General features: G+C 30.1%; 1 long non-coding RNA gene across 2 annotated transcripts; it reads right to left on the reverse strand.

Annotated features, from left to right (window-relative positions):
• Positions 1–46,268: 46,268 nt before the first annotated feature.
• LOC121115486 (uncharacterized) lies at positions 46,269–49,272 on the reverse strand. 2 transcript variants are annotated; one of them, XR_011779113.1, is made up of 3 exons: positions 48,939–49,272; positions 47,087–47,210; positions 46,269–46,426 (listed from the first exon to the last, which is right to left on the reverse strand). It is a non-coding gene; the product is annotated as an uncharacterized lncRNA (long non-coding RNA). The 2 variants fall into 2 exon arrangements; XR_005863538.2 differs by lacking the exon at positions 48,939–49,272 and adding an exon at positions 47,895–48,929.
• Positions 49,273–72,089: the final 22,817 nt, after the last annotated feature.

The raw sequence follows: 72,089 nt of genomic DNA on the forward strand, positions 1-72,089 counted from the left end.
CATAAGTATGTATATACATAAATATATAAGCATACAAAACACATTGAGAATACGTGTTTATTTTGGACTGAAGATTAGAAGAAACGGATTACATTTCCTTCAAAGCTATTTGTGTTTGTCTGAGGAAGGAGAAAAAAGAAGCAGCATTAAGAGAGATCAAAATTTACACTCAGTGTTTACAAACAATCCGTGAATGTCTTTTTCCTTAATACCACTCTGTCTGTACAATATATATATATATATATATTGTACATCTGTGAAGTCATCTTTTATTTATATTTTTTTAATTTAAACATCTTATGTGATGATGTTTGCTCTTAGTTATTTATTTAACAACAAAATCATGGAGCTTAGTGCTGGATCGTTTATTATTTGTCACATAATAAGCAAGAACAAAAGGTCCGTGAGTGGGCAATTATTATTAAGTAGGCACTAAGTAGTATTGTTGCTCTTTTAGTGACTAGTAGCAACAATGAGTCAAGGGATTAAAAAAGGGTGTAACTTTTTAAAAGACTGCCATGAAGGATTTTATTCGATATTTAAAGTTAAAAAAAAAGTAGGAAGAAGTTAAAAGCCAAAAAATACAACTTTTTAAGGAATTAAAATATTATTAATAACTTTCAATAATTATTTTTTTAAGAAAAAAAAATTAGTTTTTTGTACATAATATACTATTGTTATTATTGTTATTCCATCTAGGTTCTCTATAAATGGCTTCTTTGGTTACGCCGCAACACAAAGAAGTGCTGAAGAATAAACAAAGAAGCATAAATATAATTATAGTTTAGTCATTATTTTGGCGGACATTGACGTGGATATTATTTCATAATTTGGTTGGGTTATTGAGTTGAATTGGAGAACATCACAATTAGTTTCTTCCAAATAATTTTTATTTTGAAAAATTACAAATACCTTTTTTAATTTTTACATTTATTTTATTGGAGCCAAGGCTCTTTGTTGGAAATTATTTTTTAGGGTGGACCAGAAATAATTAAAACATTTTTGGTGTTTGGTTAAATCACTAGGAACTGGTTTCACATGCTAAGTTTATTAAATACATAAATAACCTCATGTTATATGTTTGCTATTGTTTGAATATGCTTATAAAGTCTACTAATCTGTAGTTTTTCCAACAAATTGAACAATGTTCCTACTTTTTTTGTAGCCAAGGATGCTTGCAATAATTAAGAATATCGAATGGGAATTATAAACTCAGAAAATTAGACTAAATTGTTGTTTCTTTAGGAATACATAACTTGGCCTTTCTAGTTGTTGAATTATTAACATTAAGATGTTCATAATAAAATTTATATTATAAATAACTAATCAGTATTTGCAAATCGGAAAAGGTCACTCTCTTAAACATCTTTGAGACCATTCTCAAGCTGTGAAGCATCCCTATATAAAATAGTGGAGAAAAATAAACAATACGAGAAAAACCTGAAACCCCTTAATGCAAATCTCTTTATTGTACTAAGGGTTTTAATTAGGGATGAACTGATACCAAAGTTTAAACCAATTCCGATACACTCTTTATGAATAATACCGATTTCTTATTAATATTTTGTACAAAGGAATTCCATAAACAAATGATTTACATTTTGTTATTTGTTTAACTTTTTATTAATTAGGGTTTGACGAGAAAAGACATAAATTTATTTATCATAATTAGCTGTAAGTAATTTGCAATTAAAATGATTTAAAAAGTTAGTTCCTCTCTTAGCTCAAGAGGCAATTTATTCTTGGCTGGCTCAGATATTATAACCGCAATACAGGATAAACTTTCATTTTTTAATGTATGGTCCTGCATTTTGTTATGATGTTCTTTTAGTATTGCACTTATTATGTGTTAAAATTAAAGATAAAATTATTTTATCTAAGACCCCTACAAGTAGAAGACCCTGGTCTCAACCCTAAGTCAGCCTATACTATGAACCTCAGTTCCTTTTATTGTTTGAGCATTTGAGATGATTAAATTATAATTTTTTGTTTTGCTCAATAATTTATATAGGTAAGCTCAGGTATAGGTGGAATCGATATAATTAAGCCGACGCTCCTTGTTACAATATCTCAAATTTATCATCAATGAGTAAATTTTGAACTTTGAGAGCATAAGTGTAACTGACAGCATGAGAATTGAAAATTTCAAACCATGTAGTTTAGATCAAAAACAATCAGAAACTTACTCAAAGAAAAGTTTCCAAAAATTATTTATATTTTTCATAAATATTCTGCAATTGAAAGTTACATTTTGTGGCTAGAGTTTTTTAATATTCTAGAAAATAATGAATACTAAAACTTTCTTTGGTCTTCCTTACAAATTTTGGTCCATCACTAAATCATTAAGAAATGAGTTCAAAATATATCAAGACAAAAAATAAAGATGAAATATTATAATGACCGATGATGTAAAAACAAAAAAAGCTTTTTATTTTTTCCCCTTTTATTATTTTTCTTTGAAGTAATCATGGAAATGACTTAATTTGCTGAAGCTTCTGTTCTTTAAAAAAACATTTATATGTATACATATATTTAAGAGGGGGGAGGGTCTTTATCATTATTTTGCTTTGGAGTAGTAGTAGGCCATCATCATTGTGCTTATTACGATGAGTGTTATTTTCTCCCAACAATGTATGTATGTTCTCGTATCTAGAATGACCACCGTGGGTTTCCGCCTTCTCTTTCTTTCTTTCTTCTAATGATGTCTCGAGGCTTATTAATTATCTTATAACTACTAATATATAGTAAGAGCAATTGAAGACAGGTCGACTGAGAAGTCACTATTATGTATAAATAAGTAAAAATAATATGGCTATTACGTCTCCAATTATTATACCTGTAGTGGTAGCACGTAATGGCCACTGAAGACGACCCCAACAAATGATTGCTACTGTACTCATGTATGTATGTCCGTAACAAAAGGTCAAGATAATTATATTTCTCTCTGTGGAAATGTACATAGATATATTATAGAATTGTGTTTATAAACGTACATATTCGGTGAAAGAAGAGGGGAAAAAAACTTTCTTAATTAAAATTCTAGAAAAAAAATTAACATAAAATATTAAACATCTTATAGAATTTTAATATGAAGAGGGAAAACAAAAATATATATTCTTCAAAATTTATGATGGTTCCTTCATAATAAATATCAATTTATGACCATGTTGTTAGAGGTAAGGCTTCTTCTTCCACACACTATGTATGTATGGTGGTTATTATGCTATGATCTTCGGAGCAGTAGACACAAAAATGGGGGTCGTGATAAATGAAGGTGGAAAGGCCTTGGGCTATATGCTGTAGTAATAATATCAATGGTTACTTGCTCTAATTATAATAGTACAGACCCTCTAGACGATAGTAAGATGTTATTAGCTTGGACAAAAATTATAGGATCATACATAGTTCATCATAACTCAATTATAGAACCCTCCATTCATTTTTTGAAAAAAGTACAAAGTATATATTTCAAAATTACGTGAGTCTATATATATATATATTTATATAATATGTAAGAAATTTTCCTTTCAGGATGTGGAAATAGAGAAAGATGGAGGCTTTAACGATGTCCATTTTTTTCGTATTAAGCTTCAAAAGGTTATTCACACATTAACCCTAGTACAAAAATGTTGATAAATATGATTTTTTCGCACTTTACAAGCTTTATAAATTAAGTTGGATCAAAAGAGATTTTTTTTTCCATTGGACTGAACATATTAAAACCCATGAATAACTCATTCCTAATTTTTCTCACGTTAAATAAGAGATATTTCAAAATATAACCAGTATATTTCTGATTGATCTTTTTGAAAATTGATAATGACCAGTATAGACTACACAGAAGTGTTGAAGGTCAGTCCAGTGTTAGGTGATTCCTTCAAGACAAATTTAAAACAATACATATTTTACTTCTAAATTGTTGTAATGTCATTGACTAAAATTTAATCGTTATCAAGTAAAGTTGACCGGTATTTAATTGGTCTCAGACTGTGAACCTTCCAAGATTGAATCCGTCAGCTCTTATCAAAATGAGTCATTTTAAAACTTGAAATGACGTTTTTTATTTTTTTTAGTAGCCACAATTTTTATCATCATGTGGTCATTAAAATATCGCTTCAGATGAGACCCGGCGGCAAATTTTAGAGATTTATTATACAGATGATAAATTTAAATCATTATAGAGGATAGAGCTTTTCGTAATGGGGGAAATGCCCCCTTTTAACCTTAAGATTTCAGCCCTTGTACGAGCCTGATTCTATGTTGAGCTATTTCCTGTTAAGCTGAGAATAATTCACAAAAAAGTTGGGAAGAATTCATGAAAAATCAACTACGTGCTGGGCCTTATTTCTTAGAATAAAATGCTGTGCAGGGGCAAATTACCACAATGCCTCGTAAACTGGCACTGCCGATAACTCTTCAGGATTTTCGTTTCTGGATATTAATAAGTATCTCATGTTAAGAAACTGAACAATTCCATACTATTAAGTGAATGATAATCCAAAAGTTGTGACAAATTGACAACTAACCACCAACTGATTTTTGGTCTTTTTTCTTTCTATTTCTGAAGGAGGAAAGGCTGAGAGATAATTTGTTGTATTTACATATAAAAAATGTACAAACATCCATTGGAAAGATGGATGGAGAGAGAGGGATCATTCCTTCTTCACTTATGTACTACTCATGAAGGTATGCACTCATTTGGGGTCGTATTCGTCGTCATATATGTATATATTTAACGGAAGCAACTCGAAAAATAAAATACTAAAATCATATGTATGTACATAATTACCATATGAAAGAAGAAACAACTTACTTGAGCTTATTATTATTATATGACTATTATTTCACTAGAAATATGTTATATGTATTTCCAGGTCGAGACTAAGGTCAGTCGTTAATTACGACTATGTAAGAAGAAAAAAAATAGAAAATTATTAGTCAAAAAGAAAAATAAGTTTGCCTATGTGGTAAGTTGGTAGCAATGTCTGATTGTTTCTTTTGTTTTCTTTTTTTTAATCAGAGAAGAAGAAAATGATGTCAATTGTCCAGAGGTCGTAGTTTTACATATCTATGGTACAAACAACAAATAAGTTATCATTTTTTATAAATAAATTTGATTGCCCTACGCAGATCCTTACCCTTCAACAAATGTTATTACAATTTTATTATAGATACTTTTCGGTATAAACAAACTATTTTCGGACTATGCCAATTAGTAGGTTATGAACCATGAAAAAATGACAATATTATATATGAACACATAATAGTATTCATTGATACATTTAACACCAAATTTTAAAGTAAATTAGAAGGTTAGTGTCTTTTTTTTAAATGAATAAGTATGGACTTTTATTTATTATAAATATATTTTGTAGACTTTCATATATTAGTCTGCCTGTGACGTATATACTATAAAATATATGGTTGGATTGTCCGGATTTTTGAAATGTGAATTATTGACCCTTTTGAAGCAATGTATTAGGCCATGTAATTTTAGAGACCTAGAATAATCATGTAGAATATTTCTTCCCATATGAGGGGAATTAAAAAAAAAGTTGGATGAAAAAAAGGAAAAAAAAGAGTTATTCTCCTTTGTTTACTCCACTCCTTTCTAAGGGGAAATAATGAAAAACAAGCTAAGCTGCATAGGTAATTATTCCGTGTATCTATAATTCTATGGTTAGGCATTTACAATTTAAATCTGTTATACCGAGCCGTGCAAAATTATTTACCCATGATGTAAATATACTTTTTAAGAGGTTCTGTGGCAACCAATCTGATTGTTTCGTATTTTTACTGTTAAAATAAACAAAAATCCTTCCTGTGAGAGCGTAACAACTTCCACACGTGAGACCATCTCCAATCAGGAAACAAAAAAGATCGAAATTGCAGCCCTCCTCCGAGCAGGAGTGCCTCATAACAACCTTAAGGAACAGGCTGGGGCCTCGTTAAAGACAATTTACAACGTTTCCAAGCGCTTGGAGGCTGGGGGTGATCTCAAGCATTCCCCTGGGGCTGTAAGGAAGCCCACTGTCTCAACAAGGCAAGTAAAGGCAGTGTTCAAGAGGACTCCCAACAGGTCCATTGCCAACAAGGCCAGAAAGATGGGAACGTCGACATCAACTGTTTCAAGAGCATTGAAAAGGGCTGGAGGAAAGTCCCTGAGTCGTACTGAACTCCCTCTGCTAACTGAATGTCAGCGAGAAGTCAGACTTTGAGCGTGCCAAGAAAATCTTGAATGATATCAAGAGCTCATCTGGACGCATCATCATTTTTTTCAGTTGAGAAAACTTTTACGGTCGATCCTGTTTTCAACAGGCAAAATGGCCGTGTTGTGAGCTTTGGAGATGTTTGGAGATCCAACGGGAAGGCCATAAAGCCGGTATGTTCCCCACTGGCTCAGATTAACAGCGGAGGATTATGTTATGATTCTGGCGTCCTAGGTCCTTCCGTGGATCAAATCCAAAGTCGGCAACTCTCCTTGGGGTTTTCAACAAGATGGAGCACTTGCTCACGCTTCCAAGAAAGCTCAGGAGTGGCTCAAGGACAACATGAACTTTTGGCCAAGGACTACTGGCCCCTCAGAGTCCAGATCTGAACCCACTAGACTTCCCTATCTAGGCGCACGTGGAGACCAAGGCCTGCAAAAAACGACACAAGAACATAAATGCCTTAGAGGCTGCTGTGAACAAGGCCTGGGCCTCCATGGACGCCGATTACATCCAGCAAGTCTGTGGCAGCTTCTGACGTCGCCTGACCAGTGTCATTGAGTCAAATGGTGGCTACATTGATTAAATTTAATCACAAACTATTTTATTATTCTAAAAATGTATGAATAAATTGTTTCTCAAGTCATTCAAACGTCATTATTGTCTGCGATATGTTCTGAACAAAAATTGGTAAATAATTCTGCACGGCCCGGTATGCGCCAGTGCCTCCTTGGAGTATTTTGAAGGCATGGTTCATATAAAAATCTTGATTATTTAGTAACATACTACATTCTGAACTTTTTAGGTAAAGAGCTTAAATTATAAATAATTAAGCCCAAACGAGTAATTACTAAAAGTATCCATTTTTCTATGCACATGTAACTGTTTTGAACTGGGATTTACACTAAAACAAAGCCATTTAAAGTGTTTAAATGGTACCATATATCAACTGTAGAGTATGGACTCTTTCACCTGAAGAGTTCATAGGACCAAGATTCTTGCAGCATATTGTAAAACAAAAACCAAATGTATTTTTATACTTAAAAAAATTTGGGGGTGCTTTAAAAAAAAAAAAAAATTTAATTTTTACCAGTCGTATAAAAACGTCAATTCAGTTAGTTTATAATACACCTAGTTATTTATCTAAAATTGAAGTAATATAAAGCTTTTTTTTTTTTTAATTTTAAATATAAGCTTATCACAAATGTTTATTAGTGTAAATTTAAATAAATGAAGCTGGTGTTCTTCAGATAAAAAGTTGACTAACTATATCCGGATTTTTTGAATGTCCAAGTATATATATATAAAAAAAACCACAACTTTTGGATACTTATTTAAATAACTAATTCTGAAACTATCTATTTTGTGGCAATCAGTCTTTGATAAAATTTTGTTTTTAATAGATGATCGAGGATTTTTAACTTATTTTTCAGCAAATTTAGTCACTCAATAAGACCCTCTTCAGCATCAGTCACAGCCTCAACGCGTCGGCTGAAAGTTTTACAGGAGTTGATGATAAACTCCTCAGACAAGTTGTCCGACGCAGTCACTATGACACCCTTCTGTATGTCCACATTTGGTCGTGAAGTTATGTTGGTTTCCCTCTCCAAAGTGTACCATACAGAAAAGTTCAGAGGATTCAAATCTGGCGAAGAAGGGGCCACATCTCTGTGCCTTTTTACCTCTCCAGCCTCCTGGTCTTCGTTACATCTGTGAAAAGGTGGCGTGGGATCCTTGTGCAGTAGAAAAATCCCAATTCGCACTTTACAGCCATACTGATGGTCCTAGCGGCCACGAAAAAATCGTTGCCCATACGATACATCGATTTGGTGGGGTCCTCCTTGATCGTCTCGGACTGACCCTCTGGATCCCTTTTGAAATTATGCCCTTCACTTTTTTTCTTTCCTGGAGAGGTTTTCTCCATCAATCTTCGTCTGGACCACCTAGAAAATCAGGCTCCTTGAGCACCTCACCATGTTCTTAATTCTCGCCATCTCGACTTCAGCATCTAGGAGATCTGAGATGCGCTGCTTTTTGGCTTTTTGCTCATTTATGATAACGAAATGACGAAATGTATATTATAGTTTTTTAAAACACAAGGAGGTCTGAACCAAATTGTCAAAAAGAATCCCTAAGCTTTCCTACAATAATAAGGAACTTACATGAATGAACAGCCCAAGATTAGCTGCCATATCCTGTTTTTATGTAAAATGGCATTTGTGTGTTTTAAAGAATTAAAATATCTATTTTTTTAAATAAAGCTATTTCAATTTGCTTTGACAAAATAGCTAATTTTTTAGTTTAAATATTTCTTTTGGTTTGTTCTTATTATGTGAACTTTATAAAGAAAGTTATAAAAATCAATTTGTCTCCGTTTCTACTTTTGCATTTATAATTTCGTACATTTCCTGATAATAATGATTTTGCAAAGTTTTCCTACCCATTATGCACAGCCTATGTAAGTAGAATCATTAAAGAAAGACTCTCATAAAATTATTACAAGAAATGAAATAATTATAATCATTCTGATTATTAAGACACAAAGAGAGGAACCAAGGAAAAGAGGAGGTCGTCTTTCTTCGACTACATAATACATATGACAAGTAGTAGTACTCTATAATTACTTTATTTGTTGTTGTTGTTCCCCCCCTCCCCTTAACTTTCACAGACAATGATAGAAATGAGTTTATTAGATATACACAATCGTACAAACATTGAAGAATGGATCTAATAATCAATAGGTAGCGCTCAATTATTATTATCGTATCTTTATTACTATCGTTGTATTTATATGTACTTTTTATATCATAATTATATTTTAGAGAGAGAATTAAGTAATTATGATGAACGAGAAATGGAATTGACTTCGTAGTTGTTGTTAATATAAAAAAAAACCATAGATGGATAATATGAAACTGTGATGAGGTAGGATATGCGTCTCTATCTCTTTGCCATCCCATCAATAATATCTACTATAATTGATAATGAAATTGTCAATTGATTGATTGCTTGAACGGTTTAATTGAATTATCTTTATTAATAGATAATGAGTAAAACAAAGTTTTGGGAATATTACCTTTTGAACACTTATTACCTAATAATGGGACGTTAGTCTGCTGATTAAACTTAATCAATGCGTCCTTAGAAAATTTTGTTTATTTTAGAACACTCTTTAGAAGGTATTATTTTCGCTAATGTCGTCGTAAAGCTTACCAATTCAACTAGCTTTGGAAAACTAATTAAATGTCCTTGATGGAAGATAATAATTTGTATTTAGAGTTGAATTAATGTATTTATTATTCGTGTAGATGGATTGATAATGACGTAACTGACTCATATTGTTGATGATTAAATTTTCAGAAGAAGAGTCTATTGGATCAATTTGTATACAGCTTTCTATATGTAGGACGGGACCTGCTGGCATCGCTGATTTTAAGATTGCTACATGCCTAGGTAATACTCTTTATACCACTTCTGATATGAAATGAAAAACAGTCCTATAATCGCTGAGTATAGGACGTCATTGGCCAAATACTAATTAATATAGGCATTTTTTCTTCCCTTCTTCTTAAAATAGAAGAGAAAGTTTGAAAACTATTTCAGATTATTAGAAAGGGTAAGTTTCATTGTAGTTAGTTTAATCTTGGTCTTGATTTCTAAGCTTAGAGTTTGAAGGGATAGAGACAAGTGTCGTCGATGACACAAATATGGTGTACCAGTTCCGTTACAAAAATTAGTATAGCCATTTCAATACTTATTCGGCTAAAATTATAAAGGAAAGATGTCAATAAACACAATTCACATGCAGGTCTGGATGTCCGACAGGGGTTTTGTTTAGGATATGGTGAGGGGACTCGCTCTTAAATTTGAAGACTTTAATAAGGATAATTTAGTATTTTATTGTTTCATATGCGTTGGTATCCCAGTAACAATATATTAAAGGTATACCGAACAATACATACATGTAGAGACTGAGCCTTATGAAGTCTCCGGAACCATTTGACTGTTAGGGAATATACAAGGTTGAGCAACAAATAGTGGACTTTCGAGCCTACCGGCCTTATGAACTCTACCAGACGGAAGTGTGGGGTCCTCATGTATAAGGGCAATCCCAAGTCGCCTTTCACGGTCTCCTGATGGTCCTAGAAGCCACAGAGAAGTCATTGGCGATTCATTGGTATGATGGAGTCCTCTTTGATCTCTTCTCTAAGATGGACAGGAACTCTAAAACCCTTTTTAAATCGTGACTTCCATTTCCTAATTTCTGGTGAGGTATTCTCAATGATTCTCCATATTGGCGACCTGGAAAACCAGGCTGCTGGAGCACTTCACAATGTTCATTATCCTTGCCACCTCAATTTCAGCATCTAGAAGATCGAAGTTGCTCTCCCTTTTGAATTTTCAAGTACATATTATTTGGAAGGATAAGCTTAATGTTTCATATACAAATGCAATAGAACGAAAAAAATTGACAAAGTTTCACTAGCGATCAAGTAGGAATAATTATAATACATTGCAAAATAATCATAAAAATATATTAAAGCAAAATTTATGAGAAAATTATGACCTTTTAACTCTGTTATAGTTATTATTATCATTGTAACAAAATATAAAAATAAAAAAAATATGTAGGAGGTGGGACAATAGACTTATTATCATAGGTCACATTTTTTGTCTTTTGAAATTTTTTCTTTCGTCTTACTTTTCCTTTACCTCCTAAATAACTAACCAACATATCTATATATAGAAGGTAAAGTCGTATTTTGAAACCCTAAATAAATAAGAAAAATCTTTTATTCAAAAATAAAATAAAAATAAAAGGTGGAGTCCGAGACAAAAGGAAATCTTTGATGACGATGATGTTTTCTGTACCTCTCTCTCTCGGAACACACAATTTATTATGAAGAGGGTATCATAAAATTACTCTTAGAGACACACAAGAGAATCATATGTATTGTTAATATAAAGGGTGGGATGCGTAGGTACGACCATTACCCAATTGACCGTTGAGACATATCCATTTGAAGAGAGTAATACATTACCTTCACATATACCTACAATGAATCAGCGTGTACATGATTAGAGTGGTTCTTAAATTTGTTATTTTTTTCCGAAATGCTTGTGGACGGACTGTGTGCAAAAAATTACACACCAATCAGAGCTCCTTAAAGCCCATGTTATTTGCAATCGATGTTGGGTTATTCAAAAAAAAAATAACAGCTCTCATACGCTGATTGCGATACGTCAACAAACAACGACAGTGAAGGCAAAAAGTCAAATGACTCCAGATCTTCTCTGCACCCATCACTCCGAAAGGGAGATTGCAGACATTATGAATTGCTCTGTTGAGCTTGTCAATTAGGTCAGTAGGTTCATTAACAGAAACAAGACTCAGCAACTGGCAATAAAGCAATAACAACTCATGCTTGATGCAAGGAAAACCTCACCGATTTTTGACCTCTAAACTCGTGACCCCTTCATCACCGGACTGCTCACCACAGGACTATGGAATATGGGACTTCGTTGAGAAAAAGACCTGTTAAGACCGCCTTGCAATGTAAATTTCCTTAATATCTCTGTTGAGAAGTAGCTGCGTCATCATACTGTATAAGACCTTCATACTCAGACTGGAGGCCATGGTGGCTGCAGAAGGGTTAAATTTTGAGAAATAATTACTGATAATTATAACATAAAAAAGACTACTGATACTATGTACATAAAGCATGAGCAAGTAAAAAAATTTATCCACAAATTAGTGTTTCAATCTGTAGCTTGGTAGTGCAACATAATTTGTTTACAGCACCCTCGTTGTGAGTAACACACGTATATTGTATTCTAAATAATATATTATTATCCCTCAAGGAGTTGTATTATTTTACCACAAGACGGTGCCACTTTTTGTCGCTTTGTATAGAGTATATATTTGCAAATAAGTAAGCAACGTTCACACCCCACTATTTTAACTTGTATATATAGTTATACTTAATGACGAAATAAGTGCGTATTATACGTGATAAACTAATATTTTAATTATAAGAAATAATAAAATTGTACAATAAAACACATAGCTGAAAATTCCCAGGGCTTCACTTATAGATTTGAGTACTCCTTCATTTTCACTTAGTACCAACCTTCAAAAAGGCCGTAGTCAAAATTTGATGGCAATTTTTCTTTTAGTTTTTAGAGTGGTTGTGCTATGTGTGACGCTATTTTTGTTATATCCAAAACCATGCATTAAGAAAAAAATTCCTATTTTAACTTTACACTGCTTTTTGATGGTAAAAAATACTGTTCAAGCTAAGCAATGGCTTGAAAAGTGTTATAGGGACTTTGCTTCATAAAGCAAATAAAAACTATTTTAATAAATTTTTTTAAACCAATTTTGAACGAAAACAAAGTGGTTTCTATGTTAAGCCTGAGACTTTTCACCCATGTGTTATTTAAATAAGTTTTGAATTATACAATTAAAATTTAAGCCTGTACATATAATAATTAGAAATTAAAATCCCTTTTTGCATTAATTGTTAGTGGGAACAAATTTTCAACACTTATTTTATTAAAAAAATATTTAATTTACAGATGTTCTAGAATGACCCGCAGGTATGGTTTATTTGATGGTACTTTTCAGCACGCTATGAAGCTGTCAGTCTTCATATAACAATAACAATGCCTTGTAAAATATTTATGATTATACTAAATAAAAACTTGTGAAAAGTGTTTAATGTTTTTTAACTAAAATTTTATTTTCCATTTTTCCTTAAATGGATGCAAAATATGTATTTACTTACATACGTACGTAAAAGTAGTTTAAAAAATGATTATCTACTTACATTTAAGGCTACAATGTATGTAAACTCATATTTTTGATTTTGTCATTATGATTAACCATTTCATAATTACTATGAAGCATCTGCATAAAACACTGAAAACGGTTCAATAATAGAAAATTACAATTTCATTTTATTTTTTTGCAAAAATAACGACGGAGTTAAAATATGTGGCCCATCAACGTAAAAGGAAAGATAAAATGTGTTTTCTCAAAAATGAGTCACACAACTTTTACATATACATTTTACTATACTGCAATGACACAAGTTCAGGATTTGGTATTCCAGGATACTTTTTCTTTTGCATTGTATGAATCTAAACAAGAATCGTGTATCAGTTATTCAAAAAATAGGTCTATTATGGACGCCTTTTGATTAAGAACCAGTAAAATACAACTTTTTTCGAACGATTAAAGGTTATTTTCTTGCCCCAAGGAATAAAAATGCAAATAAAAAATATCTTTAATAATAAATTCAGGACTTTTGTCGCTACGGTACATTTTAATCTACATATGTACTTACAGGTTTTTTTCTCCCAGGATCCTGTTTTCTGGGAAATACCGCATTTAAATATTTCATAAAAGATGTTTCATTTAATAATATGTAATATACCAAAAATCAACTTTTCAAATACTTGCTATTTATTATTTTTTTGTTGTGGACCCCATCGAATTACGGAATACAATGAAAGTGGACCCTTGTACTCTAAAAAATAAACTACACACATAAACTGTAGGAAAAAAAAAAACCATTTTAGCTATGAGAAAATAAAAAAAAATTAGGGAATGTTCTCTTTTTTCTTTTGTGCATTCTTTAGCAAATCCTCGTTTGGTTCCCTCTGAAATAAGAATTATCGTCTATTTTTGGTGTAATTTGTTTAAAATTGCATAATAAAATCAATATACAGTGTATGATGGCAAGACGTGGACTTTTTATAATGTTTATATTCTCATTACTATGAATAAATTGATTGATCATTTTTTGGTATTCTGTTTCCACCAAACAAACTATACTAATCATTCAGTCATGACATTATCATGAGCGAGCAAAAAACAAAAAGGCAGCGCATCTCAGATCTCCTAGATGTTGTAGTTAATGTTTTGAAGATTACGGACATTGGTAAGTGTTGTATGATTCTAGCCAAGATGAAAAAAATGTTGAAGACCTCAACAGGATGTTAGGAAGTGGAGGGCTTATTTTAAAGAGGCATAATAAGTTATTTCTCAGTTTGTAGAATAATATAAACGAGTATCCCACTAAATCAATGAATTGCCTCGCCAGCAACTTTTCTGTGGCTCTTAGGACCATCAGTAGGGCTATAAAGGACAACTTAGGATAAATTTATTTTACAAAGACACACGCTATCTTCTGACAGAGGGCATGAAAGTCAGGAAGCTCAAGATGTACAAGGAAAACCTTACATAGATCAAGGCAAATGGGTGAATTGTGAAAATTTACTCGGACAAGTAGATTTTCACTGTTGATTCCTTCTGCAACCACCAGAACAACCTCTGGCTTGTGGAAACCAAAGAAGAGGTCCAAGGGGCTTACAACATCAAATATTTGTCCCAAACACTGGTCCTTGGCGTTGTGGCCTCTGATGGAAAGAAGATGCCTCCGTTCTTTTTCAAATTTGGAGAGAAACTCGGCCAGGACTACTATAAGGTGCTCAGATACACCATCTTGCCACGGCTGAAGACCAGCTAAACGGAGGTAAACTACGTATGGACTCAGGACGGCGCCCCTCTCACATGCCTGATAAGTAACAAAAGTTATGTGCAAATAACATGGCTCGATTCTGATCCAAACAGATATGGTAGCTTTCCTCACTAGAGTCGCACCCACTGGACTTTTCTTTATGGGGCACTTTGGAGAAGGAAACCAACAGGTCCTCACACCCAAATGTTGACTCACTGAAGTCCTCCATAACGGCTTCATGGCACAACTTGTCAGAGGATTTTGTCATCAACTTCTGCAAATAAAAAAATAAATATAAATAAAATTATTTAATTTTATCTACAATACTGCTATTTTAAATATATTAAGTGCCATTTTTATCGCAGTAATTCATTTTCTCCCATTTAAACTTTAGTCTTGCCCTTTTCTGTAGCTCAACTTAGACCCCTCCTTATATATGGGTAAGACTAGTTTAAGCTTTTTAAAATAAACAAATATATTTCTTGGGATCCTGTAACTTGAAAAAATGTTCCCTTGCATCCCGCTCAAAGACAGTTTCCCGAGAAACAAGAAAGCCTATTATTTTCTTATAAATATATCTAACTCGACTGTTGTTAACAGTTGTCTTTCACAAGACACTTGACATTGTTTTGTAAAACATAATATATATGACCATAATTTTACAATTTCTATTTGTTTTCAATTGTCTTTTTTGTAGCAACTCATAATTTACAAATTTTATGTATGAATCTCCGACATAAAAAACTAATTTATAACATTTTTAAGTACAGGGTTTGGAAGCAACCCCTGTACTGATTGGCTGATTGTAGAAAAATGTCCATAATTTTATTTTCTGATAAATAATTTTCAAATTTAAAAATAAAACTTTGAGACAAGACGTTTGTGAACATTTTCACTCAATATAGCCGCCCTCAGCAGCAATCACAGCCTCCACATTTCGGTGGAAAGCCTTGCAGGAGTTCATGATGAACTTATCCAACAAGTTGTTCCACTCCTTCACAATGGATGCCTTCATGCAGTCCACGTTCAGGTGAGATGTCCACTTAGCATTCCTCTCCAAAGTGCCCCACACAACAAAGTCCAATGGTTTCAAATCTGGCGAAAATGATGGTCACATTTCTTTGGGCAAGAATCAGCCATGTTGTTGGTGCAGAACTTCTGGCATTTGGCCGATGTGTGAGTGAATGCACCATCTTGGGACCACACATAGTTGTTCTTTCGGTAGGTGGGCTTGAGCCATGGCAGTATAGTGAACTTGAGCACATTGTAGTATGCCTCCTGGCCGATTTTCTAAAAAAAGGCACACGCCATAAAAAAGGAGGGAGGCATCTTCTTGCCATCGGACGCTGCAACACCCAGGACCATTTTTTGGGCGGGATGTTTTTACGGAACATCCCCTTGACCTCCTCTGTTGATCGCCCAAGTGAAAGGTTGTTCTGACGGTTGTAGACCTGGTCCACAGTGAAAATCTTGTTGTCGGAGAAAATTTTTACATTTGACTTGATCCACGCATGACCTTTCTTGCACCTCTGCAGTCTCCTTTCCTTCAGAGGGTCCGTCAATAGGTGGTGAAGGGTCCTTGTGTAAGAAGACCACACCAATTCCTCCATTGCAGCCTTCTTGATCATCCCTTCGTCCACATCAAACTCGTTAGAGGGGCGATTCATGGATTTTTTGGGGTCCTCCTTAATCTTCTTCTTCAGGTACCCCAGAAACTCAGAATCTCTTTTCAAGTTGTGTCCCCCATTTTTCTTATCTTGAGAGGTATTTTCCATCCTTTATCATCTTGACCACCTTAAAAATGAGGCTCCTGGAGCACTTCACAATGTCTCTGCCACATCAATTTTGGCCTCCAGACGGTCTGACATCCTCTGCCTTTTTGCTTCTTGCTCTCTGATGATGAAAAATTTGAGATATGTCTATAATTGTTTACTTATGCCAAAAGGACAGGAGATTCGGAATATGCAGAAAAAAATGTCAAAAACTCTCTATTTTAATTACATAATTAGCATTTATTAACAGTCCACGTTTTGCTTCCGAACCCTGTAGTTCTATATAATAATATAAAAACAATACAATTCATATGGACCATCAACAAAAAAACAAGCTAGAAAGATACTTATAAAAAAAATAATCTGGCTTACATATGTTTTGTTCGACAAATTATTATCGCCAATTTTAATTAATTGTTTGGATTTTCTACAAACTGCAATTCAAGTGCTAAAAGTTTATTTTCACAAGTAATTAATAATAATGTGATAGATTCCATGTATTTGAAAGACTTTATCGGTTTTAAATAAAACACTATATATGTAAAATTTACGACACTATACCAGGGGCAACTAACAAGTGAATCGCAACCCTCATGTTAGTTGCAAATACTTCCATTGTAGGTCTGGTAGATTTACCAGAAATGATTGGAATAATAACCAGAAAAAATCATGGAAATAAAAGTAAAACGAGATACTTATAAAATGAGTAGTTAATGTTCTTTGCTTTCAAAAACTTTGAGCAAAGTGGTTATTAGTGTCAAAGAGTTGGAAACTACTGGAGCAGACTATAACTACCATTCCTGCGTATATCAAGTCATCCCAAATAATTGACAAGAAAGTCCCATAATTGATCACAGCATGTAAATAATGCCATCGTTTATTAATATTTATAAGTAGTTTTTTCTTTTCTATTGCAGTTCAAGATTGCTTTTGTGCTGACGCATCACATATGTATATTTTTTATACACTTCCTGGTTACAGTGTTGACAGCTCCATTTGTTCCATACCTTCTCCATAGTAAAGAGTCAATATTTATATCTGCTTTAATATCTGTATCATCCAAGAGGTAGGTCAATATACATATATTTATATAGGAAGGAAGGAATCTCACTCTAAAGGGTTCAAGAAGAATGAATAAAGAACATTGAGTATTTTATTTATTTTTTGAAGAGAGAGAGAGAAACGAATAATATTCTTTGCCTCACATATTTTTAATCTAGGTTTTATTATCCTCAATGAGATCGCCAAAGAGGAGAGACCACCCTAGGACTATGTATGTATGTACATAGGAAGTACAGATCTCTCCTCTTTCGACATAGAAAGAGAAACATCACTTCGTGTAAATGATGACGATGAGACACTGAATAATGAATATAATAGCCTACTTATGTAAACTATGGAGTCTTTTTGGAATGTGTGGTTATAAAGTCACTTCAAAATGTTATTCATCAAAAATACCATCATTTTCCCTTTTTACCCGTGCCAAAAATATAAAAAGATCTCAAATGTACGTATATGTAAAATAAATATCCTAAAATTGTGATTTTGTAACTTTTTTCCATGTTTATTTATCTACTTTTTTTTACTCAAATTAATAGTTTTTAATACGAAAAAAATATTTATGAAATAACGCAAATTATAATGTATCTACCAGTGATGTCACGATACCATATTGGTATTTCGATACTTGTTTACTAAAAATACCAAAAAAAATGGTAATTAACATACCCTAACAGAGGCGTTGGCAGGGTTTCTGTTTTGGATCGTGAATGTTTTTAGTTTTTCTAGTTAAAAAATCTGAACATTTTTTTTAATACAATTTTCGTTGTTGTTTATAATTTTAGGGCATTTTGGTTTCAGAAATTTGGTTGGCAATGAAAATGTGGCAGAATCAAAAGGTTTTAGACTCCACTAGCTACCAGATACTGTTGTCTACCCAGCTGAATTTTGACATTTGGGGGCCAGAAGTTAATTAAAAAGACTACTATAACGCTCCATACGGAATTAATGATGCTTTTGAATTAAAATGGGTCTCTCCTCAAACCTCTTGGACTTGTCATAGCAGCATTGACCACCTTTAGCACGGTAGAACGGTGTAAGAACTTTTTTAACTAAATTTGACCATGGGCAGGGCCATGTTGGCCTTCAAAAGTTTTTGATAGCTTCGAGGTTAGCTTGACTGACTTATTGGTTCCAAGACGATTATTGAGGTCGTAGTCATAGATGAAACGAAGATAGTAAACTTTAGCTAAAAAATTTGAGTATAACAATTTATCCCAGAAAATTGTATTCACGAACTAATATTCTAGTATGACCGAGGATGTGTTCAAATCACTTTAATTATGATTATCTTTGGAGTTATTTGCTTCCGGTACGGAGGCACACAATAATTTTCGCACGGCGTTCGTATTCGGAGTACATCTGAAGAATTTTGTATTTCTTATTAAACAGTTTTGTTAGGTAAATCGGTTGATTAAACTTTCGGAAACATAGATCTCAGAGTAGCCCAGATATGAAGATAAAAACTTCTTCTAGATTTAAAATCCCCACCCTATATTATGTAAAAAAAAAGATATGGTAATTCTTCAATTCTTTATTTTCGTTCAAGATTGTTTTTGTGTTAACTCGCCACATTTTCACAATAAGGTTTAAGTAGGTGAAATTATGAAAATCAAAATAAGTACAACTCAAATGAAGAATAACCTTTCAAAGGAATGCATTTGAAAAAAAACTCTTTAGCTATTTGTTTATTAACTTTGCCCCCTTATAAAGAATTTTGAACTCAAAATGGGGTTTTATGATATCCACATCTCATCTTTCAAAAGCCACATATGAAGACAATAAACTTAGGTACAGGAAAAAGATTTTTATTTGAGACTTTACGTCTCTTTTTATTATTAGGTACTATTTCGGTCAGGGATTGATGTCTCCTCTTTGGGTCTCTCAGATGACCAAAAAGACATTTAAGTAGATAATTCTTCCTCATCTTCGTCTCATCCTCTGGGAGGTCTCTTATTCTATTCACTAACTCACTTCAAATATATTTATATATATATATATACGTATAAACGTGTCGTTTCCTTTTGAAATGTAAATAAATTTAAAAAGAGTAAATAAAAAAATAGCCTATCAGATAATTATTTGAAACGGACGTTCTAAGTCCATCTCGTAAATAGAAATATATAAAAGAGATGTTACAAATATGTATTGTCCCACAAATCAAGCTTGAACAAATTTGTACAATTTGTCGTTCATTTATCTCTTTGTATAAAAACAAAACTAACATGTCAAACGTTTAAATAAAAATAATTTTCTTCCATGACGTGACATGACAAATATTCTCCTCATTAAAAAAATGGAAACAGACAGAGTCCAACAGAGAAATAGAGAGATAAGCAAAAATAAATACAAAGTCAGTATCGTTTGCAAATCAAAGGTATCAAAAAATAGGATATCAACTTTTACAATCATCAATGGCCTGGATGGAGGTATCTAGGTAACTGCATAGCTGGAGATAAGGTTCTTTAATTAAAGGTGAATGAAACTTTGTATTTTCATGTTAGAATGTGTTCTTACAATGAACTAGGGGTCGATCTTATTGACTCTATGTATTGGTGAGTCGATGGAATAGGGCGATTTTAGAATCATCAGTAATCAAAGATTTTTTTTTTTTTTACAAAATCAAGATCCAATTTTTTAAAATTAAAATTAAAAACAAAATCAATTTAAAAATAACCAAATGAACAAAATTGTATAATATTAAAAGTATTTTTATACTGAACCATTGAAAACCTAAACGTGCCCTCTTCACTTATTTTGAAAATTAACTGCCTTTAATTAATTACATTGTCCTTGAATAAATGTAACTTAAAGGTCATATGTGATATCAATTTTAACTGTAGTTTATTTATAAATAAAAAAAGTCACATAAAAGTATTTGTGGGATCGATAAAATAAAAAAGAATCCCAATAGAAAAGTTATCTGATTAAATATTCGAGGATTTAATTTTGAAAAAATTTGTAAGATTGAGGAAAATTATACAGTTTCCTGTATTCTTTTAGATGAAGGGTCCCGTAATTTTGGAAGAGAAAAAAGAGACACACAGTACATAAAAAATAAAAATAAATTGACGATGATGAGTTGAAGCGACTCGGAATCGAAGTGTCTAAATAAGATACTTGGTCATTTTACCTCGAATCAAATTATTATAGCTTGTACTCAACATTATTAAAATATGACTAAAGGAGGATTCTCTTTTTTATTTATTTTTCTATTTTATGTTCTGTTTGTATATTTTTCATCCCTTCCAAAGTGACAGGATCCTTCACTTCAAAGAGTCTTCAGCTGGTACACTTAAATACTGGTCGCCAACTGACAAAATAATTGAAAATAATAAATAGAAAGCCGTAGCTACCTAAAGTATGCTGAAAATGCCTTTTCCCTTATTAATATCTATTTATTCAACTATCTTTCCTGGGATCTCAAAGGTTTACTTGAAGGGAGTTTACTTGAACGATTTATCGGTTATCGATTTTTTAACCAATATACTCGTATACGGTATCAGTCCCAAAAATTATTTATCTGTTGTTAAGTCCTAATATATAACAATACCGATATTTTCGTAACAATTCCTGTAAAAAAAGGAGTATTGATACTTTTTCGACTATAAATATAAATTGGGGAATTACGAAATCGGCGGGCAATTTTTGTATGGCATAATTGTGCTGCAAGTACCAGTCCAATCCCAATCTATTACTCCAGTATACCTACAACACCAATATACCAAATCACACTAATACGTAAATACATAATATTTTTGGACTTCATCATCTTTCTTTTTTGAGCTTGATCGCCTTCAAATAACATATACGATGGATGACATCATTTCTAGGAATTTAAAAGTTGAAATGTATGTTTTTTGTAATGCCAGTCTTATTAAGAGTAATAATTAAATAAAATTTCTTGTTTCATCGTATGGAATTTGGATGATGTAAAATAAAGACTCAATCATAATATTTCACAAAAGGTTTTCTTTTATTTGTTAAAGACTCTGTTGCAAATACTTTAAATAACCAAATAAATAGAATACAATTAATAACGCAAGGTCATACATTTTTTTTTTTTTCAATGCAATTATAAATGTCCTTCTTCATTTTGTATACAATATGTACAATGTAAAACCAGCAATTGTCAACATCCATATCAAGAATTGTCAATAGCATCAATCATAAAATTACATTTTCAAATAAATCATTTTTTATGTTCTGCATTTATATAAATAGAGTTATAACAAATATGACCTTACACGAGTGCAATACATTTGCTAGTGGGCATCCTGCTGAGTGTTTTTTTTTTTTTTTCAAAGCTATCATCATTAGTATTTCATTCTTGAGGCGGGAAAAACGAAGTATAAAGTGTGTTTGCTCATGAATGACCGGGAGTAACACATATATATTTTGGGGGAATTAATACAGTAAGTCCTTGTTGGACTGAGAGTAGAATAGAGGATCGATGTTGGAGTAATTCCTGCCTATGTCCGTCCTAGATAATGAGTAAAATTTCTATTTATTTCCTGCCTCTATTTTTTTAAATATATACTGGTAGTTCACATTTTTTAGAACATTATTTATAAAGTACAGTGAGTGTCTATTCGTTTCCTATCTACTTCTAGGCGGTATTAGCCTTGGGAATGAAACCTTTAATAGTATTTTGTTGTAACTATTAATGTCCTTAGTTCATTAAATTGGATTCCCATGCGACTGATTAGGATTTTAGTCCTGGTGAACGTCTCTGCCAAGTTTCTTAACTAATGCACATTTGATGGTCAAGAGGGCTTTTATATGTTTAAACAATCCCTCCCCCCTCAAAAACGCATAAATAAAGTCGATTGAATATTGCATCGGTACATAAATCTTATTCCAGGATTAGGGATGTATCAGTCCAAAAAAACATAGACTTCCCAAATCTTTTCCGCCTCAAAATTAAAATGGGTATTTTTGAAATACAAAACTACATATATTTGGGCTAGATGGTTTTTACATTTGTTACTATAAGCAATTATGAATAAATTTAATACTTTTACTATAATATTTTAGACCTGTGAATTCATAATCTAAAAAAGTAAATGGTAACTTTTGTAGACTGTAGACTCAAAGAGATGAGATTGTTTATAAATTGTCATAAAAAATACATATTTTTTACAGTGTGACATATTTCCCACTCATGGTTCGTGTTTCTTTTTCATATTTATTGCCGGAGTAAATAAATAAGAAGAATGCTTAAAAACATTTTTGAAATCCCCATAATTAATTTTAGGACTTTTAATAAACTCAAAAACAACTATGAAGTTTTATCCCTAAAAAAGCATACGACTGAACTGGACGGGACTGTAGGCTTCAGTCCTAAAAAGGACTGACACAACACTAATGATAAATATAAGATATATTACTAAGATATTTTAGTCTCTAGGGAAAGGGAGGAATACCCCCAGGGTAGTAACAGAGGGTTAAAAGTATTGACATAACAATTAATCTCAGATGTTCATAAAGGTCATTTGTTTTCATTATATATTGCTGTAACTGACATTTGAGTAAAAAGTATGACCAAATACTTCAGATTTATTTTGTATGTTGTGTATAAATTATAACTTGCCTAAACAGATTTTACATGTTACAATTTCTACGTCTTATTATGCTATGTTTTATTACATCATCAGCTATTTAATAAAAAAATATGGATTAATGTTAAAATTTCCTGTTCATCAATTAAAATTACTTGCTTATTATAATTACGAGTAATATAACTGTGGGCATTTTACTTTTTATGTGGCATAGATACGATACAATTATCGAAGTCACAACTACATCATTGATACACTGATGTTCCATCGAAGAATTATTGCATTATCCTCAGCATAACTATAAATACTCTAAATTATTTATTGAAAATGTTTAACTCAATTTTAAACTGCAATTTGTGCAAGACATACATTAGGGATAAAAATAGTATTGTGTTTTGGGCATATTAAAAAAGGAACTATAAATCAATATGGTTCCCCTGACAAGTTAAAAAATGTTTTGAAAGAGAGCAGCTTAGCTGTCATGACGTTACATTAGATCAGCTACAATAAGCTGTGGTGTGGAGAGATGGATATTTACAAGTACAATTGCAATAATTACTCCAATGTCAATCTTCAATGATACTCTGAGTCAAAAAAGGACATACAATTATAACTCTGCAAGAAATCCTCAAGTTTACTCTCCGTCTTTTATGAGTACATAGGAATGTTCAATAAGGTTTAAAGTATAATAGATTTCTGTTGTCAATAGCTAAACAATATTGATAACACGTGAGGACAAGAAAAATCATTCTTCAGATTACCAATTCCAAAAAAAATGGGGCAGCTAAAAAATAAACTAGATTTTCATCACAAACATATACAATCAGAATTACACTTGAGACTTGCAATCCAGCATATTTTGAGGAATTGAGACTCAACTTGATCTAAGAATCAAAACTGGAGACTCAACTTGGACTCGAAATCTATTATATACACAACTCGAGATAAACCTTAACACTATGGACCCTTTATTGTAATTATGGACTAGAAATAACCTCTTAAGAAATATGAGCCTCTAACTGGACTACATAAATATTTTCCAGGGCTGTGACTTGATAGCAAAGACTTGAGAACCGAGTTGGAGATGCGGTATTATAATTTTTTACCATCTCTGTATACAATACATATAAGAAAGAAAACTCAAAACAAATAACAATTTGTTTTTGAATATTATTCAAAATTGTCATTTACACGTTCGCGCCCAGATGATTCCTAGGTTAGATGGAGTAAATGTCATACTAAATGTTTACTAATACTTAATCAGTGCAACTCCATCTAACCAATTAAATGAACATTCAAAAAATTGCCATTTACAATGCCTTCATTAATTACAAACATAATATGTAAATAGGTAGAATCAAAACAAGGCCCTGTATCTCAACCTAACTATGTACATACGAGTATATATGAACAATATGTTTAAATGTCATTATTATATGTAACGAACAATCGAAATAGGTTAACCTTAGGATGTCATTCTATCCTTGTAAATCAATTATTATGTTTATACCGAGGTATATTACTATCATAGACATTTTTACAGGGTGAAACTTCACATTTTTCGAATGTAAATAATTCTAAAAATATTGTATTTTTTAATCAAAATTATTTTTACAGAAATATTCATCTAATTAATGACTAGCATCTCTGATTGTGATTACTTTCGGTAGCTATCACATTCTTGACACGGTTAGTTTATATTATATTCTTGAACATCTTCCAGTGCTCCATGATGCATGATGCCAGCCTTCAACTTATCTATATTGTGATGAGATATCTTAACATATTTGGTCTCCAAAACGCTTCACATACTTTATTCCACAGGGTTGAGATCAAAAGGACAGGTTGTAGAAAAAAAGCAAAGTTCTCTGGACAAATCTTTTGGACATTGGAAAATATATGGAATGGCTCCCCATCATGAGTCCATAATTACAGGGCGCCATCTGTATTTAACAACCAACGCAATTTTTTTATAAATGGATGAAATAACCGCATCGACTTGACCTCAAAAACAGGAGCAGTTCTTGATGACAGTCTCCTTTGGAGGATTCCAGATTTTCTTCTGGATACTGTACATCAGCTAAGATTTTGTGTTGTAGGAGGATCTGTTCATGTTTTCTCAACTGAACCCTACACAAAGAAGTCTATGGGGTTGAGGTGCTATGAGCTTGGAGGCCAAACACTGGGTCCAAAAAGTCGAAAAAATCTCACAGCTAGGTCAACGTTTTCTTTTGAGTTCTTTGGAGTTATAATTACCTTCAGATTCTTCCAGCTCCTTCCTGAAACTCTAGCCAAAGGACCTGCCCAGGTTATATAACTTTTCAATCTCAACATTGTCTCATCCGCAACGGATTGCAAGAAGGAAAATCTGCCATTTCTACGATTGTGGAATAAATACGTCTTTGATGGATTTCATTTTTTTTAACATTTCTGTCTAGCTGCCAAAATAACAAAGAACATCTTACTTGTGCATGCACTGAGAATTCGTCGTTAAACAACTGATGCACACAGTGTATTTGACCTTTAACCTCGGCAAGACAGACCACCTCAAAAACTTGTACCAAGACTCGGCATCAACCTTTTCTTATGCCGTAAGAAATATGGGTCTGTATTCTTGTCATCAGATGTTACAGCACCCACAGATAGTCTATGACCTAATCAACAGTGAAGATATTTCAGCGTGCACAAGGTCCAACACCTATTGCCTTTTTGCTTGATGTGCTCATTTTCCTGTCATTTCTCAACAATAGAAGTTAATAGAACAGCTAATTTGTCAACCAATTGTATTTTCTTGTTTTTCTATCACCCCCTCAAACATTGCTCGAATAAAATAAAACAGCGGGAAAAAATTACCTCCCCCACTCTGTATAAATATTCATGCTTTCTGAACAAACATAGGTACATATGTAAGTATAAATAAATATTTTTGTAGTAGTTATTTAGATAATGTTACAAATGTTAGGCCCTGTATTTTTGTACAATTTGAATATTATGTAGATACGTATATTGCTCATACGTTCTTAAATATTAGCTATTTTTAAGGCGTTGGCAGGTTAAAGTAGAAGACCTTATTTTGTTGTTCTTTGAGCTTATAATAGTAATGATAATAGTTAATAATAATCTTAATAACTGTACCTATATACGCTAGTCCTCTTTGAATAATACATTATATATATGTACCTATATGAAGTTCGTCCTGACATTATACTTTGAACTCTTAAAAAATTATGTATACTTCGATATATAATAATAATCATTGTAAAAGATAATTTTCATCGTTGTGTTGGGTATTATCAAGATTCCATCTATGTCTTCCAACTATTATATATATGTACTCTAATCTATTTATCTCTATGGATGTACATTGTACTTACATGAAAAATATGCAAACTTTGAAATAGAAATGAGATCAAGTATATGTAGAATTTGTTTACTCAGATATTCATAGGGTAAGTTAACGCAAAAACAGTATTGTACAAAAATCAATAGAGTAGAAATACCCAATACATCTAGATTCTTTACATCACATTAAATTATACAAAATAAGTCGAGTTAAAAATTCACTGGCTATCATTTCTTTTTCAAGATTCAACTTATTTATTTCCTTTGAGGTTATTATAAAGATCATAGCGGTCATATAATTTTGCGACGACAACTTGATTGTACGATTTCTATTTAGTCTTCAAATAGGCCTCACTTTCGGCGATTACTTCGTCATTACTGCTGAATTTGTCTCCATCGCGTATTCTTTTGAGGTCTGCAAACAGGAATAAAGTCACTGGGGGCCTAATTATGGAGGATAAGGTGGATAAAGAAGCTAGTCGTTTCCTAATCCATACAGCTTTTAGTTTTTTCAGTAATTTGTGACAGAGACTTGCTCACTTTTTTTTAGTCAAATGTGTCCGTTTTTTTTTTTTTTTTTGTTTTGTTATTTTTTCTTCTTTAATCACTCCAACAATGCCATATAGCAGATTGATAGTTTAACCTTTTCGAATAATCAATAAATTAGGGGGAAAAATTATTTTGTGCTGTAATATCATTCCTTTTCGATATCCATGCATTCCAAAATCCAGCTTGGCTTTGTTTTTACGGGCAAGAAATGAGATCAAATATATTTGTATTTTACAATTGCTCACTCATTTACACATACATATGTAAACTTTTTAACATATATATCTTTTTATGTTTGTTTATGATATGATATTGAAGAAGCTACGTAAAGGTAATAAAAAAGTAAAGCAAAGACATTTGTCTGGTCAAACTCATAAAAAAAAAATCGGAAAAATATATATCTATATCAATTTTATATATCTGTCTCGACACATTTGCGTGTTGAAGCCTACCTACTAAAGAATCTTTATTGTCATCATAATTTAAATGGCATGATGATACTTGGATTTTTTTTCTTTCTTTTTTCCTTTCATGAAGTAATCAGCCATCATCATTGGACAAATTACCTATACCTACCAACAGGGTGAGTATAAAAATTGACCTGTCAAAAAACATCTCCTTCATATCACATAAAAAGCAAAATTACTTTAGAAGTATATTAAATTTTTCATTGTACATTAAATATATTCGATTTTACTCAATAAGGTGGCCTTCTTTTAAAAGCACGTCTATTAGATCACCCTTAATGGCCTAATACATTGACTAGGTACTCCCGGACATTTTTACGCATTCTTTATTGACTGAAGCCTCCAATGCTTGAATGGGTGGGAGTTCACTCTTTGTTCTAGATGTGTTGAAATGTTGTAGTTCATGAAAAGCCGTAACTTTTTTTTTGGACCCTTGTCAGCAGACCACATTATATTAATAATGACTTCCTTCTGGATGTCTATAACGTTTATTTTTCATTAATTTGAATATTTTTACTATTTTTTACCAACAAAAGTTCGCCTTTGCTTTTAATCAATTATTTGATAGAAGTAATACTTATCCATAAGTATAGGGTCAAAGATATAGGGGATTTTTAGTTATACACCCTGTATATGTACATTGTAGAGAGTTCTATGCAGAGAAAATATTAGAATTGATGCATGCGCTGGCAGTACTTTCAGTACTCAACTTTATGACGTACAATGCAAGTCATTCATGTTCCTTTTAAAAAGAAAAGAAAAAAGTCTCAATCAAGGATAATTATCAAGAGATAATTGTGGCCTAATTTTTTTATGACAGGACCACATAAGCGGTGATTTCCCTTTTCATGTAACGTTTATTTTTAGGAAAGCCATAAAATGAGGAACAACCAATCTGTAGATACATATAGGTAATACCCCTCACACAACATTTTATATATGTTTGGAGACATGAGCCCTAAATGTGAAGTTGTAAAGTCTAAATGGTTTATAGAGACCGTAATTTTTTTTAGGGGGAAAAGAAGGAGAAAATCAAACAGGATTCATGTCATAGCTGACAACGTTATTCCACTAATAAAAAAATGTATACCCAACTGGTTATAGAGCTGTTGTTGTTCTTCTTCAAAATGTTGGGATGGGCATAGTCCAAAACTGTTCTTTGTGTAAATAAATGAAGAAATATTAAGTTTGTGCCGTATAAATAATTTTTTATATGTTGTGTATTGCCCTTAAAGTATCAAATTTTTTTCTTTTTTTATTAAAAAAATAGCATTTTTTAGTCAGGTTGTACCAATGCCTTAAAATTTGGAAGAATCGTCCTTTTTGAAGTATCAGAATCAGTTATCGAAATCGGCTCAATAATCCCAATTCCATGGATTCTTGTAGTTACTCATCTATATAAGAAGTGTGTGAATCATAGTATAGACTAACCTAGGTTTTAGCTGCTACCTGTAGGGGCCCTGAATAAAATTATTTTTTCTTTAAATTTTAATTCAACATGCATTCAGTGCAATAATAATATTCCTGCATAACAAAATTCAGGTCCATCCATTGAAAATGAAAGTATCAATAAAATATTTATGTACCGCGTAGAGCCTGCATCTTTTTTTGGTCCTTTATGTAAGAGTATAACATAAGCCGCAGTACCCTTTTTATGAAAAGTATTTTTCAGAGTGAAAAAGTCATACCAACACATTGAAAAAAAATACACATTTTTGAGCCAATCTAATTACACTACATTATTTAATAATCTATTCATATTTCTACTTAGCATTTTTTTATTTATTTTGTTTTGAACGTTGATTGGTTTAATTTCCCTATTTCACTCTTAATATCACAAGGGTTACGAAAAGCGTAAAAAATAACAAGATTATGAGATACTTCTACCCAACTAATTCTTATGATACTCACTATATTCCCGAAATGACTTAAGCAGATAAAACTACAATTTTTGTATGTCCCGCGCAAAGATAACTACTATATTATCTATCACTCTTGTTGAAACTCCCCTAATAACTTCAATCTTAATACAACTATAAGCCTGTCATAAAAACGAACTAATCAATAAACCCCAGTAGTTACTAAAGTAGATAAATAGACACATGAGTCGGAGCAGCAATAGTGGCTGGGAGTCAAGGCCTTAAAGGTACCTAAGCCCTTTAAATACAAGCGACAAAAAATAATTATAATCCAAATTAAACTTTTATAATAATATAATAATTAAATTCAATACTAAATTATTTTAGACATTCTTTCTTCTTCTTTTGAAAGAAGAGGTTGTGAGATACAAGAAAGATAGCAACGTCTAAGGTGAAGATTTGGCGTTTTTATACAAGTATTGAAAATATAATTTTTTCAAGTCATTATTTCCTTTTAATCTTTATTCAAATCAAATACCTTTGTTTTATTGCCAGAGTATCCACATACAAGTATCTATATTTATAGATATACTAAATGATGGTTCAAGTCTAAAATAAATATAAGACTATTTTAATATTAATATATAAACGTTTTATGGCCTAAATAATAATAGTAGTAGTGGCAGTGGAGGTTTCATCTCTAGACCAATATAATAAAATGTTTGAAAAAGGTCTTTTGGTTGGATTCCATTCATGCTTTGTTTGACCTTTTTATACTATTAATATCAAATAGTGTTGTGGTGAAGAGCATAACAGAGTTATGAAACGAAGTTTAAAAAATCTTAATAGACGGAATATATAACTTTCCCAGTCTTCAAATACGTAGTAATGTGATGCGTCAACTCAAGAAGAATTTTGAACAAAAATCAAGAAAAATTAGACACAATTAAGAGAAATACTTATGAACGACCCAATATTGGCCAATTATGCGCTTTATATTCACTTCTCCGGTATATATTGAGATATTCATTAATGTTAGTTATGGTCTAGAGCTGTGGGTATCAAGTATTTTACTTAGCGTACCACTTGATAAAATATTAAAATCTCCAAATAACTACCCTTATGAAAAAAAATAAAAATGGTTGACCGTTTTTTACAGAAGACATGGTTTCATCTCCAATCCCTGCCTCCACTTTCTACTAAAGCAAAATCGTGCCACAAGTGGCATGCTTTTGAGAACCATTAGTCTAGGACTTTTATATAGATTCCAAATTGTTTTTTTACCATAAATTCAATAATATTATTATATATCTTTAATTGTGATATAGAATTTTGCAAACTTTTAGTAGAATTTGTGGGGCCTTCAAAGTATTTATGAGAATTTTTTATTGATAAACAAAAAAAAGGATATAAATTAGTTAATGTAATCTATACTAATTTTTGTAGAATAATTATCCCAGCTTGTCTTTGTGTTGACGGGCCTCTAATGTAGACAATTGATTAAAAAAGATAAAGATATGAAATCTTTCGGCTTTAAGTGGATTTGAAGAGCCCATACTTTTAATACTACCCGTGTATTTGATTTAGATACCTAAAATGCTATAAATCTGAGGGGAGGGGAAAATCAATTTAAAACTGTGAATAAATGAGCGCCCCATTGGTAACATCAATTTACTGGAAATAATTTTATGGATAATTTCATTAAATGCCGTTTTCAATGTCGATATCCATAACGTGAAGAAGTGATAATAGTTAATTAAATCAGTAATATGTCTTTAAAACAGCACATTAAAGACGAAGACACGAAAATTTCATTAAATTCAATTACTTCCTTTTTAAATGTTTTGTGTTATTATTAGAACCTCCTCCCTCATTACGTCATACCTCGACTTTAACAGTCATCTCCATACAATAATATGAGTCAATAAACAAAGTAAATAAGCTGATTTAATCAAAAATCACTTTCTAAAAAAAGGATGTATTTTATGAGAATCATTTAAAATAAAAAAAGTACTATCTATTTATTTAAAAAAATCAATTTATGATCCAAGTTTAATAACTTTTTATGAACAGACATATATTTTATAAATCCGTAAATATCGTTTCAATGCAATTTGACCCCTGTTTGTGGGCGGTGGAAAACAAATTGGTTTTTATGCATGTGTCTGAACCATATATTCATATTGCTTCCTATTTATGAATATAAAAGAACAGATTCAATGTGTAAACCATTTTTAAGGAAGAATAAAGGTTGAACAGAATAAAAAGAAAAACTCTGGATATCTTATAAAAAGCCCTTCAACCACACCTTGACCATATAAAGAACCTTCTAAAGCAAAGAGAAACAAAAAAAAGTAATAATATCTTTCCAGGAACGTGTCCAAGTCAAAACGACGCCCTATGTATGCTCATACTTGAAGGGTTTTTATGACCCTATTAAATTAAATGAGTCACAGAGAGAATATGTGTTTTTGTGGTGTGAGAAGGTGGCTGCAAGAAGGTACTTAGGAACTTGACCCGATGATGTTATTGACAAAGTCTCATTCCAGGGGGTACATATTTACATGTACGCTGGATTTGGTGGCCTCCTCCAAGTCTTTACTCGTCGTACACATCATGGTAGGGGAGTAGTGGTCCATAAATGTCTTTTAAAGTTGAAGAATTTCTGTAAAATCCACAGAAAAGTAATCAAGCTACCCCAAAAACAACAATTTATTTCATTAATGGGCTCAATGTTTGCTAAATGACATCATCACAGATATCAGCTAGTGAAGTCATCCTCCATCATCCTTTGCCAGCCTTTGTATAAATGATAAATACTTTTATTAGGTATAAATTAAAGTTAGAATAATGGGAAACTATTATCGTTGGTGAAAGACATTTCAAGTTTTATCTAAACTATTCAATTGTTAAATTGAGCTACTTTTGTATAGAAATAATATAAGTGATCCCTTTTTTGAAGACGTTCCAAAATTTTAAATGGGGTGGAATGAATAGTTTAAATCCTTGATTAAAAACTGATACAACAAAAGTGCAATATTATTGTCATTTAGATAATTTTATCGTATAAATTACAAAATACATGTAATATTTTATGAGAGTTTTGTCAAATAACGATAGTTTTAAAATAATTAGTAAAATTAAACTCTTTTTTTTTTTTCAGAAAAAGTGACCTTTAGCTCCGGGTCCTTAACACAATAAGATATACATATTGGAAAATTAATACAATCGACAGTTTTATAATAAAGATGACGAATCATGTACATCTTTTTTCCATTCCAAACAATATTTTATAATATTTCTTACCCTTTTCAAAACTCTGCTGTGGCAGGAGCAGCTATTTTTCTCTCAGCTTTAATATTTTTTATCCCAATAATCAATATAAGTTAAGACATGTGAAATAACTTTTAATATTCATGATTTTTAAACATTATTAGATAATTTAGTATCTAATTTGAGTAAATTCAAGAAAAAACATACCAGTAATTAATAATAAAGAACCTAAACGTTGAAAAAAATAATAAATTCACAATATAAAATTAGAAGGAAAAAAATGCAGGATGTCTCAAAATCTTGGCAATAAGTATTATTAGCTGTCGTAAGGAAAATATAAAATGATGGGACGATTTGACCATCTTTTTTTTTTATTTTTTTTTAAATTAATCATTTTATTTTTTTATAATCGAGTAAGAAAAAAATGGTCAATGTACCGACTATTGTATAATAGAAGTGCACTTAAATATGAGACTAAAAGTAACTAAAAATGATGATATTTGTCATATATAACGATGAAACAAATAAAATTAATAAATATAAACAATAAGACAATTGTTCTATAGAAATTGAAGATTATCTTGAAAATATTTTTTAATTTCAAAATTTTTGTTGCTGTGAAGGAACTTTGTTTATTTTTGAAAATAGTACTTTCATAAAAGCCGTGCTTCAGAATATTGCAATTTACGCCAAGTTGGGTAAAAAATCACTTAGTGGCTTGTTGTAATTCAAATTCATGTTGAATGGAATTGTCACTCTTTGAAATTCATTTTATAATATTATAAAGAGTTACCAACTCTTTATAAACCTAAAAAAACTAAGATCAATTAGTTGTATTAGTTACTGTATTTTCTAGATTTTTTGTTAAATTGGCTCAATAATCTGTTTTATGTAATATTTTTTACATATCCCTATCCACCAAGTACAACAGTATACATATAATCATTCAAAAATTAAGTCCCCAGATCCTGGGGCAAATACTGACGGTTCATGAATGACGTTCAACATAAGGGAAGTACATATTTCTAAGATACTCCATTTTTCATCTTTCCTTGAAAGAGAAGAAGAGAAAAAATAAAGAAAAACACGTCTCCCTCAAAGAAGTTTATTTTGTATTATTTTTGGTCATTTGTTCCTTCTCATAACAAAAGAAAAAAACACCTGTTGCAAAATGAGCAGAACAGCGGCTAGGGGGAAACCTCATTAACATAATTGACTGCCCATTCATTCATGTAAACTAACAACAAATGATTTTTTTTTTCTTTTGAGAAAAAAAAAACTTATTCATTATACAGACTCATAGTCATTATAATATCTAGTTTGGAAAAAGAGTTTTTGCAAAGCTATTTCTTAATCAAGATTTTTTTTTTCTTACTTCATAATCATTGATGATGATGATGATTATAATTAAGGTTGGGGTCTGGAAATGAGATGAAGACTATTTTTTTTTTTCATCCATTCAAAGATAGTTCAAATATAATATATACACAATATGAATACGTAGGAGTTTCTACCCAAATTATTTGAATACAATAATTTTCCTCCCCCCTCTTATGTTTTTGTACATATATATATTTATTTTTTCATTCAAAAAATAAATATATGAAGGAAAAAAACTAAAGTAATTATAAGCATAAATATTTACTTAAATACATAAATTTTTAGGGCTAAAGAAGATCATAATGGAAAAATATTTAAATGAAAAAAAAATCAAGTTTTTGAAGGTTATGTTTGTACTTGTTTAAAGCAGGGAGTAGTAGGTTTATTCATAATTAAATTTGACAGACTTTTTGAGGGAGGGAAGTGTACCAGCGTTATGAGTCAGCAAGAACATCAAGTGTATCCTTTAGAATATTTAATAACTTTCAGCTTTTGGAATAAAAAAAATCAAGGCAAGAATCATATGAATCAAAATGCATTTGATTATTACTTTTCATAATGAACTTTTAGGTGTATCATTAATTATAATAAGCTTTTTATTTTTTGCAAGTTGAAAAGCATTTGGAATTTTTTTTTTTCCATGATTTTTTTTTTTAATTTGTTTTGTGGGCGTTAATAGTTTTATCAAAATTCACGCTTCCATCATAAAAACCTCATAATAACAGGAACAACATGTATGTAAATATGGCAAAAATCATTTACAAATAAATATGAAAAAGAAAAAAAACGAACAAATCATGTTCGTAATTAAGGAAGAAGAGGAGGGAAATGATATAAAACTCGGCGTTTCTTTTTTTGTGCCACGCAACCTTTCCTCCTAAAAATAGAGGGGAAGGCCCCAAATCAATTAGTTGATAGAAGTGTATCCTTATTTATTCGGTACAGTACAGTCTCAAAACCGTCATATAGGTCCTTTGGACTGTCAGTCGTTGGGACAGGTCCTTGGACTTTTATTTCAATTTTTTGATGGCTTGTCACGCCAAAAAATTTATACGAGATATTCATTCAAGTATTCATGTTTTCATTATCATTCAATATAAAGCGAAGGCATTATATTTTTACTTATTTATATGTAATATATACTCTAATAAATCATAAAACAATTAAAAAATTTAAAAAAACTCAATGACGTCATAGGGATAAATTTAACCTTTTTATAAGACCGACAAGTGGGATTGTAATGTACTGCAGTCCTTAAATAAGGACCGACACAGCACTTGTAATTACCCAATTCTTCTCAATTATAAAATTATGCTATTTTTGATTAATTGTTGACAGCAAAAAAATTAGGTAATTTTAATTTAGAAATCAACGTTCAGAACATTGAATATGAAGGGGGAAAGGAGAAAAATCAACAGCTGACAACAGAAAGTACGGTATATTATTGTGTAAGCGAGATATCACCGTTAAAAATTATGGACAAATATTATTTTATACTTTTCTCACTTTAAAATAATAATGAATTGGCAACTTTGTTTGTGATTGATGATTTATGCAGCAATACCATGTAATTATGAATCATTTATATTTGTTCCATTTTTATTCAGGACTTAACCAGGTACATAAGAGATCCGGCACATTTGATCCAAACGGTTGAACTATTTACATTGTTGATTAATTGATCAGGTGGTTGTCATAACTTTTGTTACAACGTTTCTAATAGCTATTCCAGTCAACTTTTAATGCATCCTAATAATAAAATTAGTCTATGTTTAATTAAAGATACCATTTTGGCAAATAACTTAACATTTAATTGTTTTAAAGCGGAGTAATATTAGTTAACGAAAAAGTATCTTTTGAGTCCAAGTGTCGTCATGGGCAGCCCCAGGGACCAAGAATGGTGTAATTAGTAGTATCTGACAGTTTTCTTCTGTCAAAGTTTCACTCGGATAGATCCTAAGTACATGGTCAAAACGTGCAATTGAATTTTGAGCCTGTTAATAATACAAAATCAACATTATCCTAATCTCAAGGGTCACCCAGAAGTCAAATGCAAGCGAATGTGGCATCATTTGAAAGATCTATTTGATTTATTTTAAATGAAGTTTGAATTGGGATTGTATGTTATGATTATGATTATTTTGAGACAGTGCTAATTTTTGTGGGCAGGCAGGTTATCCATGTTATTTCCAAGTGCACTGTAGTTAATAGTCTTTCTTTTTCCTCGTCGTTTCAACATTACTATGTAGATATCAATCAATTTCCTATCCTAATCTCAGGATATTTCAATCATCTTTAAGCTAGCGTTAAGTATTGAAATATTTGGTCTTTAAATACTGAAGATCACTACAACTAAATGAAGAATAGTCCAATCTGACTGAGAGATACAAAAGATGACTATATAAAATGCTTTTAAATTTGATATATCTGGTAATTTGAGTTATCCAACATCAAATAAATATTTCTGTTAAAGAAAAGCATCGTTTTCTCTTCCTGATATATCTGCTAAACCTTAAGTATGTTTGAATGTATTTATATTTGTTAATATTTATATTGTATGTATATAAACCTCTTCACGTGAAATTATTTATATACTTTTAATATTTAAATATCATATTATATAAAAAAAAAATTTCATTTCGAAAAAAGAAAAGAATAAAAAAAGACAATATTTATGACTTTTATAAAGCGTTTAATAATAATAAGAATCTAACTCTCTTTTGGACAATTTTCATTCTTGTATCTACATACATATGTATGTACTTACTTTTACCCTCCAACTCATAAATTCCCTCCGTGGTTTGGTGGTTGTTCATGTATGTTGTAAATATCTAGCACTAAAAAAAATATAAGAAAAATAATAATAAGGAAGACAGAGAAGTCGAGGGAGATTTTCTTAATATTTAAAATACTATTAACCATGTTATAAATTTATCAAACTCATGGACGATTCTGCTGCTTCTTGTGTGTGAATAGGTTTATAAGAGATAATCATGATTTTTCTCCTCTCCTTTCTTGGAGATTAAAAGAAAAAAATGAAAGAAAGAGAAACACACATACTCAAAAAGTGTACATTGCATTCCAAGAGTTCTTTACTTACATTGGTTACATGTTTTGGTTATGTTAATGAATCAATTCATACAGAACCTTACTTATATTTGGAATCTACAATGGTACATATACACTAGTTATGTGGTTCTTATGATCGGTCTTGCTCTCCACATTCCTCAAAGTCTTGATAAAGAATACGCCCAAAGCAACTAGATTGTTTTTTAAATCATTTTCAAAGAAATAATAACATCCTCATTTTAATTTTAGATATATCTTAAAGTCTCAGATTCGGTAATCCTGGGACTATTTTCATTATACAGACTGGGTTTCCAAAAATTGTGGTAGCATGGCTTAATTACGAAAAACTTTATTTTTATGGAATCAAGAAAAGACAACTCAAACCCAATTTGTGATTTGTTTAAATTTAATATTCAGCAATACTATTTATTCAATATGTCCTCCTTTACAAGAAATAACAGATTCAACACGCAGGCAAACAGTTCATAGCGTACCACGGTCTCAAGATCCCAACTCAAAGCGAATCCAAATTTGGATGAGAGGTTTGGCATACATTCTTCTCCAAGTATGTAGTTTCAAGCTATAAAGTCGATAGGATTGAGGTCAGGTCTGGAGAAGGGTCCCATTGGGCTGTCCAGAAGTGAGCCATATTGTTGCAGTATAATTTTTGGTCCTTCTTGGATGTATGGTGTTGTAAACTCCGTAATTAAAAATAAAGATAATAAAATTGTAATACAATGCTACTACAATATTTGGGCCCCTACTCTGTCTATTTTAATTTAAGCTGTTGATTTATATAAGTGGTTTTGTCAGTTCTGTATTTGTACTTTATTATTTGTATTGTGTACGAGTTGCGATTTCTGTACAAGTTGTAACTTGTAATAGTACATTGTACTAGTTACAATTTCCACGTCTCATTGATTTTTATATAATTACAAGATAAGGTATTTCAATTTTCAGATACTAATTGATATTAACATTGCATTTTGATTTATTAAAATCGATAATTTATTATGTATTTATAAACAGGATAACTTTGGGCGTTTGAACTTAATTATAATAAAATAGAATTCTATAGAATACTTATGAATTAGCAAATTTAATCAAAATAGTCATTATAATATATTAATTTGTACAATTTGCTCATGTATGTAACAAATTGCAACTTGTAAAGGACATAGTATGTAAATCAAAGTTTTATGGGTAAATTCATGTCTTATTTGACAATTACATCCATATAAATAATGTTCAAAATCAAGGTTATTTCATACGAAGCCTCTGAACCACAATTTTTTCTCCAACAAAACATTTATGGTTCCAAACTTTATATAACTAATCTTCCAAGCATGATGAAAATGACACTTGGGTCATGAGAAATAATATTATGCTACTATTTGGAACAAATAAAAGATGTATTCGTGTCATATATCAGTAATTATTAAAAGAATCGATTATTGTGTTACTCTATAAACAATAAAATATATTATTTTTTTAAATGTTAACATCTCTTAAATCTTTTATAAATGGTGACTTTCAGAGGGAAAATTACAAAAAATATACATCCATTATAGTGAAAATCCTTAATAGACAGATCCACTTTAAATGAAGATCATAATTATATACTCTATTAAGTACTTAATTCGGGACCATCATAAATGCCCGCCATAAACGAGTTTTACTTTACTATAAATAGTAAAAATTGGTAAATGGTAATAAATTTACATCTTCCCCCCTTTCTTTTGGGAGGAGGAAAGGTTGAGAGATTTCATGAAAATTACAACTGAGTTTCACATTATGCAAAATATAATAATATATTTTATGATATTCTCTTTGATTTAAATGTAGCACATTGAAAATATGTTGTTTGACCCATATACCTGTCCTCACTACACACATAAAAGTGTTCAATTGCATAATATTAATACGAAAAATATTTCTAAAAAAAAACCCCAACACACATTAACATAATATGACGAATGTATCATTATTTTTTAACGATTTTTCTATTTAGTTATATTTGTATATATATTTTCAAGGCCAATTCCTTTGAATGTCAAAACCGCCTAAAAATAATAAATATTTCCTTCGGTTTTTCTAGGATATGTTCTTGTTGTTTTTTTTTTGGGAAAATATAACGCTTCTTTTTTCTTGAGAAGAATTATTACTTCACCCTTTATGAGCTTGTAGTTCTTATGGCTTACAAGGAATTTACCCCATTTGTTTTATTTTTGGTGAAGGATGGTGGTGGTGATGAAATAAAATATTGTTTCTTTTCAAAAAAAAAAATCGTTGTTTATTGAAAGCTAAAGTATTTCAGGACTTTTTAAACAAAACAAAAACATCACCTGGTCTGTGGACTTGCATAGTGGGAAATGGTTGTTACGTGGGAGACACTTATATAATATACCTATAACGATACAATTTCTTCATTTCCCCTCCTCATTCTTAGTTTACCTCATTTTTTGCTGGGTTTACCTTTTATAGATTGAAGAAAAAAGTGAAATGTCTGGAGTCTTTCCTTTCATTTCCACCCACTTCTGACGTGAAACATGATAAATACATATCTACCTACATTTCAATCAAAGGATATAAGTATGTATGTTCAAGAAGCCTGTTCTAATATTGCCTCTCTATTCCATTCATTTACTTAGATATAAAGTGCTCTCTATACCGGGCCTGACAAATTTTTTAAAGACCACTATCAATGCAAAATAACTCATTTTTTTGGTACTATGTCAAAAATATTATTCGTTTACCTATACACGAGTATCATAGAATTAATTTAAATTTTGATCTTCACTTGGAGTAGCTTTCTTGGCATGATTTACGAATTGTTTCCTTGTAGCGGACGTCCCATTCAACCGATTCCATGGAATTCAGTAATATGCAGATTTCAACCTATTTTAGATGATTTTAGTATTCTTGAACTTCTAATAATATAGCTGACGGTGTTTTTGGTCACTTTGATGATATTTCGACCTTACCTTAGCCACTTTAGTCACCTTAGCCATTCTCATAGGTCAATAATGGCTAGACGTTTTTCAATCTGTGAATATCAAATTTACTTTAGAGAAAAAGGATTTTTACAAAAACTAACCAAAACAAATGCATCCATCATTTGAGAGAAGAATTAAAAAGAGTAATTTTACTTAAAATAACATAGATATTCTAAAACATATGGTGGAATCTGTATAATTTGATGATTAATGTACTTTGATCAAAATGATGAATATTTTATGAATTTGTAAAATATGAAAATGAGAATAAAATATTTTTTTATGTTATAAAAAATGGTGATATCCCAAGTTTAAGATTTTCATGGATTTATTAAGAGAAAAAGGTAAGAATCATGACTATACAACAACAAGAGAATCACATTTGGTCCTTGCTGCAGATTTATTCTTGTTTTTAACTTCCTTTCCAACCACTTCCGACAGAACATTGCAGTTCGTTTCCCCATGATAATGAACCATCTTTATACCTCTCTGGCTAGAGAATAGATCAAATATATGTACATTTAACAATTAAAGCCTGATGTAATTTCTGACATTTTGATGATTCTTTTTCGATTAAAGTACTTAGAAATCATCCTTCAGCAAATTCTTGTTCAACTTCAAATAATCTTTGGGACTTTTACTATAACGAATATTTAAACGCCGTATTTTAACGTATTTATTTGTCAGTTAATTCATTGGTATGAGCTCTAATGTATCTCTGTTGTATTCATATACCCATACAGTCCCCTCTATATAGTTTGAAGAATAATGCACATAACGTAGATTTAAAATGATAAACATAATATAAATTTGTAATGGATAAAATAAAAATTCGGATAGAAAATGTGTCCTAAATCAATTATGTAAACCTGGTGTCGTTGTGAGACCCTCATTCCTACAAGGTCATTACATCTCAAACCTTTATCAATGTCATTTAAGTCCAGACAATGTTAAGTATTTCATTTAGAAGTAGACCGACTTTACATTGGCCCTGACGCTTGGAATTTTGATGCTAATCTGTTTCACCTGATAACAAAATTTATTGAGTATGATTTTAAAGAGTGAATGTTTTCTATGTAAATAATTATTTTTTTTTAGTCAAAGTTGAGATAGTCCTTCAATAGAGCTTTTTCACTGAGGTAACAAATTGTATCAAAATTGATGGTGACTCTATCTTGGAGGCTTTTAAGGATTTTACTAAATAAAATTATCCCTGAAGAAACTTTCTACAATGGTTTTAAAAATGTAAAAAAAAAACTTGATTTGTTTATTGAATACTACTTGATGTCAATGATAAACGTGTAAATATGAGTTAAATTTAATTAATATGCAGTATGCACTGAAAAAAATCCTACAAGTATTTTTTTTTTTTATCAATTATGATCAATAAACAAAAATATGTTATTCTTATAACTAAAATAAATTTTTTGCCTGCAAGTTATCTAAGTTTGAATATATAATGATATAATAGCATATTTTTAAAACCTCTTATCCATAATACAATTAGGTGTTAGAAATATAGATTTTTGATAAACGGTCAAATTTTGAATTGGTTAATAAGTTGGTCCCATCTTGAAACGAAATACAATGTAGTAATTCACAATTTTCCATAATCTTATTGAAAATAAGTTATATATTCCAAAAAATATGATTGCAAGGGCCCACTAGATGGTTGACGTGACATGAAAACGTTCATTCTATATTATACAAAGGGTCAAAGATAAAAAAAATTATATATTCATTAGAATATACCAAAATGACAAAAGTTTCGGATTTTGGTATTGCAAGAAATTTTTTTATTTTGTGGTTTATTCATTTAAACAAAAAAATAACATTTAATTCTCCGATAAATAGATCTTTCATGGACGCATTTTGATTTGAAAATCTGAAAATACAGAAAAAATAATGGTTTTATCTTGTTCTTATATGGATTTAAATTGAGAAATATGGTTTTATTAAACTAATTATTATAGATTATAAGTATGTATATATTTTAGCAATATTAAAACAACATTGCTTTCATTTGCTACATGTTATGAGTATTTTAATTCGAAAGATACTGAAAGGAAATAAATAAATTATTTTGTTATTGTGTATTAAAAGAAATATTTAGATTTTTTTCTTCAATTTTAATATTCAAATCTTGTTTTTAGATACCCAATTTATAATATAGTATTATCAAATATACTAGAGTTCCAAAGAGAAATATCCTTCGATACCTAATTCCAAATTTTTGTCATGAAGGTACAGTCTAATTTACACACATTTTAGATCAGCTTTCTGTGTTCAATTTTTGGATCACAATCCACTTGTTGACAAACTCTGTTCTTAAACTATGTACAGATGTTACTTAAAATAGAATTATTTCATATATATATGCCTGTGAAATGAAGGCAACACAGTGACATAATTTGTACGTAATTTAATGGAAACAGATGCTTCGGTCTAATTAAATGTCAATGAATCAAAAGTAGAATAGTAATTATATGTAGAAGCATAAACCACTGAGTGATAGTAACGGTTTGCACGAACCCAAAAATCTTTTTACTTCTTCTTCGTAAAAACGTTGGTTAATACTACATATAATATAAAGGACAATTAATGGAAGTTCTGGTAATCAAAAAGCTAATTACTATTTCAACCAAAATTAAATACACACACACAGAAAGAAAAAAAAACAAGGACAATAGGCTAGCCCAATTTTAAAGGAAGTTGTTGAATAATATATAAAGGACGGATAGACAAAAAACTATCATCTGTAAAAAAATTACCACATATCATAATCCAAATATTTGCCACGGCAAAAATAAAAAGATATTTCTTCAAAAAAATGAATGTCCATACAACTAACATGTATTCATCTATTTCGTTCTCCATTGTCGTCATCGAGTTTGTAATTATGATGTTTGAGAAGGAGTCTAAAAAATATATAATAGTAGAAATACAGTAATATGTAGTTAGTTCTAGAACACATAATATTAAAAGAAGTATCAAATATCAAAAAAGAAGTTGAATTCTCCATATTTTTGATATATATACACATAATACTACAACTCATATTTTTCGGCCTTTTCTTTAGTCTCACAGAAAGAGGATCTTTGAGGGTCATTTAAACAAAAAGAGTATGTAAGAGGGGGGAAATAGTACTTCACACACTTTAGAGTAGTACTTCTTCAATACATTTTATTTTATTATTAATAATAAATACGCTTGTATATAATACATATACAGAAAAAAAAATCCGAAGGAAGAAGCTGCATATCTTATTTCAATTTTTTATGATTAGGTATATATATTATTTAGTATTATGCGTTATTGCTGTTGATACTTCTTTGCCGCCTTTTTATTTTTTGAATTTGTAAGAAAAAAATGCGGATCGAATCGAGTTATGTGTGTGTTATTTGAATGAACTGCTGCTTTCAAAATAAGGGAATCGTTCCTACATCCATTCATGTTCATTTAATACATACTATTATATCACTGCTAATGAGAATGATATCTATTGGTCTGTACATAAATATTCAATGAGATATATATTATGCTTGACGTAACGAAAGAGGTAAAGCTTTGTGATATTTGAACAATATATGAAGCCATATTTTTTCTCTCAACCTCTTCTTCCAAAGAGAGGAAGAAAAAGGGCCAAAATCATCGGGGCATGAATGTTGTTTATATTGTTGAAACTCGGTCAAATCTTGAATTTTCTTTCTTTTTATTTTTACGATCTGGATCGATATATTAATAACATTAAAAGTTGTTTTCTTAAGATTTATGTTGATTTTGTTTTTTATTTGTTAAAGAAATAATGCTAGGGTTGATTTGGTCCTTAAACTGGGCTTAAAATTAGTCCAGTCCTTTTTATTGGTCTTCAAAAACATCCCTAATTTAAGAGAACTCTTTAAAGAGCATGATTTTCATTAATGTGTCACAGTTTAGCCATCGATTTAGTTTAGTACAAAATTAATTATCTTTTATTTGCTAGAATAGCCAACCATTGTCCTTAATTTTGTAGTAATTAAACTATTGGTATACTATTCTTATAAATAATGAAAATATCCCTGGCTAATATTAATAATGGCGTTATTTAACATAGATTTTTGTTCTATGAGATACCTCCTTAAAATTTAAATCTAGAACCAACGAAAAGTTCAGATCTAGTGACCTATATCCCTAAAATCCATTACTTTTGCACTGTGACGTTACTTCCGTTTTATTATTTAATCTATGACGTCATAATAACTAATAATAATCCTTCAAAATAAAGAACGTTACTATTGTATACATATGAATAACTAAAAAATGAGGTACTTCCAATTTTCAAACAACGTCCAATTAGTAGTTTTTTTTTGTTACAATAAACAAAACTAAATTAGAGGCATTATGCAATTCAAAATATGTAGATCCTATAATGAAGAAGTTTCTAATTCTGATTTCCTTATGCAAAAAGTCATTATAACATGCATAAATACTTCCAGAAAATAAAGAAGAAGTCAAGGTTACCCTGTCTTTTTATTTGTTTATGCTTGTGTTACAAGTAAAATATTTATAAAATAGATAAATATATAACTTTGACTATATAATATGTGTGTGTATTTGAAAACTTTTGAAATATCCGGTTGCATCTCTATTATCATTTCACGCGTGCTGTGATATGTGTATATTTAGCAGCAATATACATAATATTTAGCATTGTTTTGTTTGTTCGTTTGTTTGTTATATATGAACATATTTAACTCTAATAATATTCCATAATTCAGATTTTATTGACTTGTGCATAAATATTCTTTTTTTTCTTCATCATTACTTATTACTTCTCTAAGCTTTGCATTACCTATTTACTAGACAGCTTAGATATAGGTATATGTATATATAACTCAACACCATTCAAGTGTAACAATAGGTGAGTATATTTTTAAGCATCTCATCGTCTGTACATAGAAGATGATGAACAAACCCTCATAAAAAACCTTACTTGGTTTTCATCATAAAAGAAAAGTTTGATATGTTGAATTGAATAGAATCACCTATTTTTGTATTATTAGCTATCCGTTTGCACTACTTTTTTTTCTTCTTAGTCAACCATGAAAAATTCGCTACTTATAACTCAAATGGTCTATTATCTACATTTATGCCTATATGTGTCTTTGTTTGCAAAAAAAAATATTTATAAATATACGCAGGAAATTCATATCGCATAATCATTATATTATTTGTTTCCTAGATTTACTTACATTGTAAGGAAAAACAAAGCAAAAATAACTAATATACGAATACATCTGTCTATTCCCTTAATTATTTTTAATAGGTAGAGGACAGACAGCGTGCTGTAGTAATAGATATTAGTGCTATGTTTTGGCTTCGAAATTCTCCACGAAAAAGTTTGGAACACTTTATACCCTACTTTTTCTGGAACAAATGAACGAGAGGTCATCTCAATTTTTCTGTATTTTAATATATAAGTACTATTTTGTCGGTTCTTATTTAAGACTAAAGACTACAGTCCCATCCACTTCAGTCTCAGTCCAGTCTAGCTCAACCTTCAAATCAATAGTAAAAACTTATAAAGTTCGGTCTTTTACGATGTCACTCAACTTTATATAGATATTTTTTTTTAGTACTGTTAGTAATAAATAAGGACTGACCCAATCCTACACGTAAGTAGTATCTACATCCTGCAATATAATCATCGTTTTCAGATATATTTGATTATCTCTCGTGGTCGTTTTGGTATGGAATTGAGGAATATAAAGTCGGTCAATAGAGTGAGATAAAAAAATCTATCAAAAATTTAAAAAAAACAAAGAAATAAATTACGATCTTAAGTCAAAGACTGCGATTTTCACTATGTTACATGTGAAATTCCTTACAAAAAAAATCCCTCCAGACAAAAATCGATGGAAGCTGAAATGAAAATATTTGACGAGTCATAATATATTATGAATAATAACAAAAAGCATCAAAGTAATATAATGGATGAAGAAACTCTGCAAAGCAATTTATGGGTAAATAGATATGCTTAATGCTCAAATAAATCCAGTTAAATGATTTCTAAATCATCATTGTATGTATCTATTTTGACTTTATAATATTTTATTTTATTTTTTGGTAGGCAGACAGGCAGGGAGTGAGAGTTCAGTAGTTAGGCAATAACGCTATTATTACTTTAACATCACTGACGAAAAAAAACTCTTGCTGAGAACATTACGAATAGATATATATATATATTTTGAATGTAATTTAAGTAACGATATATTATGTATTTGTGAATGGTGGTGTTGAAACACTTTAAAAGAGCTAATGATATACCGTATGTTTGTATTGTACATTGTATATAAAACTCATCCTTGCTTCCTTGCAACTCCTGGCTGAAAATGTAAATTCAAAAATTTATAAATACAACAAATATACAAGTAGTGTTGTGTGGACACAAAAAATTATTGCCACGGTTCGACTCAATTGATGAGTCAATTTTCAAATTTAAATATAAAAACAATTGGACTTTATATTTTATTATTTTTATGACTAAACATTATAAAATGATGTTTGAAATTTCGGCTAGTAATGTCCCTAAGTGCAGTGGCTCCTTAAAGAGGAATTATTATAGGGAGCCAAATTCGAAAAAGAACATTCTGGGGTTGTCCCACTGTGGATATATTAAAATGCTGTGTAAAGCTAAATATAAAGAATAAGAACATGTTAATACTATTTTTGCCAAAGGTATGGTTTTGTTCGTGTTTACCAAAAGGAACAGAGGAGTCTTTCCGAAACCAAGGCAAGATTTTGTTTTACTAAATTCTAAAGCCTTAGTAGCAAACCAAATAACAAAAAATGATGTGATAAAAACTACTGAGAGCAATTTTTATTGCTGCAACAGCAACATATGTAATATTTTTCATTAAAGTATTCTCTCTATATATTTATTACGGGATCCAGGCAACTATCCAGATTATATATGTACCTCATAATAAATACAGTCAAGTTTAAGTATTTATTTTTATAATTGAAGAGTAAATAATAAATCTTACGTTTGTTCTATTCATATATTATCAATTATTATGTTCTTCATTTTTTCTTTATCACTTATTAGTGAACGGTCTGTTTTTCAATGCATGTGGCTCCAGTTTTTTGTAATTCCATAACCAACCCGACCTGTAACAAAAAATAATTTGTGGTAAATTATATAAAATTAATTGAAACATATTTTATAAATAATTCAACAGCGGATTACTCTCGAAATAAAATATTTTCTGGTAATTTCCCGTAAGTAAAAAAACCCCAAGAAATTCTGGAAAAATGGCATCCCCAGAGATAAATCCAAGTATGTATATATATAAACCCCTTGTTACCTACCCTGCAACTACTGACTGCAAAATGCACCTATAGGTATACATAATAAGATAACTAAAGAAGGAAAAAAAATACAACTATATGTAGTAGTAGTACTGTTGTGTTAACTCTACTTGAGTCGAGAATTTTTCGAACCGATTGAAATTGTGAGTCGATTTTCAAATTTAAAAAACCGGAAGTTGGTTTTATTGAGTGGGTTTCATTTATATGACTAAACCTCATCAAATTTTGTCTCTAAGTTATTTTCTAATCAAATCAGAATTTAACTATTTTATAGCATACTCAAATTAGATTTTTTTTAAAGTACGAACCCAAAAATTGCTTAGGCATGAATTTTATAGAATCAAGAAAAGACAACTCAAAATTTGTGGTATATTTAGTTATATTTTTTATTCAATATATTCCCCTTCAAGAATAATAACAGTCTAGATACGGAGGCAAACATATTGACTGCTCTTGACAAAGACAGTCATATCCATGGCTTACCAGGCTGTCATGGCTGTTCATAGCCAAGAGGTGCGGCAGACATTCTTCTCCAAGATACTACAAAGTGCAAAGTTAGGGCTGGAGGAGGATCACATGGAGGTTAGCCAGATGTCAGAAATATTGTTGTTGAAGAAATTTAGGTTCTTATTGGTTGTATGGGACTCTAATTGACTTTTTGATGCTGCAGGTAGTGCGGATGCCAATGCCAACTGTCTCCACAGTCTTATATTATGCAATGTTGGTAAAAAATTGTCGCTCAGTTAACTTTCTCATTTACATCTCTATGAAATTTCTGAGATCTATGAAATATATTAGGAATATTTACAACTGTTGTTCCAACTAGGAAATATCATCTTTTGCTCCGTCTCTACTCTGTAAATAACTATCCTCAGTCAATTAATTAAGTTTTTTTGTTTTAACAAAAATTAAACCAATTTTGAAAGAGCAAAAAGTTCAATATTACAAACGCATATTACGAAATTCGAAACTTTCATATGTTTTCCTTTGCTTAGATCGTTCTTCATCAAGTAAGGATAGAAGGAATAGACTTCTATATTCATCCAGAGTAAAGGACAAAGGAAAAGACGGTGATAATCATGAGTCTGCAGAAAATTTTTCTACCAAGGGGTGAAAGAATGGATACCCAGCCTAGATTGAGGTTATATTCCTTCATGGGGATGGATATATCCAATCTTTTACCACGATGAGTAAATTTCAAGATAGATTTAAATGGAAAATATGAAGGGATCTATTCATGGAGAGCAAGAAATAATATTTCAAATATTATTTGAATTTAGAAGAAGCGGCAGGATATTTGCAAAGGAGGTGTGACTTCATTTTTTTATTTTTAATGAATTCTATAAGTAGCTTCATAGTCATTAACAGCCATTTGTGTCTAAAAAAATACCTAGATATTTTGAATTTTACTTTCAAAGTAATTGTTAAAAACTGTAGATCTACAACATTAATAAGAAAATATGTGTAAAATAATTGAAAGAACGAAACTTAATCGATTATTTATCGATTATCGTGAAAAATTTTAACCTGTTTTTATGTTGGCGCGTCATATATACAGTTGAAAATTAGCATAAATTAATACATTAACAGTGGGTTGAAACGTAGCTATTTCTTTCTTAATTTTTTTCCTTTCTAGCTTTCGAGTCGATCCTTAACCACTCGACTCGGTTCGACTTAAATCAACACAACACTAAGTAGTAGTAGTCCATAAATTCCAAAATGTTGTTTGTTTTTCCAACTTCTTTAATGACTTCCCAGATTTCAATTATAAATATATATAAAGGTACATTATACATATATTACCCTCCACACAAATTAAATCAAAGTGTATTAAATTTCAATGTCTTGGCTATTTCTTGAATACAACATACGAAGAAGGAACACAAACACACAATTATAATAAAAATAGTCATAGCAATAATAATAATCACTAATAATTAATAGTAATATTAATTTTAACTTATAATATTTCTTTGAAAATTGATTCTGAACCCCTTAATATAACAAATAATTAATAATTTTCTTTTCCTTTTTAACTTTCAATAACAATAATATTAATGTTGTACTACCTGATAATTGGTTGGATTGGACTGTCATTTATGAGGCACTGGATGAGGTGGAAAAAAGCTCTTATACTGTTACTTCAACTCGAGCTTCAAATATTTAATTACATATCAAAGTCCTTAAATATTATTATGGAATCCAGTTCGAGTCGTTACATTTCTTTTGAGCTTATTTCAAATCCATAATTATAATATAGGATCCAGGATTTATCATTTCCTTGTAAATTGTCTTTAAGCGGAATCCCAGAAAGTATGGGAAGAATGAATATTTTTGGTAGTAGTACACATGTATCTTCAATTTTATATGAAATCTACATTTAATGACATTCAATTATTTATAATCAGTTCCACTTTTCTGGATAACATCGGCCACACAGCGCTGGAAGCTTTGATAATCACGGGTGACGTAGTGCTGATACATCTTTGACATTATATTATTAATGGACTTCTTCAGGGGCACCCCAGGCAAATGATACTTGGCACAGATTTCCCTTTGGAGCCTCTTAGATAGAAAAAATCACATAGGTTCAGGTCCCAGCTGTTTGCAGGGCAATAATCTGGGCTCCAAGAGGGAGGACATTTTGTGGTCAAAACATCCCGCACCTTTTTAGCCTTGTGAACCGCTGCACTGTCCAGTGTGAAGGTGTAATTTGTTCCTTGGGATACTCCAGCAATCCAAAGAATGAATATTAAAAGTGCAAAACCAGTACAATGGTAAAAATGGATTTGCACGAGGTCGCTTATGCTTGCCAAATTTTCCGGTGCTGAGTGGCTGAGGTTATAAAGAAAAGCCAATCACATTATGACTAACTGAATGTTATTAAATGTAGCTTTCAAATAATATAAAAGTTATGGTCCAATCCCATCTATTTCGTTCGTTATGAGCCTTTCAATATTTTCCCAATTTATCTGGACCACCTCGTAGATTTTGAGTCCAAGTCGAATACCGAGTTTTAGATTTAAAGTACAAGTCCCCCTTCACTGATCATATGCAAAAAAAAAAAAAATAGAGAGAATGTATGGCTAACAATCTTCAAGCACATGATTGCACAATGTTTTCTATTCCTAGTCAACAGGTTTGTAAAACGTAATTTTCTATTAACAATATTTTTTTTTAAATTAAGCCCTGTAAATTAATCGAATTTATTTTAATAGCATTTAGTATAAATTAAATCCTAACTAATTATAATTTGTTAAAGGTATATATATACAAAATAAATTTCTACATAAATGACTGGATGTTTTGTACGTTTATTTAATATAAAAAAATTTATAATTAATAACAAACCAACTTCATATAATTCATATATATTTATTAAAATAATGACCTTTATTAAAGGTCATTATGGAAAAGAGAAAAATAAATAAAGGATTTTTTTTTGTATTTGTTTTTTTGCTATTTGTGTATTTATACTTACTTATTAATAATGATTTGTGAACTAATTTCAAACCACAGGTTGTGCAAAGTAACCTGCAAAAAGAGAGAAATAAAAAGCCAGAGTTATGCAAAACAGATTCGATTTTGTGTACCTACCTATATGTGCTGTTGTTCTTGTTATTTTTTCAAAGTCGTACACCGTAATTAGTCACGTCTGTTATTACGTTACGTGTTTGCATATTTGTACATAATACACAGAGTTCTTGGAGGTGGTTATTGCAAGCAACACATTCAACCACTATTGAACGAACATGTAGAATTATTCATCATCACCGGTACAATGAATATATAAGGTCAAACGAAATGGGATTAAGCATTCCTTTGTTTTGCATATTACGTGTTACGTGATTATCACTTTAAATAAAGAAAACTTAAAGACAAAGTTTGTTGATGCTGCGTAAAAATTGCAACTTGTACAAGTGCATTTTGTCATATATCAATACGAGGTGTGTTCAAAAAGTACGGGAACTTAATATTTTTTAGCAAAAAAATTATTCATCATTATTTAAGTTTTCTCCCACAAAGTAATTCTCCTCAGATACAATACACTTGTTACAACGCTTTTTTCCAATTATCGAAGCACTTCTCATAATCCCTTGAGCTCTAACCTGCATATACCCTTGCAGCTCTTTCTAAAATGCAGTCTTTATCCTCTCAATCGTTACAAATCTACGTCCTTTCATATGCTTCTTCAGTCTAATGAATAAGAAAAAGTCACATGGGGCCAAATATGGTGGCTGAGGGATGATTGTGAAGTTGTTTTTGACCAAAAAGTGCGACAATTCTTTTTGTCAAAGTTAAGCAGTTTGGGAGCAATCTTCGCTGACTCTCATTTATGGCACGATCCCACCGATACGTCAATATCCTCAGCAACTTGTCTGATAGTGATTCGGTAGTTTTCGATAACAATTTTTTTCGCATATGTTGTTGACGTGCTTGGGCGTACAGAGCGAGGCTCGTCATTGGCATCTTCCTGGTCATCTTGAAAGAGTTTTTACCTCTTGTAAACATTTTTATTTTTCTATCAAAAGTTTGACGGTATGCTACTACCGACATTTCAAGTGTTTTAGAACACTTAATTTCATTTTTTTACACACAAAATTTGATACATGATTTCAATAGCAAAAAATCGCCGAACACGCAAAAATACTTCTAACTGTTATGGCTCTCACAAACAAACTATTCATATTATATATCTGAAACAGTAGATATATGTTCGCGGCAAATGTACTAACATAAAAAAATAGAAAAAGCAAGCATACCAAATGTAGCGTTCCCACAAAATTTGAAAAGTTTTTTCGAAAAAATTTTCAAGGCACCTAGTATTTGTTGGATCTCTCAACCTATCATAAAGCATAAAATCAACTATTTGATGGCCAATTACGCCCTATGCTTTCCACTATTCTTTAATTAGTAGTTCAAATGATATGCTCACAATTAAGCAAGATTTTTTTGTGAGTTTAATTAATCAACGTTTGAAACTATATTAAGGTGTAAGAATACACAAATTGACAGTTGACACGAAATTATGTTTCGGTTGTTGATGTTTCGATAACACCATTGTTTTCCAAGCCCCATAATAAATACTTATTTAATGGTAATATGTATCATTTTTCTTTCATTTGACAAATCATTAGTTTATATATTTACAATTAACTAAGTGAGTTTTTCACCAAGGGAAAAAAGAAAATACCAATGAAGAAAAAAAAACAATGAACGGGATTTGAAAAAACATTTTTACGAATCTGAAAAATCAAGTATCGAGTTTTAAAGCTCAAATCCGAGTAGAAATGAGTCATTTTGAGCCCAATTATAGTTGTAAGTATGGTATGATATTTATTTATGAAGTGAGAAAACGGCTTTGTTATCTATTCTCCTGAAGAACCATTTATTTCACATACACGGTAAATAATTTATTTTTAATAATCTTAATTTGAAGAGTTAAAAATGTTTTTATAATATTATATACATTTGTAAGATGTAATTAAATATTACAAAATTATATTTACATACATTTGGTAGGGAATAATAAGTAAAAAAAAATTATTGTACAATTAATTTATTAAAAGGGAAAAGAACCAAACGCATTTCCAATTTTTGTCTATAGTTAAAATAATGATTAAAGTACTCCATTTGTCTTTAAACTTTATACCCAAGTCGACTCTACATACATAAAATGGTAGTTTAGTTAGAATGAAGAAGGATTGGAGTTTATAATCCCCGACTCTAATACATCTAATTTTGAGACCATTCATTAATTAATTTACTAAGAGAACCAGAGATGGAAAGAAAAAAAATTGATTTACTACTAGCAGTAAGAGATAGAAGTATATACATACATTAAACATAGTCATTCATTAAAATATTTTATTTTCTATTTTTAACTTGCCTCGCTTTTGCAATTTATGGCTTGTTAATAGAGGAACACTATGATTATATTACTCTCTTTCCCCTATTACTATGATTCCTTTTTAAGACCCATTTCTTCATAGTACATACATAGATAGAGGCACTACAATGCGGCTTCCCTTCAAATTACAGTTTGGGCTTTGGATGTGTAATTAATCTATCGGACTTTAAAATCTTTTTGTGTAGTATGTTCTATGTATGTTAGAGATTAATTAATTTTTTTCTCAGGGTTTTTTCCACTTTTTTCCACGACATTTTTTTTTTTTCAACCCTACCTACCGTACACACAGTAAATGATAGTATCTATCTCCTCTTCTTTTTTACTTTTCTTTATTTAATTCTCTATGTATGTCTCGCCATGCAATACCCTAATTTCATTTTGAAATAACTTTCATAAGTATGATTATTGAGGTGTTTTACCCCTTATTCTATATACAATGTATAAGCCTGTACATAGGCTAGTCTAAAGCTTCAAAACAAAGTAGCAAATAACCACGTGATAAATATTAGTACAAATTTATGGCCGATGCAATACGTTTTTTGTCCCCTAGGGGCGTCGAGTATACCTGAATATTACTGCATAAATAATTATATAACTTCTAAGAATTCACTCTTTTCACTAAAATTGTGCAAGGGAAGAAAAAGTTGCATATGGCATAAGGGAAATGAAAAAAAAAAATAGTGATGTAATATGTGGTATCACAAAAAGTGATATCTTGTGTGGACAAAATTATAACTCCAGGACCATGTATTTCCTCAAGCTAATTGGCACATTATGCTACTTTTGTTTTAAAGTTTTAAGCTAATCCCTTTTCCCATCTCCTCTTTCAGTAATGAAACATACAGAAAAGTGCTGCCAGATTACCAATATTAGGGTTACAGGTATATAATCGAAATTGGTATTATTATCTAATAATTTTCAAATAAAGGTTAACTATGGTCTTTCCAATATATCTTCTGAATAATATCTTAAGAAATATCATTAAAAAAGAGTAATCCATGATATGGTTAATTAAGGAAGGAAAATAAGAAGTCTGGGTAACATAAGATTATTTCCAACTTTTTATATAAAAAAATATATATAAAAGTTGTTAAAGTAGAAATAGCATTATAATATTAAGAGAGAAATAAATGAGAAGAAGACAAAGTCATGATTTCTTTCGATTTCCTCCCTCATTATTCATCATCATCTCATTAAAATTATCTTTAGATACATTGAGGATTTTTTTTTCTCTCTCTCTTTTTGTACTAAGTACAAACAATAATAATAATAAGCTTTTTCATTCACATGACTACAAATTCAAAAAAAAGGAAAAAACCCAAGGAAAAAAATATGAAAATGAGGAAGAAGAAGTTGGTGGAAGGGGGTAGAGATAAGAAATAGACAAAAATCTTTTTAATTTTTCTTTAAAATTAAAAAAAAAAGGAAAGAAAGATGAAATTATGTCTATTGTGTGAAGGAGTCGTGGAATGGTGAGAAAAACAACAAACTTAACTTTGAGAGTTCATATTTCCATGGACAAACTTGGTTAATTATGAACATACATATATATGCAGACATTATACAGTACATATGCTCTACGTATAATTGATTTCAGCCCCTTCTGTTCGAGAGGTTTCGTTGAACCTACTTACAATATGTATAAAAATACACATAACCCACATTTGAAGGTATTATATTTCTTTCAACAACTTATATCATAGACATACTTCCGTCAATTATTGACTTTGTACTTAAACTTATCGGATGAGTGGAGATATATGCTAATCTAAGTGTAATTTGCCCTTGCATTAGTTAAATTTTTAATAAAAACTTTCGATAATTATTCGTTGAAGAATACAAATATTACGTCAACATAAAACAATCATGAAAAAAAAATCAAGATCATGAAAAATGTTATATATTTTTACTACATTTTCATAGACATATTTGATTCAATTTTAAGCTTTGTTTTAAGATTTGTGGTATGAGTTAGGTTACCCCAATATTTTAAAGATAGTTTAAAATCTATTGTTGATTTCCGAGACTTCTATTAGACCTAATATGATCTTTCAAACAAAATCTATTAATTGATCATTATTTTATTGTGACGATTAACTTTGGCTACTTTAAGTACAATTTGTGGCGTCTCCAAAGGTTTTATAAGAATAATTTGTTGGTCGAAATCTAATTTTTGCAGATTACAAATTTAATTTTCACTTTATTTTGAGAAAAAGTCATTCGGGATTACTTTAATGTTGATGGGCCACATATATGCATTTATGTCGTTTAAAAGTTCACTTAGGATTGATAAGTATAATCAAGGATAAAAATTTCATAGGATGTTCGATATATTAAGAAAGTAAGTTTTGTTTTTATTATGAGAGAAAATTTATAATTGATAAGATGTATAATGTGGTAAATATTTATTCTTAGTCAGATGTTGACCTTTCTAAAATATTATTTTATATTCAGCTTTCTGAATTTAGATGAGTTTATCTCAAAGTATTTTTGATTAAATTTTGAACCTTTTTCTAATAAAAATTAGAATAGTACAATAGTACCAACATTATTCAATTGACTAATTAGTAATTATGATTTCAAGCCTTTTTTTCTCACTCTCTCTTTTGGGAGAAAAGGTTGAGAGATACCAAATAAAGATTGATATGTATATGTTGTGACTAAATGACAATTTTCAAGTTACAAATTTGTCGTTATAAATGTATCCTTTTTAAATATAACACTAACCCTTTTAATAACCATCTATATCTTTTCTGCAATTATATAATTATAAAATATACTTCTGATAACGTCCTGTCAATTATAGAAAAGTATAATATTATCACAGCCATATATTGAAGACGATCCAATACGTAGATTGAGTTGAAAATAATGAGTTCTTAAAATTTCAAGTTGGCCAATTTGATTAACCTGGTATTGCGAAGCAGAGGGAGACTATTAGCTTCAGAAACTCTTTGATTGTTGTGAATCTATGATGACTTCAATAGGAATGAACAAACTGGATAGTTTTGAAGAATTATCCTTTCCAGAGAATCAAACTATTTACTGATCCAAGATCCATTGATCTTCGAGTTTGTCATGATTTTTCTCTCGCTGCAGTTCAATGATGATTAATAACTTCACCTCTCTAAAAATTCAAATATTGACAGATAAATATTCTGTACTTTAGGAACAAGGGAATGTTATGTTATATTATTCAGATGTGGTTAAAAAAATGATATTTTTTAGAATTTGGTTACACATGAAATCAACATATATTTAAAAAAATAGATCTATCTGGTAGGGGTGAATTTATCAATATCTATTCAAAATCCAATCATTGTAATATCTTTGTTAGAAGTACAACTAAAAAATCTTTAGTTAAAAGACTTAATATAATTTTTTTGGGTTGCAACTTTTACAAACTGCTTATAGAAGCTTCACATACAATAATAATATATTCGTCCCTTGTCAAACATTCTACTTTTTTTTCCTTCTTAACTTTTTAAATATGATACTTTTCAAAAAGATGGAAGAAACTGCAATGAAATCGGAAACTTTTTTTTTTTGCTTTGCTTCTATTCTAAAGAAGAAAACACATACATACAATATTCTTAAATAACTTTTTATTTTTTTTCACAGAGCCTCCTTAAAGTTTTTGTATTTTTTTATTTATTTTTGACTGCTTTATCATGTTTGGTGCATTTTTTTTCTACTATGAGAATACTATGGAAAAAAAGTGTAAAGATTTACAATTTATTATTATTTAGATATCAAAGTTGATGATGCAAGAAAGGAAAATATTAAGTTATTTTTTTTATTTTATTTTTTTTTGCACAGGTAATTGATACGAACAGTGTGGAATTTGATGTGTGTTGATGAAATATTTATTTGCATTATATATATACCTAAATAGCCATTTACATAAACGCATACAGTAAATATTATAATTTTGCTTTGAGTAGAGTACCAAAGTATTTCTGGACTGGTTCCAGACTATTATAATTTTCTTTAGGATAAATCCTTCAAACAAAATAGGTCTGAACGATTCTATAAAAGTTGATCGATATCATAAAATAAAATTTTGGTCAAAACTAATAATGACGCCCAAAAAAAAAAAAAAAGAGGTGTAAGCATTGTTTCAGTGACGTAATACCAGAGGAGTTGGAACCTTATACAGTTTTTTGAGAAGGGGAAAAAGGTATATTTGAACTATATAAGTGAAGTCAAATATATGATGAGTGAGGAAAATCGTGAGTATTTAAGGAATGTTAAAAAAAAGTTACAGAAAATACCCAGACAATTTGAAGAACTTTTTGGAGGAGAGCAGCTTAGCTGTCATGATGTTTAATTAGATCAGCTAAAATCAACTGTGAGAGGGGGGAGAAGGAAATACAAAAGGACATTGGAAAAATTACTCCAATGTCAGTCGTCAATTCTACTCTGAGTCTAACAAGAACTTACAATTATAACTTTGCAACAAATACTCAAGGTTACTCGCCATCTTTTATGAGCACACACGAATGATCATTCAGGTTTTGAATATGATTGAATGTAGTAGGAAAGGAATTTCAGTCGTTAACTAATAATGACAGCAACTAAGAGAAATGAAATTTATTTTTATGATTACCAATTCCGCAAAACAATGACGCAACTAAAAATACACACGATTGACATAACTATATATAATCTACTTCTCCTATTGCAACGAACCTGTATGCTAAATAGGGGTTATGTGTCATTAATATGAGCCTTAAAGTCGGTTCTGTTTCTGTAGTTGGTTGTAGTTGAGTAAATTGTCATCACTAGGCTCAACAATCTATTACAATGCAAAGAGGAATATATTTCAATATTTCATGACTGTTTTAAATCATTTTTTATGCAACAACGAGAACAATACACCAAACAAGGTATTTTTTTTGTTATGCTTCTTAAATAACCTGCATCACTAAAGCATCACCTGCATCGTTAAAGTTATTACATATTCATCCTGCTAATAATGGTAGTACTTGGATTTCTTGATACTTTCACAGGGGCTAAATACTGTGATTGTAGCTTAAATTTATAATGTTTATATAAAATATAAAAAACTTTAAACATCGAAATGTTAAAACTTCAATATTTGTTTTCAACAAAAAAGATTACTCCATCAAATTATTTTTATTCAAAAAAAAATTAGAACTAGAATTTTTTTGACACTTTTAAAAAAAAACCACCCCTCAAAAAAAAAATATATATATATCCTCCAAATGCCCCTGCTATATGATTGCTTTTGTCTATTACCGGAATAAAAATTTGACGATGATGTATATAAATTAGTAAAGCCTGGAATCTATTATGGTAGAAAATGAATCACAATTCACCATTTTACCGAAATCCTAAATATGAAGGACGTAATATATTTTTGGTTTAATCTTTATATGATATGTATAAAAAAAATTCAAAAATTTATAGGATCTTTAATTTTTGGATTTAAAAAAAAAATTAGAATCATTGTTCATTTTTGAGAAACACAATGGTCTGTTTTTTTATATATATATATTGGTCAAAATCGAAGATTTTTGTTTGTATTTTACTCAATATTTTCTAGTTTTAAGTTAGAAATTTATAATATTTTTATTCAAAGTAATTAGCTAACTGTTGTGGGTAATATTGATAAACAAAATGAAAGATTTTCTCCATAGAACACCACTAAAGTTATATTTAGAATTCTTCAAAAATAGGTATTTTTATAATCTTTTAGACGTTTGCAACATTGTAAGGTCAGAAAGAAGAAATCCGCAATTTTTATAATTAATGATTCATTGATTATATATTTGCAATTACGTCCATAAAGTTTATCGGCTAAAAAGTTGTCAAACTACTCAAATAAAGGATTCCAGAACTCATGTATTAAATATGATATATAGGGCGTTTTAGGATTCAAACTGGAAAAATTGATCTCAGACCGACACATTACACCAGTTTTTATCTATCATTTATTGACGAAGTTTTGCTTTTAGACATAAATGCCGTGATTTAGGTATTTATTTTATTTTTTCTACTTCATTCCTTTGTCTTAGAGGGGGTTATTTTTTTTTTTTTTTTAATATTTTGTTTTCGTCATGATCTAAATCGTTATATCTATTTATATTGTATTATATGTATACAAAAGAAACCTTTTTCCAGGAAAGAAACAAAAAAATAAAAGATATCCTGATGTTTAGAAGTAAGATTCCTACTCCCTTTCATAAGTATAATGTGTGAAAACACAGAGTACAAAAGCATGAAATGACACATTTTTGTTCTCTCCACCATTTAGATCCTACGAAAACATTGTATCAAAAACCAAAACAAAGAGAAAGAATAGGATCATCAATAAACGTAGGTAATCTAGATTATTTTTTTCATAGTTTATATTAGGGAGGTTTGTTTTTCAGCTTTTTTCGAATTTCAATAAAAAGCTATTGCCGAAAATTTGTCATTTGGTAAAAAAATAACCAATAAAAAATTTAATTGTTCCAAGTGATGCCATCTTTAGGTCGCACATCTTTCTCAAATTAAAAAAAATGCAATTATTATTTATTTAGTCAACAAAAGTTTGAACCAAAAACATTAGGTGTTTTCTATTTAATATTTTTGACAGATATTTTTCTAACTTATAGAATTATATAATAATAAATTTATCTTCTTAAGTCGTTTTATTTAAAAAACACGTGCGCGCTATATGCGGATCATTTCCTTAATTTTCTTTAAAGGTTAGAAAAGTGTCCATTAAAATAGTTTTATACAAAGTAAATGAGAATACTTTTTTAACCTTTATTGACTAAATAAATAATGTTTTCAAACCTTGACCCAGATGTGCGACCTAAAAATGGCATTGTATATAGGTGCAATTTTGCATAGGTTATTTTTTTATGACATTACAACTGTTTTACAGCACTAGGCATAATTAAAATTCAATTTTATTTTAAAAAACCTCCCTAAGTTACAACTATCTATCTATAGCTCTGATCAAATGTGAATAACTCCATGAGACTTGTATTTTTTGTTACCCTACCTATTGTAGATTGTAATGTAATTAATTGATGATATTTTTTTTCTATCTCTTTACTCTTAATAATAAAAATAAATCACATTAATTTATCTATGGCCATAAAAAGTATAACTCATTCTCTATTAATTTGTCTATTTATTGATGTGTTGTGTTGAGGAGTTACTATGTTGTATTATTATTTGCTATCATCCATGATGCAGGTGTTGCTGGTTATACGATGTGGGTTGCTGTATTTTGTTGGATGTATGTATGTGAGATCATTTGATCTCTTTCTCTCCCTATCTCAAAGGTAATAATAGTCAATATAATGTGTAGATATGGAACGAAATTGTGTACATATGTGGTGGGTCAATACAAAATCAGTCTTGAACAAAAATCCGGAAAAGGTTAACTTATTTTTGCTACATAATATACCTATGATTTCATAGACCATAGGCATATTTTGGTTAATTATGGTCTTTATATTCACATTTCTAGAAAGATGAACTGACGTATTCAATAACATTTACTGTAATTTAAAATGTTCATTTAATCTATGATACTTTATTTGGCTCCGATATTGTCTTTCATAAAAAATCTATCCATATATAATTATTTCATTGTGACAATGAATTTTTGCTACTTTAAGTGCAATTTGTGTAGCCTCTGAATAATAATAAACCATAATAATTTGTAAATAAAAGTTCAAAAATAGTAATTGAAGAATATAAATGTAATCCAAACTTAGTTTTGGAGAAAAGTTCTATAAAAAAATAAAAGTACCTTACTTGATTTTTTTTTAGAGTATGATATTTGCTGGTTTTTTGTTACTCTATTTAATTGCCAGATTGTGCTTTTTTATGAGGGATTATTCTAATCACTTGAATCAATTGAAAAGGCTTCCAAGAAAGTGTGAAATATATTTTTGTATACAGAAAAAATTGTGTTTTTTTAAATCGTAATTCCAACTGAGAGAATTGTTGGTAGCCTTACTCCAAAAATAAACTTTAGTAAAATCATGTTAGATTGTTTTTGTGTTGACGAACCACATATATAATAAGGGATACTATGCCCTTTACTTCGAACATCAAAAAAGCTAAATTTAAAAAAATTACATTGAAATCGACTAATATAATGAAAATGATTATGAAGGAAAAATCAATAATTTTCCTCATTTACATTTAAAATATTGGAAAAAAACTAATTTCGAGGTAAAAGTAGTTTTTTTAGAGGAGCAATATTTTAGTAATAATTCAATCAATTATTATTTTTGCAGCAACTATATACATTTTAAATTATTAATTATTTTGTTATCAATGAATATAATTTTTGCAAAATTCTAAATTCACTCATTGGGGAGAAATTTGAGAAGTTGTAACGCTTTTACGCAGTTTCAACAACAGTTCCCTTGTATTGTTTATCCTTCTTTGATATAATTACACTTCACATCTAGCATGTTTTTTGAGACAGAACTGGGAATTGAGAGGTTTTTTAAAGTCAATTTATTTTATCTATAATACAAAAATCTGATTTAATCTACTATAATACATTAAAAGTTAATAATTCAACACTTTGAAAAGTCTAGTTAGTTTTTTTAGTCTAATTTTCTTAATTCCTTTCACAAACTTTATTTTTTTTTCTATTGTAGCAATGTCCTTGACTGCAAGGATAGATACTCTGTTTGACGGGACGTATTTAAATTTTAAAAGCAAATTTGTAGAAAAACTACTTGCTAGTATAATTTTTAAATAAATTTAAACAGTAGCAGACATATGCTGTGTTAAATTTTGCAGCGTCTTAGTAAAAATAAAAATATTTCAACCGTCACTAGTCTTCCCGGCCTAAATTCGAACAAATCAACCTTATGGCAAATTTCACAAATTGAACTAATTCCTTGTACTCCAGAATGTATGTTAATATGTTTTAGACATATATAGTGTTTATTGTAATTTGTATAATATGCAGAATCTCTCAAAGTCCATTACTCGTAAACGCGTTATTAATAATACAATATTAATTGATCACAATAAAATGATTGCCTCAAATAAGAATTGCTAATAAAAATGTATGGTATTTTAATTACTAAATAAGAAGTTATGGGACGTACAAATTCCAAGTTGTATGAGCTACAACCAACAAAGAAGATTCTTCATTTTAAATGAAAAATAATTGGTATAAGTAAATATATAACGTAATAGTTGATATATTAAAGTTTTGATTTAACTTTTCCGATGAAAGTAACTTACTGATAGTTAGGTCATTCCTAAAACATAATTAGTGTGTAACTTTAATAGAAATAAATGTTCCAGTTTGTAATAAAATTAGTAATTGGTAAAATCATAAAGATAAATTGTTACTTGTATTACAAGCAGATTGTACAAGATATAACCAAAAAATGAGATGAAGCGATTTGAATGAATAATTTATATTCCTTTTGATAAATAAAATGTTATGATTAAATTCTGTTAGATTTTTAATCAATTTAGTGTGCCATTTTTTACTTTTTTTATAATGAAAATTACTAATGGATAAGTGTTCTGTTGAATATTAAATATTTATAAATCAACATTTGAATCACACATTAATATTTAATATTAATAGATCAATTTTATAAATTTATATTAATAAATTGCAATTAAAAAGACTGCTGTCCTATATAATCTAATCGGAACTTATGAATTATGAATTTTAAATTACAATATGTGCAAAATCCCATTTTTTACATAATATAGTGTTGACTTTAAGAAAAAGTGTAGTAAGTACAATATTGTCGTGTTGAAGTTATTATTTGCAATCAGGATATTCATTACTATTCCATTTTTTAACGTCGATCTTACTAAAGCTATTAAACGCAAAATGTAGTTAGTATAATTTTATACCAAATTTAGTCTGAATTACATTTAAATTAATCAATAAATCATTGTCAATTTATGTCAACCAATTATTATGATTAATCCTTGGGAGTGGTTACAAATTGTACTTAAATGAGCAAAAATTAATTTGTCACAATGCAAGAATAAAAATTCGATATATTTTATTTAAGAAGATGTATCGGGGTCAAATTAGTTTCATAGGTCCACTGAAGGTTTTAAAGCATAATTAACTTTCTTGGGTATCTTTATTTTTCCAAGAAATTTGAATACAAAGCCCATAATTGATCGAAATATTGTAATTTATGTATTTATTATTTATATAAATTTGAAATTTCTCATTTTTTTGACGTTTGTTCAAGATTTTTACTGTGTAAGCTTTCATCACATGTGTCCTTAAAATATTTTTTTTTTCAAATATGGAGGATGCTTATAGTAGGTGTATTACTATGAACTAAAAATCACATTTGGACAAAGTATAATTAAACATAACAATAATTAAATGTATTATGATATGTCAAATAATTTGTATAATACAAAAATATATTTTTTCATTTAGTTTGTAAATCTATCAAGTCACTCAAAAAGATCCTTTGGTATTAATTCCTTCCTTTGTTTGTTTCATCTCATTTACATCAATCAATCCATCTATGAATGTATGTGTGTAGATCACTATCGCCCATCCAAATAAAATATATATCTTTCAAAGCTGCATGTATGTAGATTTCACCTGTTTGATTTTACGACATCTGAAAAACAACCTCCACTTAAATAATTACATTAAAAGAGTCCGTATCAGCCATTACTGACACCCTTAGGGGCCATTCCATGATTTTCATACATATAGATACTTACATAAAATAAATGACACTTAAAACCTAAGAGAAAAACAAAAAGCAGCTGAGGCATTTGTTTTTATTATCAGATCAACTAACTTAGTTATAACTGATGGTACCTGTAGAATTTAAAACTCGGTACACATGTACAATATATATATAATATGTAATGAGAAGACACTTGGAGTGATTCATTTTTCAACCTTCCATTTTTTTTCTATACTTCTACATTTTTCTCTCTCTTTAATTACAAAGTGTATAAACATTGATGATAAAGAACGAACAAAATGAATAAAGAAGAGTTTTTGTCTATCTTTTTAAATAACAAGGTACTTACTATGGTGTATCTCCCGAGATACCGGGATCCTCTTTCCCGGGATTTTGGGGTATTACACCTTATCTATTATTTCCGTACTATAAGTTACACTTTTTAAAAAATATATGATGTTATATTATATACTGTGCATCATAATCGGCAGGTATTATATCTGTTTAATCCTTTAACCCATTAAAAAACATATCAACTTGTCAACTATCAATTGAGCAAAAAATTGTTATGTCTCTTGTTTTTTAATAGGTAATTACTATAATCTGCACAACATGCCTTGAAATAGAAGAGCTTGTACTTCAAAATTCAAACATCAAGTGTTAAACGGTAATCGAGTACCTGAAAGAAGATTTAAAATGAGTGAAAAGCATGAAAGAAGCTCGAAAATAATCCAATTCCTGAATTTGTTGAGTTATTCTTAAGTGATTATGAAGATGAATATTTCAATTGTCTGAAATAATTTAATTAGCTTAATATTCTTTCTTGATAAGAATTATATATTTCTTGATAAAAAAAAACCCTCTTTGGACATCCTATTTTCAATGCAACTCATAGAAAATAAGTTATATATTCTAACAAAAACTACCTCGTCCATCACTAAATATTTAATTATTTTTATTATGAGTAAAATTGGGTTACGGAATTCAAAATATATTTCTGGTAAGTCTTGCTTAAAATTGATAATTTATGTTTAATGTATAAAAAGAAATACTTCAATTACGCATTATTTATTATTTACTAAATGGATTCCGTTATTTAAAAATGTGTTTCCCGGAAAATGAGAAACCTAGTACTTACTGATATTGTACAACATTAATCCCAATCCATCAAAAAGGCAGAAAGGCAATTCCACGTGAGTTACCATCATACATATACATAGAACCCCACTAAAATAATGAGTTATGAGTAATTCGTTATAATTACCTTATCAAACCGTGTAATCTTCTTCTATTTTGTTTTTTAAAGTATTATATACCTATATATATTTAAACTTTGATATGTAAGGCCTATGTAATAATCCCTCACTCACAGCAATTTTCTCACAATTCATCTTTGGACATGATTTTTTTTGTTTCGTTACTATCATGTTTATTTTCTTTAATAAACTTTTCCTCGTTTTGAAATTAAAGACTTATGAAGCAATACTTAGTGAATTATAATTATTAAGTCTAATATAACATATATCCACAAGGTAGGTAGAAAAAAGCTTCAAATTGCATCATTTAAAAACTTTCTGATATCAGGATCCAAAGCACCTCGTGGCAAACCCTATTTCCAAATTATATAATATTATTATGTTTTGTCAAATTTTAAAATAATTAACAGAAAAAAAACAATGTTTATTAGTAAATGTGGTGAGTTGGTATAAAAACAATCTTGAAAAAAATCAAGAAAAGGAGAAATTCCCTATTTTTAAAATGTACGAGTTTGGTTTGAAAAGTCCGTGCAAAGTACGGGAGATGGGACTCTTGGTGTGTATCGAGATTAAGTTTTAGTAATTAACATCTCTTGGAAAAATACACACCAACTTTCAGTCAGATCAATCTATTTATTTCTATTTGGCATTTGTTTATATCGAGGAAACGGAGTGATTTTCAAAAATGGAGGAAATTTTTTTTCGTGTGTTGATTAAATATTACTTTATAAAGGGCAAAACACGTAAAGATACTAAAAAGAAGCTTGATAAATATTTTATAGACACGGCACCTTCGATTAAAACAGTTTACAAGTGTTTTCAAAAATTTCAGAGTGGCCATATGGCCACAAGTTACCCTGAACGTTCTGAACGCCCTGTTGAGGTTACTACTCCAGAAATCATTGATAAAATCCTTGATATGGTGATGAATAACAGATGATTAAACGTGTGTGGGATTATTAGGGATGTGGGCATCTCGTGTTGAACCCCTATTTCCATGAATTTTGCGACCACAACTGCGAAGGTGTGAGCTAGTACATTGTCGTGATGAAAAAGGACTTTTTGTGGGCCAATTGTGGGCATTTTTCTTGCAGCTCGGTTTTTAAACGGTCCAATAACGATGAATAATATTTCATAGTTTTACCCTTTTCCAGATAGTCGATAAGGATAATTCCTTGTGAATCCAAAAGAGAGTCACTATAATCTTTCTGACCAATTCCTCGATTCAAACGAGTACCCAACAGAACGAAATAGAACGATCTGACTTAAAGTTGGTGTGTTTTCTTCAAAAGATGCTACTAATTAAATATAATCTTGATACGCACAAGTTGTGCCATCTCTCGGAGTTTGGACGGACTTTTCAAACAACCCTCGTATACATGTTTAATATTATTGATACTGGTCAAGAGAACAATTTTGTTTGTTTCCGGTTCGGTCTTAAGTGATCTTTTAGGACAAATGGTTTAAACTGATATTTCAATCCAGACTACGAACTCAGACCAATGTCCGAAATTTAATCGTTTGCAAATTGAAAGCAATTTTTTCCCAATTATGAGTTCTACAAGTATGATCTATTCAACACATTAAACTTTATAAGTCCTTATTGTGCCGATGTTCACAACTTTGAAACACACATGATGTAATTACCTAATCACTTAGAAATTATTCTATACTGGATTTTTTTAAATTATATCAATCCAGATCAATTTTTTATAAGACTGATTCAGATCTAATTTTTCTTTGAGACCGATCAAGACCATGATTCTTTAAAGAACCGAATTAGTTCAGTCCACTACAAATCATGACGATCTCAAACAGGTCTCATCTCAAGAAGTTTTCTCTTTCAAAAGATTTTCTCCGTATAGGAGTTTTTATGACCGGTATAACATAACTATTTTGGACAAATTTCCAAATGTTTCGTCAAAAACAATTATTCATCTCAAAACTTAAAATAGTTTGTCAAAAGGTCAGAGTATGTTATCAATAGGTTGAATTTCATATCTTTAAAAAATTAATTAAAAATGTGTCGATTAAACTAAAAGTTATTATTAAAAGTAATTTAGTTGTCAGATTTTTATATTCCATGATATTTTTTGGACTTTTATAAAAGAAGGATCACATAAAATATTATATATTTTTTTAAATAAAAACGTCATTCAAAAAATATTCTAAAAAAATACCTCATGAAATAAAAACTAGAAATTTATAAATTAGCCAAATTTAATCTTTATTTTTGTTCTAGAGGCTTTTGTTCCAATAGCACGGATTTTAAGGAAGTACATTCAATGTGACAAACTCAGCAAATGGACGTAGTTTTCCAATGATAAGAAATGTATCAAAGATATTCAGTCCATGTGTCTAGATACATGATGCCAGATTAAATGTTGCATGAATGAACTACATAAATAAGATGGAAATGAGGAGAAAAAATGAAATTCTATCTAGAAAAAAAGTAGAAGATGACAATAATAGGTATATAATATTATATGTACGTTGTACACTCTGATGATATTTCGTGCCTTGTGGATTGCTTTGACATTTTTCATGTGATATCCTCACCTTGTGATTATAAACTATGTGTATTACCATAAATAAGGTGAGGGTTCAGAAGAGGAGAGGTCGTCGAGTCAGTGCAACGTCCCGTTACATATTTCAATATGAAATTATCTCAATGTAATCCTAGAAACAAAAAAGTATTTAAAACATAATATGTTCAATGTATATAATATATGAAATCCTGGGGGTTGAAGAATAGTTTATGCATTGAGTTTTTTGTTTGAACGATTCTACAACTTTATATAGTTTTTTGTCATATATCAAATCACAAAAAATGATATTGATTTTTGGCTTTTGTCACAATATTTAGATATATATGAGAGGAAAAAAAACATACAAAAGGTTAGAATTGCCACTTTCTAAATGAAGTTTTTTACTGATCTTTTCACCAGGGCCCTATATAAGATTTGTTATAAGTTTTTGTTAGAACGATTCAATAACTTTTCATAATTAGTTAAAACAAATCAAGTCACGATAGATAATATTATTTTTTTGTGTATCAAAATATTTATATGAGACACAATTATAAATAAGTTATATTTTCCTCCCTCAAAATTGAGTGTCTTAAAAATCTTTACAATATTTTTCTTTAAGGGGTTGGACTTTTTAATAAAACAATTCAAACTTTCTTGATGACCATTTTATGAACATAAGACTAATTTATTTGTTATATGGTCTTTCATAGTAACAGACATTTTATTTTTGCTATTGATAGGTATTACATGTTTTGAGCAATACTCGTTTAATGCTTTTTTTCTTTTTACAATTTTGCAACTTTGTCTAATATTATATCTAAATTTCGGACTGATATCTCATATTTTTCTAAGTCGATTGGAAAAATTCATTTCCCTCTCCGCTCGTTGGAACAATCCTGTCTTACATTTATTGAAATTGCACACATAAAAATATCCCAAAAATAGTGTTAGTTATACAAAACTAAATAATCAAATATGTAAACTTTAGGATTCAAAATAATACCCATTATACATTTTGTTGGCATATAGCAAGCTTTATGCAAGTAAAAATCAAAGCAATAATAGTTATACCCTAGCATATTTACACAGGTTTTTGCAGCCATAAGCCAAAATTATTTAGCCGTTAGTTGACTCTTATTTTGTTATGGTCGACACTAAATTATCAGTTAAAAGTTTGTTACTCAACATCTAAAAGTAAAGATTTAAACTAACTTTTCAAAAGCCATATTTTAACTAGCTATATACTAGCATTTAGAATTGAAATGATTGTGTGAATAGTATACATATTCTATGCTTAAAACTGATTTTTTTGTTTAAATCAATTTGTAACAGAGCAGAATTTTGTATTTAATATTTCCTTTGGTATTTTGATCCAGTAAAAATAGGACATAAATATTTACAAAGATCTATCTTTCTTATATTCTGGATTATCGTTTATAACTTCATTAATGTTTTCACCCCAACTTATGTACATCTTATGCAATCTCCCGACAAACAAAAGATATAGACCACAAAAACCACTCATGTCCTAAAAAAATGTTATACAAATGTAGAAAGACACGCCCACTTTTGTCTTAATGTCAGATAAATCCCCTTTTTTGTGTGTGTGAAGGAACTTCACTAGAAGAAGCTGTACAGATGTTGGAGGTTGTACTCTACAGTCTACAATATGTCTTATCAAAATACATACGTACACAAGAGACATTTTCAAAGTTGAATTGAAGCAGATCATCAAGGTCAACCCCTTCACGTCCCTAATCATCCTCCTTCTATTCTTGGAGTATTCGTATTTTTATATACTAGAGTTGTTCGGTACTATAGTGACACCAGAATACTGACAGATTTAAAGCAGTAATACACATACTAAGGTCATATTTGAACTGCTAATTGTTGTTCTACTACGTCATAAAAAATTTGTTCGTCGATGACGTAATCCCGAAAATTTCAAGGGCCCTCCAACACAAACAAAAGTGTGCTCCACAAAACAAGTTTATTAAGTAAATTTTCTTTGTTAAAAAAATTCCCAAGTTCCTGAGCTAGTCCCCACTATTATTGGGTCGGCCTTTTTTTTATTTGGCCCAGTCCAGTCTTAGAACCGATCCTATCAGTCCTCGGGAGCGGTCCTTAACTGTAGTCCTTGGAATTGTTCCTAAAACAGTCAATGATATATTAAGTAAAAAAGATATATGAGTTTTTGTATTCAGAGTATTGTCCATATCTTGTAAAAAAATATTTATACTTTTATTGTAATGCAATTTAAATGGAAAAATTATTTTATTTTTACTTAGTATAATTTATTCTATTATATAACGGAATAACTAAAAAAGGACAAACACCTCCATCGATATTGTGATAGATCGATTTTACTTTCTTTTAGGACTGACAAATGGCACTGGGCTGGCTTGTATGTGATAGAACTGGATTACGGACCTAAATAAGGACCAAAACAGCGCTAGTCTCTAACCCAAACAAAATTATGCGAGTGTTTGTTGTAATTACATTTCAATTGCCCTTTTTTCTTTTTCGAAATTGTTCCAAAAAGTATCTACATATTAATAGCAGTACAAAATGATTAGTCTCACTATGACAAAAATAATATATATGTACATTAGACAATGATTCAACTCTTAATTATTTATTTAACACACATAAACGCTCTGGGTGTGTGAGTGTGTAAAAGGTGTAAAAGGAATTAGATTTCATGAACCAAGAAGCCGCATGTCTTTACAAATACACAGCTATTTATTTTGTCTACCCTCAAGCTAAACGAAAATAACAAGAAAAAAAAAGAAAAAAAGACATTCATATATTTGGTCAAGTAATTGAGTTAAAAACACTTTTTGGTAATGTTCACTTTGAGCTTTTTTTATTATTGTTATTGTTCTTATTCATGTCTTTCTTCCCTTTGGCAACGAACGTGTGTTGTTTCTTTCTTTCTTGAATGTGCGCTATGAATGAAAGAGAGTCATTAATGTACATAATACGACGTCTTTTCTTGACTCCTTTGTGTCCAGATTTTGACAAATGAACTCAATGAAAGATGATGATTTCCCGTGTTAGTATTGAGAGGGTTTCTTTTGTTGTATGTAGGCACAAAATGTTCATGGATGGAATATGATAAGTCATTATTGTCAGTCATCATTCTGGAGCAGTGACATGGAAACGATCGAAATGAAATAAAGAGGTTTTTTTTTTCCAATAATGGATAATTCATTATCTTCCCTTTGTAACAAGTATGTAATCCTATAACAGGCAATGAGTTAATGCAAGTCAGATAATTGGACTTTTAAGATTAAAATCTCACTTTATTTCTAGGAATAAAAAAAAACTTTGTTTTTTTAATTATAATCGGTCAAAATCGAAGATTTTGGATTTTTGCTTAGAAGTTGACGATTTAAAAGAATTCAAAGCAACTGACTGACTATTCTTGTGGATGTCTTTAAAAAATGAATGATTTACTTCATATAACTTAAAAATTCAATTGATTAAAAAAAACAGTTGGTGTTAGCACTTTTTTGGTGACTCAAAAGTCAATATGCTTGCAAAACTTGAAGGTGGTCATAAGTATGAAACTCACTTTCTTTTACTGTTTAATGCTTCATCAACAATATATATTAACAATTGTATCTATTAAGTTTTTGAGCCAAATAAATTATCTAACTCCTCAAATTGAGGATTCCAAAACTCATGTATATAATTCTGATACGTATGACTGTATAGGGCTAAGTAATATAAATTATGTTTTATACAAGTAATTTGAGTTGTATTTGGACGTATATCAAAATGTTACATTTATTTTTTTACTCTACGAGAAAGAAAATAGGCTCTAAATTAATTATTAGTCAGCCAGTTAAAGTAGAGAAGTGTTGTCAACTACGATATACTAAAGATCTTTGCACCATATTGCTGCTAAAAACGATTTTGTAGTTTATTTATACCCTTTTAGAGAATTAAAAAAATTATTAAGTTGTTTGTTATCTAGATTGAAGCAAAATCTTGCTACATTGAATGAGTTCCTTGCAGAGTCATGTCCTATTACGTCATCCTCTCCAAACGGTTATCTATTTAGCATTAGGGTACATTACTTACTACTACAAAATAAGAATTAGTGTTGGATCGCTCTACAAAACTAAAAAGACTGGAGTCCTATCAGTTCGGTTCTGATAAAGTTTGTTTGTCTTAGGACCGGTCCTTATTGGTCTTTAGGGCAAGTAAAACAACTTTACTAACTATAGTTAGTAAACCTGTTTTAGTTTTGTAGAGCGATCCAACACTACTTCTTATTTTGATGT

The sequence above is a fragment of the Lepeophtheirus salmonis genome, chromosome 3 (assembly GCF_016086655.4).
Source record: "Lepeophtheirus salmonis chromosome 3, UVic_Lsal_1.4, whole genome shotgun sequence".
Taxonomy (NCBI): domain Eukaryota; kingdom Metazoa; phylum Arthropoda; class Copepoda; order Siphonostomatoida; family Caligidae; genus Lepeophtheirus; species Lepeophtheirus salmonis.